The following is a 69389-nucleotide window of genomic DNA, read 5'->3' as shown; positions in this document are numbered from 1 at the left end:
GGGAATGGTTTTGAGCTGAAAGAGGGGAGATTGAGATGAGATCTTAGGCAGAAATGTTTTGCTGTGAGGGTGGGGAGGCCCTGGCCCAGGTTGCCCAGAGCAGTGGTGCTGCCCCATCCCTGGAGGGGTTCCAGGCCAGGTTGGATGGGGTTTGGAGCCCCTGATCCAGTGGGAGGTGTCCCTGCCCATGGCAGGGGGTGGCACCGGATGGGCTTGGAGGTCCCTTCCAGCCCAAACCAGGGACAGACGCCTGGGCTGGGCCTGGGCCGCCCCCGGGACGCGTCGCTATGGCGACAGGACCGCCACCTTCCCGGCGGCCTCTGCGCAGTGACATCACACCCGGAAGCGCCGCGATGGCGGCGGCGGCATTGGGGGGATTGGCGGCGGCGCTGGAGACCTACCGGGGCCGGGACCGGCTGGTGAGGGCGGGCCGGGGCCCTGCCGGGAAGTGTACGGAGCAGGGTTTGGGTCCTACCGGGGCCGCGACCGGCTGGGGAGCGTGGGGCCGGGGTCCTGCCGACACCAAAAAGGGGACCGAGAGCCCCGGCGGGGTGCGGGAAGGGATGAAGAACTGGGAACCTCCATCGCCCCTCCGGGCTACGCGGGGCCGTGCCCTGCACCGGCGCGTGGTCCGGCAGCGCCTGATGCCCCACACTGGGCTTGCCCCGCTGCTGCGGTTCGGCCCGCGCCAGCCCCTCACCTGCCCGGGCCCTGTGCCCCGCTGCAGCGCCGCCGCTCCCGGTGACAGCTCTCTCCGTTCCCCCACAGGTGCGCACGCTCTGCTATGGCTGCCAGCTGGCCGGCGGGACGCTGGCCGGGCCGCAGACCCCACCGTCCGGGCTGCCCGGGGCCCTCCTGGCCGTGTCGGCCCAGCTGAGCGCCTGCCGCACCATCCTTCGCCTCTTCGACGACGTCGCCATGCTCAGCCACAGCTGCAGCTACGGGCTGGGCCCTGAGGTGAGCGCGGCGTGCAGAGCAGCCTCCCAGGCCGCGCATGGCACAGAGGTGTGACCCGTCCCGTGCCACCCGCAGGACGAGGACGCGCTGGTGCGGGCGCTGTCGGTGCTTTGCAACCTGGCCAACCAGCTCTACTACCCCTGCGAGCACCTCGCCTGGGCGGCCGACGTCGGCATCGTGCGTGTCCGCTCTCAGAGGTGGTGGACGCTGAGCACAGCGTTCTGGGCCTTCGCCCTGCTCCTGAGCATCCTGCGGTGAGGCTGCCTGGGGTGATGGGCAGGGAATGATCCCCGGACGCTGTCATCAGGGGGAAATGAAGGACCCTCGCGGCTGCAGAGGAGTCTCTTCTTTGCGGGCTGTGGTTCATTAAATACCTCCCTGTCAGTGCTGTGGGAGAAATAACTCTGTTCTCTTCTTTTCAGCTCCCTGCGAGTCTTGTTCCAGCTGCGAGGAAAGCTGAGGCAGCACAAGTGGTAGGATTCCTCTCCTTGGCTATGTTTATCCCAAACATATCTGTTCTTGCTTGTGAGCTATTGCTAATTATTGTTATTCTGGGCTATTACCAGTGCTGCTTTTGCTCCCCACAGTACGCCTTTGGCTCGGAATCGGAAGGAGGTGAAAGCCCAAGTAAAGGCTGAGGTGCTGAGCATCCTCGCAGATGCAGCAGATCTCTCCAACGCAATCCACTGGCTGCCTCCGGGGTTTCTCTGGGCTGGGTGCTTCCCGCCCTGGCTGGTTGGTCTCCTGGGGACCATGTCTTCCCTGATTGGTATCTACCAGGCATTGAGAAGAGGGAATTCCGAAGCTACATAAACCATAACTGAGCTTCAGGAGCCCAGTTTTTACATGGTAAAAATGCCTTTATTGAGGGAAGATGGCTTTTAACTTCCCGGGGTGTCAATGACTGTAATTCCATGCATCTGTAACTGGGACCATAATCAAGAGGATGGTTTACAATCAAGTTTTTATCACTCTTCATCAGAGAAGTCTTTCAGGTAAAAGCTTAAAAAATTAAGAAATCTCCTGGAATTGGTAAAATGGAGGGAAAACATTCCTTCCCTCCTTCCTTTCTCTATGCTGAAAGACAAACACAACCCTCCTGTCTTCACTGTCACTTAAAGAGCACAAAGTCACCGTTAGGCAGAGAAACTGCCACGGTTCCATCACACTAAACTCTGAAGGGCTGGATCCCGTGCCTTTGAGCTCCAGGCTCAGCGCTTGGTGCTTCGGTGGAGTCGGGGAGGTGACCTACCTCGTGGGAGTTTCTCTGTCAGATATTCCTGCGTGTCAGCCTGGAGCAGATGCTCCAAGTGGTTCTTCCCTTTGTGTTTCTTTCGAGGGGAAGGAAACAGCGGCTGCAAGCAGTGCCTTGCCAAGCGTTCTCCTGCTCCATGCTCCTCATTTGAGGAGAAACAGGGGAACTTGGAACCTGCTGCGCCTGTCTGGAATGCCACCGGGAGGAGCTCTTCCACCAGGCTCCCACAGGAGGCAGCGGCCTTGGGGTTTTTTTTTTGCAGACAGAGGCAGCAAATGGATTAATCGCCTTCAAATGGCCAATCAGAGCCAGGCCGAGGCGGATTTTACAGTGCTGTTTCTAGGTGGTGCCAACAATAAACAAGACGAACGTTTCCAGCGTGCCCTTGAGTGATCATTACCGCTGATAACCGGGCAAATGTTCTTTGTCCGGTTCTAGAACAGTGCCGAAGTGAGAGAAAACGTTTGTGCTGTGTTAGCTGCAGCTCCCGCCTGTCACCAGCCTCCTCCTGCCCAAATAACTCGCAGCACCTGACTGACGGTCATGGAAATGCAGCTTTTGAAACAGTTCTGCTTACTCTGCGCCATGCCTGCGCTCCCGGCGTCACAGCGCGGCACTGACCGCGCTCCCGGGAGGTTCAGCCTCTTCTTTTGTTGTTGTTTTTGGCACAGAACTAGGAAACCATCTCCTGCTGCGTTCAAAGAGCAGAACGAGGGCTTTAATCTCGTTATCGTTTGCCCCGTCCTTGCTGTTTGCCTGGACCTTCACCCCACAGAAGGGTCACCGAGGCCGCCTTCTGATTGCACTCAGAATTTGCTGTTAGATTTGCAGGTTTTGGTACAATCATTGCACTCAGAATTTGCTGTCAGATTTGCAGGTTTTGGTACAATCTGCTGTGTGGGCAGGTGTTACCTGGAAGAGACTTATTTTGTCTGTAGTTGCTCTGCCGGTTGGGTGCTGGAGCACCGGGAGCATCCAGCTCCTGCTGGTGGCTGCTGCCCGCTGTGCCAGCTCCTGCTGCAATTCAGAGGTTTAATGAGAAAGGAGATTCTGTCTTTGCGTTGTTAACCTGTTCCTACAAACGCTTTTTCCTGCTCAGCATGGGACGAGCTCTGCTGTAGCGATTACAAACCCCACAGACACCTTCTGCGCCAAAGGAGGGAAACTGAACCTTTGAATCTTAACGCAGTGAAAGGACAGGGTGAGTTGTCCTTAGTGCACTCGCTTCGTCCCCTTTCCACAGAGTGATGTTTAAATCAAAGGGCGGGATGAACTGAAACATCCAGAGATGCAAAGCATTCCACGATCCGACCGTCCCCTCCCTTGCAGGACTGGAGGAGCAGCTGCTGTTACAGGATGATAGAATGGTTTGAGTTGGAAGGGACCTCCAAGCCCATCCAGTTCCCCCCCTGCCATGGGCAGGGACACCTCCCACTGGATCAGGGGCTCCAAGGCCCATCCAACCTGGCCTGGAACCCCTCCAGGGATGGGGCAAAATGACCCTTTTATGGCGGGGTGCCTCCAGCACCACCAGAGCTTTCAGGAGCTGCAGAGCGGCCGTCCCGGCCCCTTTCCGGCAGTTGGAGCCTCGCTGCCAGAGGATCCCGGGGAACAGGGATGCGGGGCCCCGCTGGGCAGGAAGGGGTTAATTCGCGGCGCACGCGCGGCCCCGGTTCCCATTCACAAAGAACCAGCGCGGGGGGGGGGGGAAGCGGGCGCTGATTGGCTGCGCGGCGGGAAGGGGGCGGGGTCAGTGGGAAGGGGGCGTGACCAACCAGGGAGGGGCGGGGCCAGAGCCGGGCGGCCACGCGGCGGGGAGAGCGGAGCGGGGAGAGGTGAGGGACCGGCACCGGGGAGAGGGGAGGGGGGACCGGGACCGTGCCGGGAGAGAGGAGACGGGACGGGGTGAGGAGTAGAGACCGGGACCGGGCGAGGTGCGGGGAGCGAGGAGCAGGGAGAGGGACCGCAGGGGAGGGAGAGCCCCGGGAAGCCCCATGGCACCCGCTGCCGCGGCACCGCAGGGGAGGCGAGGCCGGGCGAGGTGCGGGGCGGCAGGGCGAGGGCGAGCCCGGGAGCCAACGTCACACTCACCACAACCCCGGGACACGCGGGGTCCTGCGGGACTCTGCCCCGCACCGGCTGGCTGAGCTCGCTACAGCCCCCCCCAGCCCCGTCCCCGCTGCACCCATCCCGCTCCCCATCCCGGTACCCGGGACTGACCCCGCTGCACCGACCCCGGACCCCATCCCAGTCCCTGGGGCTGACCCCGGTGCACCCATCCCGGTCCCCATCCCGGTCCCCGGGGCTGACCCCGGTGCACCCATCCCAGTCCCCATCCCGGTCCCCGGGGCTGACCCCGGTGCACCCATCCCGGTCCCCATTCCGGTCCCCGGGGCTGACCCCGCTGCACCCATCCCAGTCCCCATCCCGGTCCCCGGGGCTGACCCCGGTGCACCCATCCCAGTCCCCATCCCGGTCCCCGGGGCTGACCCCGGTGCACCCATCCCAGTCCCCATCCCGGTCCCCGGGGCTGACCCCGCTGCACCCATCCCGGACCCCATCCCTGTCCCCGGGACTGACCCCGCCGCACCCATCCCGGTCCCCATCCCGGTCCCCGGGGCTGACCCCACTGCACCCATCCCGGTCCCTCCATCCCGGTCCCTGGGGCTGACCCCGCTGCACCCATCCCGGTCCCCATCCCGGTCCCCGGGACTGACCCCACTGCACCCATCCCGCTCCCCATCCCGGTCCCCGGGACTGACCCCACTGCACCCATCCCGCTCCCCATCCCGGTCCCCGGGACTGACCTCACTGCACCCACCCTGCTCCCCATCCCAGTCCCCGGGGCTGATCCCACTGCACCCATCCCGCTCCCCTCGTGCTGACTCCCCGGCTTCCCTTGGCAGAGCAGACCCACCACGATGTCCGTGAGCAGCCACGAGAACCGAAAATCCCGCTCGAGCTCCGGCTCCATGAACATCCACCTCTTCCACAAACCAGGCCACGCCGACAGCCTCCTCACCCACCTCAACCTGCTCCGCAAGCGGCGCCTCTTCACCGATGTGGTGCTACGTGCGGGCAACCAAACCTTCCACTGCCACCGCGCCGTCCTGGCCGCCTGCAGCCGCTACTTCGACGCGATGTTCAGCGGCGGCCTGAAGGAGAGCAGGGACACCGAAGTCAACTTCCACGACTCCCTCCATCCCGAGGTGCTGGAGCTGCTGCTGGACTACGCCTACTCGGCCCGGGTGCTGATTAACGAGGAGAACGCGGAGTCCTTGCTGGAGGCTGGGGACATGTTGCAGTTCCAGGACATTCGGGATGCTGCGGCTGACTTTCTGGAAAAGAACCTCTACCCTGGGAACTGCCTGAACATGCTGCTGCTCTCCGACGCCCACTGCTGCGAGCGCCTGCTGGAGCTGTCCTGGAGGATGGCGTTGGCCAACTTCACCTCGCTCTGCAAGACCGAAGACTTCCTCCGCCTGCCCAAGGACAAGCTGCTGGAGCTGGTGGAGAGCGAAGAGCTGGAGGTAGAGGATGAGACGCTGGTCTACGAAGCTGTTCTAGGTTGGATCCGGTACGATTTGCCCCGACGCCATGAAGTTCTGCCAGAGCTGCTGTCCTCCGTCCGCCTGGCTCTTCTGCCCGAGTCCTACCTACGGAAGCAAGTGGCCTGCGAGAAGCTGGTGACCAGCCACAAGCTGGGAGAGGAGATCGTAGCCGACGCCATCCGGTGCAAAATGAAGATCTTGCAGAACGACGGCCTCGTGACCGTGTGCTGTGCCCGGCCCCGCAAGGTCAGCCAGGCCCTGCTCCTGCTCGGCGGCCAGACCTTCATGTGCGACAAGATTTACGTGCTGGACCATAAAACCAGCGAGATCATTCCTCGCGCCGACATCCCGAGCCCTCGTAAAGAATGCAGTGCCTGTGCCATCGGGTGCAAAGTGTACATCACTGGCGGCAAAGGCTCTGAGAACGGCGCCTCCAAAGATGTCTGGGTGTACGACACCCTCCACGACGAGTGGGCAAAAGCCGCTCCCATGCTGGTGGCACGGTTTGGCCACGGCTCTGCCGAGCTGTACAACTGCCTGTACGTGGTGGGAGGTCACACAGCCATGAGCGGCGCCTTCCCGGCCTCTCCCTCCGTCTCTCTCAAGCAAGTGGAACACTATGACCCACAGCTGGACAAGTGGTCCCTGGTGGCTCCTCTCCGAGAAGGCGTAAGCAACGCCGCTGTGGTGGGAGCCAAGATGAAGCTGTTTGTTTTCGGTGGCACCAGCACCAACCAGAAGCTGCCCAAGGTGCAGTGCTTTGACCCCTGCCAGAACCGCTGGACGGTGCCCGCCAGCTGCCCTCAGCCGTGGCGCTACACGGCCGCCGCCGTGGTGGGCAGCCACATCATCGTCATCGGCGGGGACACCGAGTTCTCCGCCAGCTCCGCTTACCGCTTCCACAGTGACACCTACCAGTGGTCCAAATTCGGAGATGTCACCGCCAAGCGCATCAGCTGCCGTGCTGTCACGTCGGGGAACAGACTGTACGTGGTGGGAGGCTACTGCGGGGCGCAGCGCTGCAAAACGCTGGACTGTTACGATCCCTCATCCGACACCTGGAGCAGCGTCACAACAGTGCCTTATTCCCTCATCCCCACCGCCTTCGTCAGCACCTGGAAGTACCTGTCTGCCTGAGTCACAGGGTGGCCAGGAACCTGCGAGGTGGGTGCTGGGCTCTTGTCCCAAGGGACAGGATGAGTTGAAATGGCCTCGAGTTGTGCCAGGGGAGGTTTAGGTTGGATATCAGGAACAATTTCTTCACTGACAGAGTGGTGAAGCCCCAGCAGAGGCTGCCCAGGGCAGTGGGGGAGTCTCCATCCCTGGAGGGGGTTCAAAAACCATGTGGCCATGGCACTTTGGGACATGGTTTAGCAGGTACGGTGGGGTTGGGCTGACGGTTGGACTGGATGAGCTTAGAGGTCTTTTCCAATCTTAATGATTCTACGATTCTATGAATCGCTGCAGATCAACCCAGAGCTCCTCTATATAACTGTGTGCTGTACAAGCAAACCCTGAGGGGCAGACGCACGTGGCTCTGGACTGGAGTTGTCCTAGAGAACAGCCTTGTGCCAACATCAGCTCCAGAAACATGTTTCCAGGCTGGCAGTTTGGGATCTAAAACCCTGCAGGACAGAGAACATCTCTTTAGGTGCTAAAATGCTGTAGGGAGAAGATCAGTATAAATAACAAGACCCTTATTGTGGCATCTGAGCTCTTCAACCGAGTCTTGGCCATGCAAAGACTTTGGGGAATGCTTTCTGCAAGGATTGGGTGTCGTCCCCGGTACAGAAAGCTCCTCGAGTCGATCATGATGTGGCCAGGCAGGCTGTCTGCAGGAGCGGGGAGGGACCGCGCGGTGCCATGGGGACCGGCTGCTGCTTTTAGCCCAGCCGCCTCCTCCTGGTGCCACGGTTAATCTGCCGGTGGCACCCAAACGTCTTGTGGGACGCGAGGGCTGCGAGCCAGTGCCAGAACAAGATTATAGCTGGGATTCATTCCCAGCAGGGTTGGTAATTACATTTGTAAGACAAGCCCTGTCTACATATAAACACAGGGTTTCTCTGCTTCTAATTATTCTCTGCTGTCCCTTTCTGCCATTCCTTCCGTGCTACCCAGCCCTCACGCCGCTGCTGTAGTGCTCGGGGGCTTTCGAGGAGCACGGTCGGGTTTGCTGCATGCTGGTCTCACATCGCTCTGTCTTGCACCACAGGCTTCACACCGGGGTTTCCCAGACTCTCACTTCACCGAGGATCCAGGCAGAAGACACGGGCAGCAGGAGCGCCGCCTCCCGCCTAGCGAGTCTGGGAACTGGATGCGGCCCTCGCCTGGAGCGCAGCAGCAGAGCTCGAGGCAGCGGAGCGTTCCCTCTGAACCGCTTCGGCGAATCCCCTTTGTTCCAACCAGGCAGGGGACCAGCACGGAGAGACTCCTTGGCAGCTTGTGCTGCCCCTTGAGAGGGTGAAAGGATTCCAGGATTTCTCCTAACTCGGGTGATCTCAGAGCAGGAACCAAAGGAATTTTTTTTACTTCTTTCACTGACTATTTTGGTTTAAGTGCTATTTACTAGAAAGGACAAAGGAAGCTCCCAAGGAACACGGTCAGCTCTGGCCTGCGCGGCTCTGCTGTGGCTCGGAGCGCAGGCAACACCAGCGGCCTGAAATGTCTTAACACATGACAGCACTTTGCCTGTGGCTGGTTCTGTATGTTTTTGGGGTTTTTTATATGCAGCAGATGTGTGTGTTTATTACTCAGCCTGGCGCTGCTTCAGTAAATCTGAATAAAATCTACCCTGTCCCTCTCCTGCTCTGTGCGCTTCAGCTGCAAGTTTGTCCCAGCCCACACTTGAGATCACAGAATCATGGAATGGTTTGGGTTGGAAGGGACCTCAAAGCCCATCCAGTCCCACCTCCTGACACCTCCCACTGGATCAGGGGCTCCAAAGCCCCATCCAACCTGGCCTGGAACCCCTCCAGGGATGGGGCAGCCACCACTGCTCTGGGCAACCTGGGCCAGGGCCTCCCCTCCCTCACAGCAAAACATTTCTGCCTAAGATCTCATCTCAATCTGCCCTCTTTCAGCTCAAAACCGTTCCCCCTTGTCCTATCCCTGCACCCCTTGATCCAGAGCCCCCCTCCAGCTTTCCTGGAGCCGAAGAGTATTCCCTGCCTCAGAGTCCACACCTTTATCAGCCAGAGCTGAAGATCTTTGTAACACAGCACATGGGAGAGCTCAGCTCCTGCACTGCCTTCTGGCTTTGAAGGACATACAAATCTGATTTAAACTGCAAAGATTCAGCTGTTCCCTGGCCTTTCTCTGTGGAGCGGGGTTTCCTCACTGCCATAAAGAAGGGAGGAAAGCGCTGCTCTGTCTCTTCCTGAGGGCTGTACGCTCCAGGCCCTGCAAGTGCTGGGAAAGCGGAGGGGAAGGAGAAGACAGGAATTAGCATGGTCAGAGGAAACGGGCACCACAGGCGCAACCAGCTGTCTCACCACAGAAGCCTGGTTTGGGTGTGATTCATTACTCCATTTCAGAGTTAAATCAATCACTGTCACAATCCTTCCTGGCTGCCAGTATGGGCGAGAACTGGCAGGACTGGGAGGCAGCAGCAAGTTGCCCTGCTGCTGGTGGCTGAGGCAGATAAACCGACTTCATTTCCATCTTGGTTTCTGCCCTTTCCAGCCCCCAGGCTGGGCTTTTTCCCCGTTTACCCTTGCTGTGCCGCCTCTCCGTCGCTTGCCAGGAGGGAGCCGAGCCCAGAGCCTGCCCTGCAAACCCAGCCTGGATCACCCCAAGCAGCAGCACAGAATCACAGAACCGTTTCGGTTGGAAAAGACCTTCCAGATCATCGAGTCCATCCGTCCAGCAGCTGTGCTGTGCCTCGCGCACACGGGCAGGCTCTGCGCTCGCAGCCATGGACATGGCTGGGCCTGGGAGCCAGCAGGAAGCATCCCCGTCCCCGCTAGCTGCTTCACCTTTATTACATCAACAGCTATTCCCGAGGGTCGGACAAAGTCCGACTTTACTCAGCAAGTCCGAGGAGCGGAGGTTTCATTCACGGCTATTTGAGCAGCAGCTGTTTTATTTATGCTGCCAAGCAATAAATGTTGGCTCCCGGCCACATCCGCCTTTTGCACCAGGGACAAAGTCGCTTCTAGCAACACGGGGCTCTGTCCGCCTCCTGCTCCTGGCGCTGGGATGTTATCTGAGCCACGCTCGTGGCTTTTCCAGCAAGAGGAGCAAATGGCCGGGCTGCTGGAGCCTTTGCAAGTGCCTGGGAATTGTTTCCTCATTTCAACCCATGCTTACAGGTACCTCCCTCGCAGGGAAAACCGGCACTTCGAGCACACCTGGGCTTGGCTGCTCGGCTGCGGCTCCACAGCGCTGGCAGCGAAGCTCAGCAGAGCTGCATTGCATCGCCTTCATCCTCCTCCACCTGGCAGAGCGCCCGGCACTGTCCCTCTGGCTCCAGCTCCTCCTGCCAGGAACCAGCTCCCAGCGCAGCCGGGAGCACCCCTCCAGAAAACCAGACACCTTTGTCTCTTGCACGCTTGACGTTGTCCCAACAGACCTGTTTTCCCAGTTTGACATCTCCAGGCATCGATCCACTCACTGCTTCAGCGCCGGGGCCAAAAGATTTGGGCCAACTGTGCTGCAGGTGAAATTTGTTCAGGCGTTAAATTGGTTACTGGGACAGAAATCCTCCAGAATTAATAGATTGAGTTTAGAATCTGAGCATAGCTCAAGCCCAGGCCTCCCCTCTCGGCCCAGAACCTCACTTTGTGGCTGTACCCCTCCATCCAGGCCACAGCCCACGGTCCCATCTGGAAGAGGCAATGCACGGGCATCACGAGGCTAAAAGCCAGAACAATCTAAGCCTGACATTGCCCTCCCACAGGATGTTCCTCTTCTCCCAGAGAACTACAGCATCGAACTGACCTGCTCCCCTCCTGGCCATAGGGTGGATACACCTTCAGCCTTGATTTTAATGCAAGAGACTGCTTCTTGCGTCCATAGGGCTATTTTCTCCCTTTTCTGCCAGTGCTGTTAATTGCAAAAAAAAACCCCAGCGTAGCAGTAAGTGAGAAATTCCCTTTTCCTGGCTAAGATTGGATACAGATCATTCAAGTGAGGTGCACCCACCACGCACCTAGCAAGGAGCTGGAGAGCACGCCGATGTTATGATGATGATCCACGGCAGCACAGGAGAAACGAAGCACTGCGCTACACTACTACGTCAGATGTTAGAGAAGGAAAAAAAGGACCCAACACCTCCACCGGTCTGAAATCGCTTGGAAAGGTGCGGATCCCAGGCAGTCACCTGTGATGGCTTCAGGTCTAGCAACACCGTGTGCCCCAATGCGAGGCACCGATGCCTCCTCTCCCCTGGGAAAGGCACCTGAACACCATGCTGCTCAGCATGGATTTTCCATGCTCCTGTGGACACAGAGCCTCCTAACAAAGCCATCCCTGCCATGTTTGAGCTTCCTGTGCGTGCGACTCTCCCGGAGCCAGCGACCCTGCGCCAGCACTGCAGCTCCAAGGGGGTTTGGCTTTTATCCTCTGCCAGATCCCATGGGCCCAGGAGCAGCCAACAACGCCGGCACCATGTAAGGACAGGCCCTACATCCCTTCTTTCCCGAGCCTTAGGATGAGAAAGCAAACCGGATTTGAGTCACAAGGGTGAGGAAAGGGAAAGGCAGAAAGCAGCATATTCCCACTGCCGGAGCACAGCGCGGAGCCAATATCCTCTGTGCGTGTTTGTCCTCCAGCAGCTGCCTCGCCAACGAATCGCAGATGTGCGTATGGGAACCATCAGCCGCGTCTCACCCACATGAAAGGCGAAGGTTTAGCATAAAGCTGGTCATTGCCTATGGCCTCGGAATGAATCATTCAGATAGAAAGAATGCGGTTTGGGTTTCGGGTTAATTAGCTACAGATTTTAAAGGGAGACAAGGCAGGGCGGAGCTGCTGGGATACTGGTATGAGCAAGTTAGCAGCTCTGAAGGCACCGCCGACCATCCCGAAGTCACACCCGCCTTGGGAAAACCAGCAAGTGAGTCTCAAACAGCATATCCACCATCCTGTGGGTCGGAGGGTCCACAGGCACCAAAGGAACCGCTGCCCTGCTCCTGCGGCAAGCACCGAAGCTCAACACAAACACCCCCGGTTTCAACACCGCTGGCTGCAGTAGCACCAACCTTCTAACAGATGCAAATTCTGCTGGAGGTTTAAACTCGCCCCTCCTGAGCCAGGCAGTTCCCAGCGGGAATGGTGCTGCAGGGATCCCTCAGGGCCACGTTAACCCTGGATCTCCCCCACCCAGGTTCTTACTAGAAAGAATTCCTACTGCTCTGACACACGGTGATGGCTGCAGGAGAGCGCAACTAGAAACTAAAGATAGAAATCACCCCTCCGCTCTGGAGGTGCCTCCTCCTGGCTTCGTTTTAGACAGCCCCTTTCAGTCTTCTCCCACAAAAATCACTTCGATTCCATTTCTTACATTTAGAAATGGCTCTGAAGGGTTCCTCGCAGGGGCAGTGACCTCCATCGGCCCGTGCCGCTCGGCTCCCTGCAGCTGCACAGAGCAGAGGCAAGGAATTTTCTCTTAAAGGAAGCACAAGGGAAAACTTAGACACACACGCTTTCCAGCTTCCCTCCCTAACACGTGAGCCTGTTATTCCCCCTGGAGATCATCTCATAAACACTGGCGTGCTTAGAAGCCTGTGATTATTTACATACACTGGAAAAGTAGAAAAACTCATGTTTTTTCCAGCAGAGTTCCAGTTTGTGCTGCACCCCAGACTTCAACCGCGCTTCAGAGACACAGAAACATGGGCTGTATCTGCCCGCCCTGTCCACAAACTCGCGTCCTCCAGAGATGCTTTGATGCGCACAAAGCCTTCTCGCTATGCCAAGCGCCCGCGCTGCTTGCACCGTCACATCCCAAACTGGGTGAGGGTTTTCCTCAATCTTGGCTACAGCACAGAATTGGGAGGACAGAAATCCCACCTCTTCCTTTGAGAGCACCAGTCCAAGGCCCAGTTCTCCCCAGTTTTGCCTCTGTCCTGATCTCCAGGAATTATGCGAGGTTGCCGGGTTTGGGCTCGCTTGCCAGCGTGCCACGAGTGGAGATTTCACCAGGAAACACAACGTGCTGATTCGGGAGCTGGGAAGCCCCGTGGCACCAGCCAGAGGCTATGGGATGGCGTTGGGAGTGAGGGCTGCCAAACTGGCACCAGCACAGGGAGGAGAAAGTTTCTATTTTCGTTACACTTGTTCCAAACAGGAAGCGATGCTGTCTGGGACGGAGCCAGGCATGTCCTAGACTGGCACCGCACAAAGCACCTACACGCTAACAGAGCGACTTTAAGTTTGCTCGCTCACTCGTACACCGAGCTCAGACATTCCAAGAGACGCTGATTTCTCCTGAGGGCGCTCACCTCGCTGGCAAGGTCCGCAGCCATCCCTGTCCTCCAGCAAACACCTCCTGTGCTCTGTCCTCGCCTTTGGAAAGCCAGAGTTCTGTCCGCATGGCACGCGATGTCTATCCAGGGTAGAAAATGAGAAGCATGTGAGAAGCGGCTACCGCTTTGATCTTCGGTTCAAACAGAAAATAATAAGTAATTATATTTATATAGAGAAAGGAAATCGGTTTTTAATTTTTCTTTATTGCTAGAAGTTGGTTTCGGTCCTATTGCAGCTCTAAAACCCTTCAGTGGAGAACATTGCAATTATTGTAAAAATCATCATTTGGAGTGCTATGATCAAGTTTACAATTCATCCAGAGTGCACGATTCAACAGAATATTAACATTTAACCAGCAACTTTACAAATAAAATAAAGGCTACAAAGATGCTGCCACTGCAGTATCCACGGTAAAGGAATTATTTACAATGTTTACACACTAACAAAAACCAACCGCTTCCCTAAAATGGTCGATTTAACCACGGACCATGATTATTTATTAAATCTTTACAGTGCAAGGTGGGCCCAGAAACCAGACCTAAGACTGAAAGCATCGAGAGTTCACAGCTCTGAGCGAGATGCGCGCGGTTATGCCAACGGGATCTGCTTTCATGACAGGTTTCCTTCCAGGTACAAACAGAAACAGAACTTGAAATAAGCTTTTTTAAAGTGCTCCCGTTTCTCTCAGTACAAAAATATAAAACCTGATTTATAAACATGGCACAAAGTGGTATGAACCGAACCGGAGCTCCGAGGGTGAACGACAAAAAGCCGCCAGTGGTTACAAAGATGTTGGATTAGGTCTGGCCTCGAGCGAGAGCAGGGGCAAAGGCTTTTCTTTACCTCATTCACAAGATCAGGCAAAGAGAGCACGTGCCCAAGAGGTTTTTTTTTCCTTCTTGTAAATGTGGGAACTGCTGGGGAAGACAACAAAACGTTCCAGATTCCCTTGCACAGGGGCACAACACACAGGGATAACGCTGAGAGCACCAGGGAGCCGCAGCTCCTGTTCTGCAGGGTTGAAAGCAGAAATGAAACAAAATCTATATATTTTAACCCCTTTCTAGTTTAAAACTTCCACTGTAAATGCAAATGGCAAACACCAAGCTCCACGTACAGAGGACTGCCTGACTACTAATCAGAAAGATAAAACTGACTGCAGATTATTGGGAATTACTCGTACCTTTGCAGGAATGCCATTATCTGGATGAGCAAGCATCTCTAGACACACCGATTCTTCTGCCTCAGACTGGGAAATGATTGGTGATCTCAATTTCTGGGCCACGCCACAACTATAATCCACAGACAGCACAGCTAAGAACTGGGACAGCATTCACAAAACAGACAAGGCAGAGGTGCGCGGTACTAGGGAATACGGAGGGATCTTCAATCTGAAATAGGAAATGCCCATAGTCCGGATGGGAAGGGGAAGAGGAAGCAGCCTTCACACCAGAGCAAAAAGTGAAAATCAGACTCACAGGAACAGCCTCTGCATCAAAACGTCACAACATTAAAGGACAAACAGGACAACCGTTTCAAGGCTGTGACACAACGCAATGGGAAGGCAGCTCAAAGCTCGTGCTGTGATCTCCTCCACACCCCAGTGCAGAAAGAAACCAAAAGGCACCTAGGAGGCACAGAATTTTGACCTGCCTCCACCCCAACCTAGCTTTTAGCAACGAAAAACAATTGCTACAGGGTAGAACCATGTTCTAACCATCATCAATATCATATCGCAACAAGGCAAAAATCACTGCATCCTCCACTCCGCAAATCCAACCACTGATAACCGAGGTAACTCCTCAATGTCAATAATTTACCAAGCAGTCCCTTGGTATCACAGTGAAGTGCGTTCAATTCCATAGCAAGAATTTCTGGAGGGGTGGAGATACCACCAGCCTGGGAACAAGCCAGATGGTTTGAGGTTTCCTCTTGTTGGACCCCACTGCTTCGGGCCTACACCAGAATCACTTGGCGAAGAAAGAGACCCTGAAACCCCAGCAGTGTTGCAGCGAGGAGCACTTGCTTCCCCAGAGCAGTTCAGTATTTGTAGCTTATTCTTCCCCTCTCACGCTGACGAGTAAATCAGGATTTCTCAGTTTCTTTCCTGAAGATGATAACCCGAACTATCACCACCTGAAAATAAACTCCGTATCTTCTGCTGAAAATTTATAATATAGCACTGAAGCTACTGAAATAATTGTAATTTGCTTTCAAGCAAAGAGCAGCCAGAGCCTTAAAGATCGTTACTAACATCACAGGGAGCAGAACCACCGAGACAGCACCAGTGATGTGAGGAGACTGATGACTTGCCATGTAATGCCATTGCCTTGCAGCCAGATGGAGAACTGACCAGCGATCACCCACCAGTGCCAAAAATCACCTTAAACCAGAGTAAAAGATATGAAAAAAGCCTATTACTAATCACATTCTGAAAGGCCTTAATGCAAGTTTTTAAGCTCTGAGACGGTGATTTCTTTAATCCTGTAGTAACGGCCCCTGAACAACCTCTCCTGTGCACAACATATTCAGTCACTCGCGTTCCGCGTGGACTGGGATCCACATCCCGAGGTGCTGTGTGAAATCAAGAACTGAGATACGGAGTGAAGTGACACAACACAACAAAACGACTGTGCAAATTACTACAAGGAAATAATGCCTTCTGAGCAGAACACATAATGCCATCACCATTCCATGATTAAGAACTGACCCATTTAACAAGAGGTATCAAAGCTGGTTTAGCTGGAAGCAGCTGAACCAACACAGGTTTAGCTCAGAGTATTTCTTTTGCTTTAATTCTAAACTCAAACAGTTCTCATTCCCTTCATTCCCCACAAGGAGCTGCAGAGGAGCCTCCGCAGTAACAGCAGCTTTGATATCTTCTGGTACTTGCAGTAAAGTCCAAACAAGTCGACAGACAAACAAAAGATGCAGAAAAAACTTAGGATTAAACAAGACAATAAATTACTGCATTCAAACGCTTCGTATACACCTCTTCAGCAAAGAGCAACAGCCAAGTCTCTAGGTTCATTCTGAACCAACTCATGAGTTTTGCTTGGGAGAGGTACCCAGTGTCCTCGAGGAGACCGGCTTCCCAGTGCGAGCTGATGGCCCGGGAAATGGGCATTCAGTCCAATTCTTCATTACCGCTGTGCGCTCTCACACGTCCAACCCTTCTCATCCGCAATCAGGTGGAGCTCCTGACCTGGGGAGACTCCGCTAAGCTGCTTTCCCTTCTCTCTTTTGCTGTACCTGGCCACTGAGGACGCGCTCCATAGACCTTGCTACAGAAACAGAGACGCAATCGCCACGTCTGTCGCGCCTGGCTGTGAGGAGACTGGCTCGCTAGTCAGCTAGTGATTAGCACAGCATTAGCATCAGCCATTACAGCGACCTGGGGAAGTGGAGTTAAAAATTAGCAGCCATTTTGGGGCCTACTACTAAAATTCTTTACATAAAAATCTGGGCGGTTCAACATCCATTATAACAATTCACAAGGTGATGCCCACAGAGTGTACATTCTCCAAAAACGAGCGCGTTACAGTAAATGGCAGCATTTTAATATGCTCTGAATTTATACACCCATGCCATGTGTCAATACTTTGCCATGGAGCATTTAAAAGCAAATCATTACTACCGTGCCCTCGTTCTGAGCTGCTGGCAGAGAAGCCAACAAAGCAGAACAGTAATCCAGGTATCCTTGCTTGTAGTAACAGGGCAGGGATGGAAAGATATCAGTGCCAGGTATCTGTGACGCTGCACGCTGGGCCCGAGTTTTTGAAACAGTTATGTCAGAAGACAAATCTTTAAATGGAAACGATCAGAAGAAAATGACATCTTCTTTGCTGGTATCATCTTGCACATTTAACAGACCGGGCTGAGAGGTCACCAGGGCCTGAACGTGAACGTTACTGGGCTTGAGGAGGTTCGCTGAAGCAGAGGAAGGCGCTTCCAGCTGAGCGTCTGTGGGGCCATACAATTCTATAGAAAGAAAGGAAAGACAACAGATTAATGCCTGGGTGCAGCCAGTCTGATGCACTTCTACGGACATGGGAGGTGCTCCGGACGTACCTGGCTGGAACGCAGCGGTCTGGCTGCTTGGGAGGACGGGACTTGCCGATCGCCTGCCCCGCAGGACGGCCTCCTCTCGCCCAATGAGCCTGGGGGGAAGCAGCTGCTTCTGATCAACAGATGCTAAAGGAAACATTTGACACATCAGTACGTGAGACCAGCAGTGCTTCACAGATTTCCCTCTTAGACGCAAGGCCCCGCTGCACTGACACATTCGCACATCCAAGGACGCTGCTATACCTGATGGCTCTGTTGCAAGTCACTTATATTTTCTCTTCTGATGTTCAGACCATGAATACTTTCTCTCTCCTCTTCCTTGAGAATTTCTAGTTGAGTTCCTAGCAACCCCTGACAACCACAGATTTAAAACCTAACGCTATAAAGCACAGCAGAGATAAAACCCCTTTGTCTCCAGCATTCAAATAGCAACTTCTCTTTGCACTAGTTTTAATGGGCAGAACTGTGCTGAACGTTTGTCTCTGCTCCCCATCTGTCTCACAGCTGCCCAGCAGCAGCATACGCCAATTCCGGGATTTCAGCCTGTCACTTTCTTCATTTCCACAATAAAAGCAATTCATAGAATGGATACTCTGGACTCAGAGAGCTACTCTGAATGCACATTCCTCACACGTCACAAAACCCAAATTCAATACCGACTCTTTTGCCTCTGGTACAGAAAGTCTTGTTCCATTTTATTCTAAGATCTACATATGGGCATAATAAGCACGCATCCCACTAGGGCTCACGAGAGAACAGAGACCAGTGTGTTGTGGTTTTTACCTTTCATATAAATACAGACAAACACCATTAAGTACATTTCCACTGCAGAGACCATGATGTAAGAGCTATTAAGAATAAACCCAGGAGATGTGGTATTAGAGCTTTATTTGCCCATTTACCAGCGTTCGGTATTCAGGGTAAGAAGATATTAGGCTTCATTTTTGTGCAAAAACATAATCAAGTTTGTAATTGTACTGAACTTTAGGCACAACAGAGACAGATGTTTCTACAATGTGCAAGAATTTCACCCTCTCCCTCCTGGACAGCTTTGGCCCAAGCCTGCTGTAGTGGGGTAGGCCCAAGTGATGGGTGAGCTTGCCAAATCTGAACCCTATACAAAGCTAAAAATATCATTTTGTAACATAAAATTACAGGCCATTCTCTAAGCTGGCAGTAAGGCTATTTTAAGCAGCAGAGAAAAACTGCTTTTTACCACGTCTGTCATTGGCAAAGATCACTACTTTAGCACCAGGCAGTTAGCAACAGAAATTACACTGTGACAGGGGGACTGTATTTTTACTTGCTTCTATTTCTAACAAAATTAGCTCCTTTCAACTCTACAACACACACAGAATCTCCGTTCTGGCCTGGAAGTCTGCATGTAATGACTGACTGGTGCTAAGAAAGGCACAGCATTCCATGTCACTACAACCTTGGACAGAGAGCGAGGAAAGGTTAAGCTGGCCTCAAAACATTTCATTCACGCAGAACAAACAAACATTCGCTATTTTTTCCTTTAACAAGGAGATTTTACACCCAGGTGTACAAACTATCACCACTGTTCTGCCCTGCTGGATTACAGAACTCCATTTCCAACATGATCCCCTTCGGCTGTATTTCCAGTTTAAACACTGTACACATGTAACTCCCAACCTAAGGATTTTGGGGAGCCTAAGAACTGCAGCGAGAGCAGTAACAATTTGTAGCATACAGAGTTCTGGGTTTCATGTGGGCAGCGAGAGTTTTAAACAATGTTCTGCCTCCCTGTGAGGCTGGCAGAGATCAGAAATGCATTTCAATAGCCTTACCTGCACTGTCTGTCCTATGAGATGCTTTATTCTTCCCACCTTTCTCTTTGCTTCCTTTTGTGAAAGTGGCCAGCTTTGTAGGAATCTGCTGCTGGACCGCAGCCGGCTTCTGGATCTGATTAGTCGCACTCAGGAGATGGATTGGCACTTCATTCTTCAGTGCGAGAGCCGGCCGATTCTCCAGGGTGGTACTGTCCCTACGAACCAAGTCTGGTCGCTCCAGGTAATCCAGCCCAGCGACGCTCACTCTCACAGAGGTTTTCAAGACGGGCGGAGATGGTTCCCCCCCTTCTCCGTTGAAGCTCACAGAATGACTTAGCAGCTGGCTCTACGTGACGAAAAGGTATTCTAGGTCAAACAGGTGTTTTCAGGCTCTCTGATACATTGAGGAAAGGCCACCCTCAGCCCCAAATACGTAAAGCACTTTCTAGTGGAAAATACAACAGAGAGGTGAGACAAAGCCCACAGCATGCTGGCAAATCGAGAGAAGAGCAAGGCTATAAGTCCTCAAATGCTGAAAAGAATCTCAGCAGCTCTGGACTGCTTAAACGCTGCACCTAACAAAGGGATGCAAGACATCCTCATTACCCAGTGTCTGGGTGGAATTCCACAGACACCAGAGAACTGCCAAGCTCTGATCTGAGAGCAGCCACCACCACCTATTTCAGGCGATGGCTCAAGGAGACCAGTGAAAAACAAACATGGGTCAGTGCTGCAAGAAGAACAGCCTTTCTTCAGAAGCAAGCAGATCAGCAGAACTAAAATTCCAAGAAAATGAGTTCCTCACCTGTCCCATTTCTGGGGAAAACGTGCCTGACACGGTGTTCTGCTTCTTCAACTTGCGTAGCTGATCTAGACGCTCTCTCTCTTTCTCAACTGCCCTCTGAGCTTCCCGCAGTCTCTCCAGGTCATGCTGGTAGGCCTCTCGCTGCCTCTCCAGTTCTTCCCTCTCCTGGTTCAACTTCTCTCTCAGCTGCCTTGTCTCCTCTTCACGCTCCTGCAGCCGAGCTTCTGTGCTTTCAAATTCCCTCTGCTGCCTACTTCTTTCCCGTTCCAGGCGCTGCTGCTCCAGCTTCAGCTGGCTCTGAAGTTTCTGTACATTCATCAGTTCTTCTCTTTGCTTTTCAAAGTTCCGCTGTTTCTCCTGCTCCAGCAGCAGGTTGCCTCGCGTGGACTGCAGCCGGTATTGCTTCTCCCGGTCTGCCATGGTGGCTCGCTGCACCTCGATGTAGCTATCCTGCTGAGATATCACTGCCTGGAGGGGAAATCAGGAGTTCAGCATAAGGTACACAGGTTCAACAAATACGCGGAGACAAAACAAAAGACAACAGCATCTACCGGGTTAGGTCAGAGACTTTTGTGTTCCAGGGCAGACCTAACTTCCAGCATGCACAGCCCATCCTGGCTGACATGATATTGAAGATGGCTCAGCAAATAAGTTATGCTTACGCAGGTCAAAATTAACATTTCTTGCATCTGGAATTATTAATCTGAATCCAAGCAGTCAAAATATTGCTGATTACACCTTTACAGTAAAAACAACCAATAGATCTACACACGTATATCAATAACAACTTTCAGAGATGAGCATGGAGAGAAGACGGAGCTCAAAGCAGCAAAAGAACTGGATTTAAGCGAGGAGGAAAAAGGAGACAATTATTCAAACAATAGATCTAACCCTTCCTTCAAAATACCAGATGCAACATTTGGTTCTTCGAGTCTCAGGTCCTAAATTCTGCACTTCCCTCTGGCTTTAGGGGATGTTTGCAAGGCAGCTCTTCACTCTTGCATAAATGTTATTGCATTTAATGCCTAAAAAACTCTTGGACAGTAAACAGTGGCTTACCTGAAGGCTGAAGAGCAACCGTAACAGCGTTTGTATCCTTTGGACAAGCTGAAGAGGAGGCAGGGCGAGAAAAGAGACAATGAGGCACGTGAACACAGCTCGGTTTCGATTCATTAGACTTTTAACAGAATCAATGGTGTCTGTACAAACACACACACAACGGGAGTGTGGCTACACAAGCAACGTGGTAACGGCCAGTCTAGCAGTATGCAGGCACAATGAGCTTCAGCATAGCGGTAACCCAGTAAATCGGTGCCCAGTAAATCTGACTGGGATTCCAGGGAGCAATCATCATCAGGTTTCTTCACAGGAGCGATTTAATGGTCACCTCCAGCCATGTGCCAGCACCAAATCACTGCACGCTCACAGGAGGTTTAGAGGGCAAGCTTTGTCAGTGAGCTGAGAACATGCAACCCCTCCAAATGTACAGAAAAGCAGCGAGCCAGCTCTTCGAAACACATGTCTACGTACTCTGAACCCACCTTTGCTTTCTGACAGGGCTTTTATCTCTGCATTCATAATATGTTAAGAATCACAAGTACAGGCTGTTAATGTGCTTGTGGTTCCACAGACATTAAAAACACTGCGGTTTTTGCTGGGTTTTGGTTATTTGGTTGTTTTTTGCACGTTATGATGATGATATATGGCTGTTTGCCATTAGATTTCCTAGTAGCAGAAGTAACACACCTGAGACTCGATGGTGGGCTGAGAACTGCTGTCATCCAGCCTCGTTACATCGCTCTGTGTCTGTAAAAGAGACAAAAACCACACCTGCGCTTGAGACACGCTGAGCACTGGTAGCGTTGCCAGAACAAGTTGGATGGGTTCATCTCATTAGGGAGCAGCACTTAACCACAGGTCTAGGACGACTCGCTGCGGGGAACTCCAAACCCTAACCCTTATCTTCCCCCCAAAGAGCCGTCCCTTTCTGTCTACCGCTGGAGCGGAGATTGCTCCCATACACTGAAGTACACACATCAAAACCACTTAAATCGGAGGCCAGGCTGAAGCAGATGTGTGATGATTAAAGCTAGTGTTAATGGCACAGCATCAAATGAACAAACGTAAAACCAAATTATCATGCCTCTCAAGTGCTAAGTCATCAAGTCACCCCACAAAACACCCTTAATAGAGTCTAGTAATTTGATTGTTGCAGTCTAGCCCTACCAGCTATTACAGCTTTGAACTCTGCGAGATCTGTTCTGCACCACTATTATGAAGGGGAGCGTGAGGAAATGCATTTAAATCATGCATAAGCCCAACATACCGTTTGAGATCCTTCTTCTGCATCAGAAGGGAGATCGTGGAGCTGCACGTCTGAACTGACTGCAGGGCCCCTCCAGTCCCACTGTCTCTGGTCACCACCACTGTTCTTCCTAAAACTCCCACCTGAAAGAAGATCAGAGAATGAGCAGCTCACACCAGCACAGGGCTGTTGAAAACCCAACACATAACACAGCAAGCAACAAAACCCTGCAACTTTGAAGCTGGAACCAACATGCAACTGCACGGCCGATCCACGCTGATTCACAGTGGAAGAGCAGACAGCGGTGATGAGCAGGACTGCTCAAAAAAGTATAAAAACTTGAGGAGAGCGGGTTAAGATAAACAGGGAAAGTAAGTTAAAATTACATTATATTATTTTAAGTCAAGCAACCACTATGTATGCATGAAAATGATCGCCTATGGCTGCCAGAACTGAAACATGGAATACTTGTTAGGAGGAAAATTCTATCCAAAGTAGCACCGCCGTAAGCGTGGAAGGAGGCAGGGGGAGATGGAAACCATCCTGTGTAAAGTACCTACAGCACGACAGACAGAGCCTTTCAGAGATAACAGAAAGAACTCCAGAGATTAACCACAAGGGAAATAAATACCATTTCATTTTCCAACAAACACGTGAAGCAAAAATAGTATAGAGCATTTCCACTTATTTCATTAATTAACCCATAAAGCATCTGTGCCAAAAAACCCATTTATATTCCCTAGATTCAGCAACCCTTCAGCAGCAGTGCAGTTACAAAAGGGTGGGAAAGCATTTAAGATTCAAGAACAGAGAGCTGAATTCAAATTTCCTAGGTTTTTAGGTCAATATTTTTTTCCATCCCAACAAAATTAAAATTCCATGTGGAATTGTGGTAATTAGAAAGGACAGATTAAGGTAACGCCCTTCGCATAACACCAACCGAGAGCCCTACTCTGCTCCCTAGTGTTGGTATCAAGGAAAAGATACAACGTGCTAATAACAGAAATTTGCCCTTATCCTCCTCTTGGAGCCTGGCGAAGTTTCCTCGTATCAGAGCCTCTCTCAACTTATTGTTCATAGCTCATCTCTGCACAGAGAAACACAAAGAGCTAAGAAGCTCAGAAGAATGCTAAACAGTCCCTTCCTTACTTCTGTTTGAAATGGCGGGGCTACTGTCATATCCTCCAAAGGTCTCCGCTCTCCTGGGGAGTCCTGACCCAGAACCGTCTGCAGGCTGACAGGATCCGCTGCCTAAGTGCGTGAAGATAAAGTTCTGGAGATCTTCCGCTAGGAAAGAAGAGAACAGGTCATGCCAACAGTCACGTCTGTGCAGCAAGATAGGAGCACCACGCTAACAAGTTAAAAAAAATAATTTCAACCATCAAGGGCATTAAAGGCTGCAGCAGCTTGAGAGATTTCCTGCAGTGCAGATAACTCTTCCTTTGTGACTGAATCTTTACGTCAGGTTCTTTGTATTGCACATACAAAGGTGACCTCTTCCTTCATTGCAAGTCAGATAACCAAGGCTTGAGCACTGGGTTTTGCTTTTTATTTTTTAAATTTGGGGCTTATTTTCTTTCCGAATACACTATCCTCAGGTAGGCTATTTTAATATATAACCCTCACATATTTATTTCAGAACTGATGCATTACTGGAGCAGTCAGTTACCCACTTGCATAGATTTATCCTAAGACTCTGTTGGCTGATCCTTATAAATATAAAAAAATCCAAGATGCGGAGAAGCTCCTCTGCCTAAAAGCACAGAGACACTTGACCCGACTCGCAGGTTGATTCTGAGAATAAGGAACTCTAACGGTGTTACATAAAAGTATTATGTTATTACAGGATGATTTTCAGGATCCGTACTTAGATCCTATGTGCTTATCCCCACCTCTGCATCCCAGAGAATGCATACACACTGCCACATTGCATTCACCTTCTGTCACTGCAGACTTTAGAAGAGCCTCTCCTTGCAGGTTTTCTGAGATATCCCCGCGAAGAAGCAGCCGAGATCGGGATCCCTGGAAATGGTCTTCAAACCCGTTCATCTCAGACATTTCTAGATAAATCTGTTGCTTCTCAGTTAGGCTTTGCAGAATCAGGTCATCTTTCATGTTCAAACGCTCTAAAGGAAGAGATAAACCCAGTTCAGCCTTCTAATCGCTGTCAGTACAGTGTGCAATTTGGGAGATTATTATTCATTTTATCATCAAAGCATCAAATGCAGAGACAAGATATAATTAATAGTTCAGGGGAAAACTCATGGAGCACAGAAAACCTTACTAGACTTAAACTTAACTGTTTCTACAGAGTCCTGTAATACCGTGAAAGACTTTTGAAGGAGAAACTTGCTCACATCATGTGATAGATGAAGACGACAGTCATAAATCACACATGCTGCTGCAAAGCAGTTCGTGGAATATATAACTAAGCCATTACCTTGAAAATCTTTTAACTTAGCAGCTCTTGCTTCAGCCAGCCTCCTCTCTGCTTCAGGTTCATTAAAAGTTCCTCCTTCTTCATCAGGACAACTGTAGACAGGGAGAGACAGAAACATGTTTGAATTACACATTAGATAACTTAAAACCATCTCAGGGTTCAACCTGAAGCATTTGCCTAGGATGTGCTTTACCTTCTGGGTCCATCCTCCTCCCCTATCCAAAGCCCCATTGCATCTGACACCAGCAAACTGAAAGATTTGTTTATTTTTAAAAAGGCAGAATAAAATCTTTAGCTGTTTTTTATTGCATCTTTCCGAGTGGTTTCTAGCCAGCAAACGCAATCAGAATTGCATGCTTCAGTCTTATAAAGAAACTTCAGGGACAGTCAAATGGATTTGTGCAATACATTTCCCGTAGTGAGTCCTGCAAAGAGGACAGACGGGCAAACCAGGCCCTTGGCTTTCACTCAGCATTTACCTTTCTACAGCTCTGCGGATGTGTGCCATCCAGGAATTCCTCTCCTCTTTTGAGCTTGTGTGAATTTCATACATTTCTGGTCCTTTTAAGGAAGCGCTAATTAAGAACATTGCCTTCTCCTCATTAGCGACCTCTCTTACAATCAGCTTTTGCAATGAGATAACTGGTGGTTTAGAGTCCTGTAAAACAAAACAGGATTTACAGCACTACATCATAGACGTTCTTCAGGATTTGTGTGTCCGAGCAAACTGTCTTCCACGGGGCCACCATGAGCTGTGACATCAACACCACAACTTTATTGCTGAGGCCTCTTCACAGGACATTGGGACTGTCATTTGTTGCTCATCAACCATGGATCAAAACATGGAATGAGGAACACACATTTCGAAAGCAAGAGGTCTCTTGAATCTCTTGAATCTTAAAGCACCTATCAATTGAAACACTTGAGGACTCCCGCCGGGTCCGAGGAATCAAGAACAGGCTCAAGAATTTTACTCAAAAAGAGGCAAACCCAAAATCTGAACCCCCCACCCCCAGAACCTTAATGACACATATGAGGTGAAAGAAGAAAACAAAAGGAAGGGTAGGAAGTTCGAAGTTGGCATGGTAGTTACAGAAGAAATACTAACATAACACAGAGGTGTCACCGCATGCCATCAGGTCTTGTGAATAACAAGGTGACAGATAGTATTATCACATAACTAGGGATTAACTGGATTAGCCGCCAGTCTCTGAAATGAAAACACATTTACAGGAGGCATATTCATTACTAAAAACCTCTCCGTGCTTCACACAGCATAGGCCCAATACAGGTAGTCTAGAAAGGTCCTCTGCAGAAGAAAACAGCTCTTTGCAACTGCTGAACCTTCACAGCATAATTCAGAGTGAGGACAAGAAACCAGGACCATGGAACAGACATCAGGAGCACTAGGGTTTGCCAGCTTCTCCAGGCAGCTGGTTTGCAACTCAAGCCATGAACAGAGGTCACTAGGAAAACAGAATCACTGAGCAGATCCATTTGTTCCTCTTGCTTGCTTGATTTATCTATGGAGAAGTGATATCTAAATTTCAAATAAACTGTATACATACAAAGATGCAAAAACCTGATCAGTTTACACCTGTAGAGCATGTTACTGGAGGGGAAAAAACCATCATGCAGTGGAGATCAGCTTCTGAGGACTGTCACAAGCAACTGTGTGATACATGCTCACAGAAAGGAAAAGTTACTAGGGAATGAATAAAGCAGGGCATGGGCCTGCAGTGGAACACCAACACTGACTAAGAACAGGTATGCACACTCTTCTTTCTTGGGAACAATTCTTTAGCCTCGACGTAAGCAGCTCACGCTTAATCTCAAAGCAACAGCAGTCACAGAAAACTGCCGCAACAGCTGAGACACTGTACGTTAAAAGGATGTTTCCCCCCTCCAAGAACCTGCTCTTCTGCTCATAGCTCAGAGGTGTTCTGGAAAACAGGGCAGGATTTGTCTATCGGAGTCCATGTAATAAATGGACTATAGTTCAAAAGATTTGCTGAATGCCGTTCGAGAGGAAACAACTTCCAGCCACCATGATTTGTGAAAGTATCCCCATTCTGTGCATTAGGAGACGGCTCATTTTAAAAGCAGTGGCTTTTACAGCCCCAAGCTCACCAAAATAGCTTTTGCCATTAGAATTCAGCTCTAATGTGAAGGTCTTGAAAAAAACACACCCAAGAAAGCAATTATGCAGCATAGTTTCTCTGTTACTAGTTCTATTACAGCCCCAACCAAAGCAGATCGGGAGAAAATGTCCACAATTACCTGCTCTGAGGATACCTGTGGAAATGCCCAAGAAAAGCAAGTGAACCCACAGAGCATTCTAGAGCGCTGCTGCAATTATATCTGCATCTAGCGCTTACTACAGTCACCTCAGCAAAGTTCTCTGCCCCCAGTAAACCTTAGGCTACCGTGGCTGGGGTTACTACATCCCTAACCAAAACAGAAGATTCTTTACCTGCACGTTAACAAACAGAAGCAGAACTTATTTGCAAACGCCCTTCCAAGCACAGTGCTAACACGCACAGCAGATGAGACTTGTGTAACGCAGCAGCCTAACAAGGTTCAGCGAAGGGAAAGTCACAGCACAAGAAAAAGAGAAGCAGGGAAACCCAGAACACGCTCAGGGAATCCGAAACCCCCATGAGATGTGGCAATGAGAGCCAGCTGATGGAAGGGAAAAGAGTTTTGCATCGAGACAGAGTGGGAGGGATTCAACAGGTACCAGAACTGCTTCAAAAAAAAAGGGATTCTAGAAGTGCTGGCCGGTTTATTAATTTTCTCTCTGAATCTACCATAACAAGCACCTAACGTCGCCGACTGTATTCCTTCTGTAGTAAGGAACCTTCACTTTCACAAATACTCCAAGTGAATGAATTAAATAAGGAGAAGGATACCTACCACTGATGCAAATGTATATTTTTGGTCCTTTTCTTGTAGGAGCAACAGCACATCGGTTAACAGGACTGCCAGAATATCTACAGTGACAACAGAGGGGGAAAAAAAAGGGAAAAATAAAAAAATAAGATTTTAAAGCAGGAAGTTCAAAAAATCACTCAACTTAAATCTCTTGTGGGAAATGCCATGTCTCTTTGCCATACTGGGTCTCCACCTGGGCTGCCCACAGACAGCCTGCAGCCGTGCAGAACTAGCAGAGCACAAAAAGAGCTGATTTAAAGCCTGAGAACACCCACACAGGAATCCTACACATTGACCCAAAGACTCATGAGGGAACTTCTCCCCCTCAACAGCAGAATCTTCTGGAACTGCAGACATTCACAGTGCCACCTGCTCCTGGCTGCATTCCATGTGCCATTGAAGCTTCTCCTTGAACACCTGAGCAAGGAAGCTGATAGAACATTCACTGATGGACACGGGTTTGATTTTCTAGCAGAACAGACATCATGCAGAACGAAGGCGTCATGGGGCTGACACGACACAATCTTTCAAAGTGTGAACCAGAGCTCGCACAAGATAATGCCTTTCCACAGGAGACTCAGTGAGGATGACTCAGAGCTTTGTCATCTAAAGCCCTCCCTCTTGAATTGGAAAGCAGAGCAGGCAGATAATAAGCGACTTATCACGCACCATTACAGAGATGCTTATTGGACGAGCCAAGAATAGAACAAGTGCTATTTCCTCCAATATCCTATTAACCAAACAGGTTATTTTCATCTTATTTCATACTCAATCGATCAGTAATAAACAGTTACTAAAAAAAAATAAATTATCTGGTTTCCTAGTTCTCCTTGTCCCCTTCCCAGTCCCTCACCTTTGAGTCGCCCCGATGCAGCTTTCCAGTACAGCATTCCATCCAGCAGAAGCCGCCTCTGCCCCATGTCATCCTTCCGGAAGAAAAGCCCATTCTTGAATTTCCCAGATGATTTTAGCTCCATTTTATGCATAATCTCCTTAAGGCGCTGCCCCTTCTCACACTCATTTACCATGGCATCTACATATGTGATTGTGTCCTTAATCAAACTAAGGGCCTGGGTCAGCTCTTCATAATCTTTAGTTCCACCTAAGAGAAAAAAAAAGAGTAAGTCAGTCACATTTTCAACTCTGGAATGCAAGACATCAGCCCTCCAAACATACTTTAACGAGAAGGTTCCATACTGAACATCTAACAGTTTTCCCCCAAGAGCTTCAGTTTGAAAATAGAATAAAATATCCTAAAGCTCTGAACCTCTCATGAACTGACAGGCTTAACTGCTATGGCTTTGTGGTTGTAGGCTTGAAACTGAATGCTGCTCTTGACACCCTGATGAGACAAAACTGATCTGGATCTGCATCTACAACAGCATCTTCAGCTAATGAAGAAGTGAGAAAGCCAGTATAAGGCAGCGTCAGCCCATCTCCCTCACTTGAGGAACGAACACACGAAAACACAGGAGAAAAAGGATCAGGAGACAACTAAACGTGAGGCTTCTAGGAAAGCTTAACCAACCTACCTTCTGTGTTCTGAATGATACGTTCCACCAAGACCGGATACTTGGTGATGCGCTGTGTCACCAGAAGGATGCACTCCTGGACACCCAGCCTCCTCACGATGGAACAGTTGCTGATTTTCTAGAGAACAAAACAGACCCATCATGCCCATTGTATACACTGATCTTCTCACACCCTCGTATCTCCAGTTTTCTGTCTCAGAATGCTGTCGTATGGTTAGACATAGCACCACCAAGTGAACCGCATCTACTAGAGCAAAACTGATAACATCAAAAAATTGATTTTATTACTAGAAAAACATTCTAGATATTATTTTCAACTCCTGTTAGCTAAATCTGGAGCCAAGCAGAGAAAGTTCCAAACCTAAACGGTTTGACTGCCTATCTGCTAACTGACTGGCTTTTATAACAGGATCTGTCCCTAATATGTAGAAAAGTAGTTATTTTTAAAACCAGATCCAACCACCGAACAGCCAAATTGCGTCAATAACAAACAACCTAAGTGTGTTTTAGCCCTGTGTTCACCATTGGGCTGATCCACAGAAACACAGCTCTGTTTAGAAAGGGAAGACTGTAAAGCATCAGCTTCACACAGGTTGGTCTGACTGCTGGCACAGAGCAGCCCTGGCAGCAGAATGCAGCCCCAAGGTCTTTCTTTGTGAGGATTGAGGCTACGTTTTAAAACTCTGGTCACTTAGTTAGTTCCTTGAAAGTATAGGGTTCTCAGTTCTGAAGACACCCAGTTAAGAAGAGCTGCGAGTACAGAGCCACACTGGAAAGTTCCCACAGTATCACTTACTGATGGCTGAAAAATGAGAATACCTAAGGCTGTGCAATGCCATCCAAGATTCAGGTTACGGATCTCTCCAGCCTTTCCTATTAACTGCACGTCACAGTGCACAGCAGGCAAACAAACCACCCAATAAGGAGCCAATCTTTGGGGTTTGGAAACACGACATAGTAGGCAAAACCAGAGTAAGAGCACCTGCTTTTACTATAGTAGCTCATCAACAACATTCCTCATGTATTTAATTTATCATCAAGCCACCTTACACAAGCAGTGATGCAGCAGGGCGGGTCAGTGGCACAGCCATGAACAGAACAAAGACCCTTTTCCCCAGCCCACCTCGTCTCTCAAGAGCCCACCTCAAATTTAACACCCGCTAATTGCGGCTTTGCGTTCAAACAGCTTAAAAGATCTGAGACACAAGATGCTAACAGCCTATCAAACAAGACTATGCCTCTAACCCTGCTCATTCAAATTTAAGAGATCTTCAATTATAAAAATCAAACCTACAGCAGTCAAGTCCATTTTGCACAGTCAGAGTGAGAGATTTCTGCCTGTCATTTACCTTTATTAAGTTTTGGAACTTCTTGTTGCTTTGGAGCAGGTCTTTATAGTGACTAACAGCTTCATTGTGCCCACAGCAGAATACGCCGTATTTTTCTTTCATTCTCTCCCCATTTTCACCTGAAAACTAATGGGAAGTATAAGGATGAAAGACATGAATCATTACACATATACCTACATCCACCACGAGACCCACAGTTAAGATGTATTTTACAGTAACTGATTTCTGAGACATTTCTTCAGTGATTTCAGTTTCTTCTGTACTAGAAATGAGAGATTTGTGCCCTGTGACATCTGAGACTTTGGAATGCCACAAGCTCTCACATATTAAACGATGGGTTTCATAATGAGAATTTTTAAAAGGAATTCTAGGCCTCTGCACTTAAAAAGACCAAGGATGGTAAAAGGCGAGGGGCAAAAAACGGTCACAGTGTACAAAAGAATTTGTAACCACTCCATGCTGGAACAAGCTAAAGTTAGGAGAAGCTGTAACCACTTTAAAGGATGTTTATTTTTAAAAGGGCAGAACCAAGCAGCTTGGCATTAAATGCAGGAGAGCTATGTTAGGATGGATACCAGGTATATGTTACTTTACTTTTGGAACAGACAAAATAGAACCAACCCATTTGCAGCCACACACTTCACACAGGCACACGCACGCGCCCAAGGAACACCTTAAAGAGCATCCCATAGAACTCAGGACCAGATCTGTTCCTGGGAGCCACGCTCACACATTAAACGGGGAAGATAATCTCAAAGTCAGCATTAAAGTAACCTTTACATAACATGGCTTTAACCTTGCACTTCGCTTTTCAGAGATTTAACAGTGTCAAAGGCATGGGTGGTATTCACTTCACACCTGTTTTACCAAGAGGTCTCCAATGTTCTGTATTATATAATTTCGGTCACTGCCTTCTTCCAAGGACTCCTTTCGTCGCTCCTTCAACTGGAGCAGGAACTGCCCGTGCATCTCCAGCAGCTCATCCACACACGGGAAGAGCTTGTTGATGACTGCATTTGGGAACTGCAGCTCCTCTCTCATGGCTTTGGAGTACACCTTCAGCATTATTTTCAGCGTCCTCACATGGTGCATTTCAGTCTGCATCAGCTCTGGGCAAGGGGAAATAAAAAGCCTCAAGTCATTGACATGCTGTGCAGTGCCTGATGAGATATGAAAGAGCAAAGCCCAACAGCCACCACCTTTTGCATCACTTTCTTCTTCCCAGAACTGATGAGGAGCTCCTGAATTTGCCCTGTTGATCTCAAAACCCAGAACACTGGCCAATCCTACTTATTTCATGACACCGCCCAGCTGCAGCTGAGCTACCCCCCAACAGCACAGCTGGGCTCTGCTGACACAGGCATACTGAAAACTATGGGGTGCTTAAAACCATCCACAGGAGGACTTGTGCCCATTAAGATAGGTAACAGACTTGAAAATCTTCACTCATCTGTAGTTTTCAAGCACAACTCAAAGTGGGTGCCAATAAAAATAATAATTTCTGCTTTGTCTCAAAACAGTAGCACTATGAAATAGAAAAAGTTTAAGAATAACAAAAATAAGAAATGCTCTTACCATAAATGACATCTTGCCTTTTTCTAACATCTTTCCTTTGCCTTTTTGCATAAGACTCTTCCACTGCAACACTCCAAGACTCTGCCTCAAACTCGTGAGCATCTGTTTCTGTTTCATTTCGGAGGGACACAGAGTATGCATCTAGACCAAAGACATACACAATTCCAATCATTATTAAATTGTTTCCCACCATACCCCCTCATTGCCATCATTAACAAGAGCCAAACCACTTCAGTGCTGCTTTAAGACCAAGTAAGCAGTTACATAAACACCCTGAAAAGCACAGAAATTCCATACCTTCCAGAAAAATGGAGTCTGCTGTTGAAGGTGCAAGCGAGACAACATCATCTGAAGTCTGCTTAAATTTTATAAAGCCTGAATCCCCTTCATCCATGTCTCCTGCAATTAGTCTAAATGGCCAAAGAAATTAGACCAAGGGATCAAACCAGAACATTAACATTTTATTTTAAGTTGCTGGGGTGGAGGAAAAGAAAAAAAATCAACTACTTCAACAAGCATCTTTCCTAAACTATAGTGCAATTAACTTCAAATAAATATATAAAAGCTACCATTGCACCCAAACTTTCAACAGTCAAATCAATTTAGTAACTCTGTCACTGAAGTACTACAGCTTTAATTAGAGCAGCACGACCAAGTACGAGTTCTGGTATGACATTTTATAAAGGCTTCACCTGGTGACAAGCCCCAGCCAGTTCAGAGTACAAAAGGGCACCTTCACTGAGAAGGGAGAATAACTGTGGCACATAAGTAGTAAAGAGCTACCTAAAATAGCAGAGAGCATTGAATTTGTCTACTATTTTAATCAAGGTATCCTGCAATTTAAAACACTGCTGTCTCATATGTCAGTCAGAACTAGAGTAACTGAACCCAGAAGAGATTACTGAAATTCAACAAGTCTGAAGATAAATATACCCATGAAAACCATATATAAACAGAGATACTCAAACATTGCCCTATTTCATATGATATCTTTCATAACACAGCACAGAGAGACTGAAGACAAGGCAATTTAAACAAAACAAAAGTTAGCTTTCTGTTCAGGGAAATTAATTTCAGCATTAAAAGCTCAATAAATCCCTTCTGAGCTTGAAAACTAACGCGAGTTCTTGATTTAGTTCTGTAATCGTTTTGCTTTTCACATGGTGGGGAGCAGCAGAAGCTGGTGAATGAGAGGAGAAGCCGTTTACTTACCCAAATTTATTAACAGCTCCCGCAGTATTCAATGAAGACTGAGAATTCCCTCTTTGGGTGATAGTCATACCGAGATTCCGCGACAGTACTGGGGTGCCATCCGGTCCCAGGAGAAGACTTCGGGGCTGCTCCTTCAGAGAAGCGGCTAGAGAGGCAAAAATTGAATTGGTGCTCAGAAAGTGAGGCGTACACTGCAGATCGCCTGCTCTCAAACCTCTCTCTGAATGCGGACGGAGAACAGACAGGATCCTGGATGTCAGGAGCTCGTTGTCCAAAAAAACATTCTCATTCCATTTTCTTGAAAAGGAACCACAAAAAGACAGCTCGGGATGAGCTGGGATCGCATTGCCTCTGCCGCTGCTTTTTGAATTTGTATTCCCCATGCTCGCTGCCGGCTGCCCTCAGACCGGGCACAGTAACGTGGCCCCTGAGATGCACTGTTTTTATACTACCTGTGATCCTTCTAGAAATGTAAAGCTGCCACTTAACTTACTGTATTGGCTAAATCAGCAGGTCTGAAGTGCAGGAAATTGGTCCCTACTGTGCCCATTTAGTGTGGAAATTGCAAGTATCTTCTCCTTTAGTAAAACACCCGAACCTACACACAATTATTCACACCCTCCCGTGCAACACAGAACATTTCAAGGCAAACAAGAAAAATCTGAGATCACATAAACCCCACAAGTTCTTTGCAATGCTTACTGCTACACAGTGATTTATAACTGCACGGGCACACACAGAGCCCAATAGGTACCAGAGCTAAATTTAATTTGAATACTGCAGCTTTTAGTGCTTTTTAAATCTAGAAAGCCTGTGAACTGGAAAGATATTTAAAATTTTAGTCACCATTACACAATACATGAAAACCTGTAATAGACTTATAAAAAATGGATACAATTATTTAGCACTAATGTCTGTAATGAACGATAAGGAACAGGAGACAAAATACATCCTTTTAAAAAAGGAGCTGTAAGGGAGTTGAAGATGAAGAATCAGCCAGGCAATCTTTAAAAGTCAGCCCTGATAAGGTCTGCACTGCCCTTTTTTCAAAGTGCTTTTAAGGACACAGGAGTGGAAGAGGAGACCTCGTGGATCCTGAACCCTGGACTCTGCCACTGCAAGGAAGTTTTGCCTTGCATCCAGACCAAACGCCTCTTCCAGTACTGAGCTGGGAAGCTGCTTCAGGACTGGGCTGTTGTAGCAGTTCAAGATGGGGCTCCGGTTCTTGGCCAAGCTTTATGCATTGCCAGTTTACAACTTCTCTTGTAAAAACACTAGCGCCTACCCATCCCCAGAAGTTCCCCTCTGTCAGTCCATGCTCCTCGGTGTGCCTGTGCCTCGACTGCCTGGCTCAAACACAGCTAAATGGAGGTACTCATGTTTCTTCTCCTCATAAAACAGGTTTTTCCACATTTCTTGATATCCCATACTCTACATCTGCTTGTGTCTCATTTCATCTTCCTTGAAACAGTTGACTAGAATCCTATTGGGGCTGTGGATAAGGTTTAATGAATGCCATTTAATAGTAATTATATCACTGTATCTTTTCCTGCTGGAAATACCTTTTCCCAATACCTGTTTGGGTTTTCAAATCGTTTGGCTACACACACAGAGCATTCCCAGCCTACAAACTGGGTAAACTGAGTCTTTCTTCCATCATCGCCAAGTGATGAGCTCCAAAGCCCATTGTGCCGAAAGAAGAGACTGATATTAGCAAGATTTGGAAGGCAGATTTCAACAAAAGCTTAATAATAAATGCCCTCCCATTTCATTTGGGGAAGCATTGAAATCATCAGCCAACAAATTATCTTTCTGTGCTCCACAAGGCAAGAACAAAGAGTTCTGTGTCACAATGGAAGGCCAAATCTAAACACCTCCAGAGGCAAAACACAGAGAGAGGGATGGGGGACACAGCCACAGTTTGTACCTTAATAAAATGTATTTCTCTTTATATCAATACGATATCTTTGTCTTTTTTTTGCTGGGCATTGCAGTCCGCAGTGCTGTACTCTGGGTAAAGACATACAATGCCCATGCTGTTTGCTGTCCCCTTAACCTCCAGCTTATGCTTTTGACTATGGAAAATAAATACTTGCTGCCTAGAAAAGTCTGCACCAACAAAAAGCCATTTTCTGAGTTCAATTAGCACTGTCTGCACACTGCTGCGAGCCCGTATCGATCGCTGCTAACCTATCACACCAGACCAGACTGTGTACCGCAGAGCTGTTTCAACGCCAAGCCCTACAGCCAGCTTTCCTTATTTCCATTATTCCTTACTGTTTCCTATTTTAGACTCTGCACTTTTCCCTAAATGCACAAACCTATTCTTGGTGAGGCAAGCAGCCACTTATCTTCTTAGACCAATTATTCCCTTCACGCTGCCTGTTGGTAAAAATTGCTTCATCAAGAAGTATGCCTTGCAACGCGAGTCAAATGATCCCAAACAGAAACACATGAAACACACACAGGAACACATGGACACTGATGTCGACTATGATTCTTAAAGCCATCATAGCAACCAAATGGACCAACTGCAAGGCAGAAAAGAATTCTGCTCTAGTTAAGGGCAGTTCCCCAAGAGCTACAGAGCCTGTTCTGTTAATGCAGACCTTGTAACATCTACAAATTAAAATGCCATTTAAATTATATATCTCTGGCCATGATGGTCTGTTCCAGTAGCAAAAAAACTACTTCAGAGCCTATGCTGCAATTTCTTCTCCTTTTTTTTTTAACTCCCAGGTCCCTTTTCCCACTTTGTTTCAACAAAGATTTATGTTCAGACCATTAGCGCGAGCTTCTCTTAGAGATTTCTAGCAACCACCAGCTGCAGGCAAGTTTTAAATAGACAATTATGAAAATCTGATGTAAAACAAAGTTCACAGTTCTAGTCTTTTCAGAGGCCAGAGAATAGACAATCAATGAAAAACTGGCTTATTGATCCCTTTTCACCAAGATATTTTGAGGTTACGCAGCAAGAAGGTATCAAGAAAAATAAAAAGACAGAGAGATAAAAACACACAGGAGATTGCTCAGAGCCTCTAAGCCATTCCCAATAGAAAAAAATGCAGCCGTCTTATTAAAAGAGACCTTTTCTATCCTTCAATAACACACTGTGTATGGCCTTTAAAACATATTAAAGAAAAAATACAATCAAACAGATAAGCCTTGAGCACAGAAATCATTCTTTAGTACAAACCTGGGGAAATGCACTGGGGCGAACTCTGCGGAGATCCAGAAGGTCTGTGCTGCAAATCCTTCTGCTATAGGGAAAAAGACAATATTCTTACACATACAGACCAAACTTTCAGTCCAAAATGAATTACCTTTTCCCACCACACAGCACTAACTGTAAGTGAAGCTGTATACCAAAAGTACAAAAGATTTGACATAGCAACAGTTTTGATGTTTTCACATTCCAGAAGAATGGCAGATAGACATGAACATTCAGCATAAAAATCCCATCAAGAATAAACCAGACTGAAACAGAATAAAAAATGAACTTACAGCTGAATTAAAACTATGATCATAAATAATGAATTAAATGAAAGCAATCCCTTTATGTAGACAGTTTTCACCTACACTTTGTTGCCATTTAGTTTACAACGTGAACTAAACTAACCGGCCAGTTTCAACCAAAATTTAAACCTTCCTTTTAAAACTGCATCTCTGGTAATCTGTACAACTTTCTTGTTCTTACAACATGAGGACATTACTATTTATTGAGAGACAATCTAAGATGCAAAGAAATTAAATAAGTAATACAGTCGGCAACAAATAGCTCTTTGGGAGTCTCGCTTCACTTTGAGGATCTCATTTCCAACTTCATTCCCCATATTATTTTGTGTTGCTGCTCCCTCTCTGCTCTCTTCAGGAGGGGTCTGCAAGGGCTGATTCCACCAAGAAAGTTTGGGACATGGCTGGGAGTGGAAATGAAAGCGTCTGAGCAAGTGAACGTTTAAGTTTAAAAGGAAAATGCACAATGCCTTGAGAAGTTTATATATCAAAACCCCCATAAGAACATTTCTGCCCTCAGAAGAGTTACATTCTAAATCACCAATGGCTGAAAGCACTTCCTCTCAACTCTAATTGCCCAGGCTTGAGCTGCTCTGCTCTCTCTTTTCCCCCTGGTGGCACTCCCTAATCTGCTATCAGTCTCTGATATCCTCAACACTGGCAGGTTAAAATAAACTAAAACTCCCTCGAGTGTAATTAGTTATAAGGAGGAGGAAATTATTTTCAAAACCAATACCAGGATAAAAAAACCCGACAGGTAGACAGCTACCCGAAACCAACCTGTGACCTCACAGCACCAGAGTGACTCAGATAAAAAATGAACAGCTTAGCAAGATATAAAGTTCATTACAGTTCAAAAATGAAATCACTTATGCTGCATTGCTCCACTGATAAATAATATCCAACTGTTCCAACCAAGCTCCTCTCCGGCCCTCACACTCTTCCATCAGCTTGGAGATGGCACAACCTACTAAAATGCAGTGGGATAAAACACCGAGGTACCACGTAATTCAATTATGTTCCCCCAAAAGTGATGGGGTCAGGAACTCTGATATGGGTTCATTACAGTCCCGACAGACACAAGCAATGGTAAGGAACTTCCAGTACAGCAATAAACCATTTCACTTCAATTACTATATGACACGTTAATAACTACTTGATGTCCTGAAGATGTAAGGCAAGATTCTGTACTGATGTAAATTAAACACTGGCACTAAATTAAACTTACTATGGCAAGCACAGTTATTAAAGAATAACAGATTTTAACACTGACCTTGGGTCGGCTGCTGCTGCATTCAGCCAGTAAACTCCTGCAGTTCTTATGGACATTCACTGCACAGTCTGAAACACACACACAAAGGTCTTCAATTACTCTGGTCATTCCCACCCAGGGAAAGGAAGAGTGACACCTAAAAGATCTTAAATTTGGAGGAGATGCAGAGTAAGCTCAGGTGTTTCAGTGACCATTCTCATTGTGCATGGCCTGTTCTTGAATTTACACCAAACGGTCAAGCTTTTCTATAACAATACAATTCACACAAGCACAAAGAGACACTACTGGCTGCAAGAACAGCATCCTGCCTCACTGCCACTCAACCAGAGCACCGCTGCCCTCATATCAGCAAAGGCCGTTTCCACGCCTCTCAGTTCAACATTGACACTGTTCAAGAAGGCAGTGATTTATTTGGCTCCACAGGAATGGTTGCCTTTCTGCAGACAGCACTGGTAAGAGCTGAAGTAACTGCAGCAAAGCGAAGTTCAAACCACGCCACAGAACCACTACAGCATCACCACTTTTCTAGCTTCACAAAGGAACCGTTTCCAGCTAAAGTAACCGGAGCAGCCAGTCCCCTCTCACACAAAAAATAAACCCATCAACAGCATGGTAAAAACCAATCTCTTTTTTTCCCTTGCAATAACTACTGCTTGAGAAAACAGGATGACAACGGTAGTGTCACATATTTTGTGCAGTGTTTTCGCACAGCTATAAAATAAGACCCTTCATCAAAAGCAGAGGCAGGAAGGACACCAGCAACCTGGCAGAGGAACCAGGATTTGTTTCTTCCCATATAGTTCAGGCATGCCTGTTAAAACAGAAACAGAACAAACCTGGCAAAAGTAATGCTATATCCTGTTTATGTTTAAAGCACAGGAAAAAAAAAACTATTTAAACTCTCTTCATCCAAACAGAACTGCTGCCCACGCCTGGTGCCAAGGCTGGTGGTCTGCTCTCAGGCTCCTGGCTAACAGAGGGAATTGCTCAGAAGCGACTTCCATAATTACAGTAAAACTCTGAGAATGGGAGCAAAATGCTCTATAAACCACAAAACCCGACTTTTCTATATCTTCAGTGATAAAACTTGGTAATTCTTTCCCTATTAATGTTTGGTAGGACAAATCCTACTTCAAAAGCTCGGTGACCTTGCTAAGCTGACTGTAAGAGGGATATCAACTTTAAAACACGTTTCAATGTTAAACCCATGCACTTGCTCCGTTACAGATAACCACCAATCTCGCTCTCAGTATGCATTTTTTCACTTCACCAGCCGATATAGCAAATAGAGCCGCGTGCGAGATTCCTGTGCTGCTGAGAGAGAACATACCAGAAAGCAGGAAAATGCTACGGGAAATCTCAGAGAACTGCAGTTGAATTCCAGGACTCGATTCTCTAAGAGACCATCTGAAATGCAATTAACTTAACGATTTCCAAGTGGCAGTATTTTTGCCCGGGTAACAGAGAGAGTTTTGAAGAATCAGACTGTTCTACAAGCATCCCTCATTTCACAAAACATGCTCCAGCTTTCCTATCCCACACCCTTCTGCAGACAGCATGCTCCAATTACAGCTAGTGATACTAGTGAGTTTGACTTCCACTTTCTGCACACAAGATTCCTTTGAATTTTTTATTCTTCTGGGCAGCCTCTCTGAATATCAGGGTATGAGAGAACGGCAGGGAGCAAGAAAACAGCAGAGAGAAGAATGAGGGATGAAGAACAGTGATGAAGTGACAGAAACCTGCACACAGAGACTGGTATTTAAAAGCCGAGATGCACACGAAGGGTTGTTACGGGTGTACAGAAACCATAGCTAGCCTTAGAAAGCACAGATGTCAGCCCCAAATGGGAGCACTGCTAAACTCAAAACTGACAAAGACAAGCGGTTTTGTATGTACGCTCAGTAATTGGTAGTGTTTGGTTTTATTTGGATCGAGAATTTGGGAGGGTACAAAAATGAAATGGACAGTTATGCTGGCAAGCTCTTCTCAAACCGGAGCAGCACAGGAGGTATTCCTCAGAGAGGCAGAACTAAATGCTCTTCTGACTGTCACCTAGGCTCTGTTCTTCCCTTCCTCTTCCCTGTCTTCAGCCTCCTCACCCCCTCCCTGGAACTGCAGGAAGATTAATTTGGCAGGGAAAACCAGATTCCCCAAAGGACTTTATTTCCACATAACCTGTGCAGAAGGGCTGCAGCTCTGGCTCGTGCCGAGAACAGCAGTTCAACTGCCTCCACTCCAAGAAGTTGCAAGGAGCGGCAGAATTCCCTGCCTCGCCTTGCTGGTGCCATTGCTTTGGATGCAGCCCAGGATATGGGTGGCTTTCTGGGCTGCAAGCACCCATTGCCGGCTCACGTTGAGCTTCTCATTCCCCAGCACCCAAGTGCTTTTCCTCAGGGCTGTTCCCAATCCACTCTCCATCCAGCCTGTGGTTCTGCTTGGGATTGCTCTGACCCACATGCAAGACCTTGCGCTCAGCTTTGAACTTCCTGAGGTTTGCAGAGCCCCACTTCTCACATTTCCTTATTCCAGAACTGCCATTACCTCTGAAGTATTCTGCGCGGGCAGAAGCGTTCTGCTTGCTCACAGACTCACCAAAACAGGGGTCTCCTCCAGCAAGAAATATTTAAGACCAAGAGGCTCATAAGCATCAGAGATGTTCCTACTCACAATTGAAGATAATTAAATTAATATCTGATATAAAAGAAACCTTCCCTTATGCTTTCCCAAAGGCTCATAGAACTGATTTAACAGTGTTTTATCGGACAACAAATTACAGTGCCCAAAAGCCCAACAGTAATTCATGTATGCAAGAGGACAGTGAAGCTGGCTGAGGAAGGGCAGGTGAACACACTCTCTCCCCCAGCTGCAATACCTTCCACTGGACCAGACACTGGCAATGGCCTATAAATGTCTTCCTGAATTGGATTCCAGGACAACTCTATGACTCACCAGACATGATGACTATCATGACCCTGACCTTTGGTCTGGAACAGCACTGCCCAATAAAATAACGACTACAACTAACAGTCAGAAATGCTGTGTTTAGTCACAAACTGAACTCCTGCCTTATTTTTTTTTTTCTCCAGCACGTGGCTTTTTAGCATTTTAAACAGCAGATTTATAAAAACAAAACAAAACAAAGCCACAACTTCAAAAAAAAAAACCAAACAAAGCCACAACTTCAAAACAGCAAAGTTCAGACAAGGACACCTTTTAGCAGAGATTCCAATGATAAAAGGATTCAAGCACTGTTGTAATGCTAGAGTATATTCACCACCTATTAATTCCAACCAGCTGAAGAGAGCTGTGGACAAAATATCTTGCAAAATAAATCATTTTTCTGTTTTCAAATGTCTGACGCTTCAGCAATCCAAGAGAATACCTCCTCTCTTCACTCGCCCATACACCATACAAGGTAATTCATGTCTGACAATCGAAACCTTTAGTTCTCAACAACTTGCATGTGAATGATTAATGCAGAATATAAAATCTGAATTTACACATAAAGATACACAACACAACGACCAAGAAACATTTCAAACAGTGTTCCAGAAAAAGCAGAGTGACTTTGTGATAAATCTCTTCAGGAGAGAGGATTCCCTGGAACATGAAGTTTCTGTACTGGGTAAATCCAGGTCAAGTATCCGCAGTAACTCAGAAGAGATTTAACTTTGTCCTAGTGGCTTTGGTGACCGGTGTTTACTTGTTTTGCTAAGTTACCTAATTTTGTAGAGGCAGAAAACAAAAAACTGGAAGGGTGCAGGGTGTTGAGATACTTGACATTCTGAAATAGAGACAGTACATGTGTGAGAGCAATAAACAACACTGAACTATCAAGTTTCATCTCCCCTGTAAAAGGACCCCTCTTTGTCTCTAAAAACAACCTATAATTACTTTCTCGCTGTATCTGGTTATATTGTCAAAATATCAGATAGATGGGGCGGAGGGGGGTGTCATGCAACTTCTGGTGCCCTTGGGGGTCTTCTTTAAACACAGAAACCCAAACCAGAACAAACGAACAACTGATGTTTCCTTTTTTTTTAAACAATGCAAAGTAAAATTAGCACATTAGCCAAAGAGAATGATGAGCACCATTCCAATCCTTGCCACACCAAACCCTTCCCCCATCCTACAGGAACGCTACAGGACTGCAGCAACGATGACAATCACAAAAGGTATTCAAAATATTTCGTAGGTAAACAGTAGGTGGAACTACAACACACAGTGGCTGATGGCTCCTGTCTGAGAGACTTATTCATGAGCTTAGTTTTTTTACTGTACCAAAGAGAAACTCACTATAACCTTGTAACTGTAAAATTAAAAAGCCCCCTACAAAACTCTCTCAAGAGGTGAGTGAGAAGGGACAGGCAGCTGTTTCTTCTCTTGGTTTCACACAGAAGGCACAGAGGTACTACAGAAACAAAGCCACAGCACACACTCTTCAAACAGTAATCAGGAATTGCACTTATTCATTAGAGCAGCAAAATCATACACAGTACCAAGAACACACAGAAAACTCTTTCACTTTTGAACCACTCCCTGCTTCTCCCCTACCTCCTCCAAAACTCACTCACTTCTGCCAGGGTTTTCTTTCCAGCATAGCCAAGCTAAGCCTACAATCCGATATCATCTCCCGCTGCTCTCCCTAACGCGCCAGAGCGGTGGAATATTTAAAATGGGTCAGTCACCACAACTGTGGGTACTGAGAAGCTTTCACCACGTTTTTCCTGACACATGCAAGGTGTGTTTATGGACACTCTGGAGTCCTCTCACTGCAGCAGCCGCAGCACCTGTCCTATGCGTAAGCGGGTGAGAAGACAAGGTGCAGGATTTCATTACCATAGGCATGGAATTGGTTGGGTTGAAAGAGACCTCAAAGAACACTCAGTTCCATGGGCTCTCACTGGGTTAGAGGCTCCAAGCCCCATCCAACCTGGCCTTGGACACCTCCAGGGATGGGGCAGCCATGGCTTCTCTAGGCAACATAAGCCAGGGCCTCCACACCCCCACAAGAGAGCATTTCTCCCTAAGATCTCACCTAAGGATGATCACAAGGACAAGGGTGCTCAGGCTCAGGCTTTGGCACAAAAGGAGCCAGTTTCACATCAGCTCGCCCCACTCATGCACACAGCAATATTTTATCTCCTTCTTTACCCACTAAAAGATAGAGGGTGGACTTTCACAAGCAACAGCCCGTCTCGCAGGTTAATCATAGAATGATGGAACGGTTTGGGTTGGAAGGGACCTCAAAGCCCATGCAGTTCCACCTTCTGCCATGGGCAGGGACACTTCCCACTGGATCAGGGACTCCAAACCCCATCAACCTGGCCTGGAACCCCTCCGGGGATGGGGCAGCCACAGCTTCCCTGGGCAACCTGAGCTGGTGCCTCATCATCCTCACAAGAGAATATTTCTCCCTAAGATTTCACCCAAGGATGATCACAAGGACAAGGGTGCTGAGGCTCATACGCACAGTGATATTTTATCTCCTTCTTTACCCCCTAAAAGATTAAGGGCGAACTTTCACAAGCAACAGTAGGTCCTCCAGGTTAATCATAGAATGATGGAATGGTTTGAGTTGGAAAGGACCTCAAAGCCCATCCGGTGCCACCCCCTGCCATGGGCAGGGACACCTCCCACGGGATCAGGGGCTCCAAGGCCCATCCAACCTGGCCTTGAACCCCTCCAGGGATGGGGCACCACTTCCCTGAGCAACCTGGGCCGGTGCCTCCCCCTCACCGTGAAGGATTCCACCCCTGGCCGCCAGCAAACCCTGCGGGCCCTGCTGCTGCGGCTCCGCTCGGCTGAGGGCAGCCAGAGCTCCTCGGGCCGGCCCAGCCCCGGCTCTTACCGGAGTCCCGGGCGCGCTCTGGTCCCGGAGCCGCCGCCACAGCAACAGGAACAGCCGCGGCGACCCGGAAGTGATCGGGGTGCGCGTGCGCAGGGGGAGGGGGAGAGCCCAGCGGGGACCCGGCCCGGCCCCGCGGCGGAGGGGGGAGCGGCACCGCGCCTTCCCCGTCCCAGGGCAGCCTGAGGGCTGGGGGAGTTCAGCCTGGGGAGGAGAAGGCTCTGGGAGACCTTAGAGCAGCTTCCAGTGCCTGAAGGGGCTCCAGGAAAGCTGAGGAGGGGCTGTTCCCAAAGGCTTGTGGTGACAGGATGAGGGGCAATGGGGATAAACTGGAGAGGGGCAGATTTAGAGTAGACAGAAGGAGAAATTTCTTCACTCTGAGACTGGGGAGGCCCTGGCCCAGGTTGCCCAGGGAAACTGTGGCTGCCCCATCCCTGGAGGGGTTCCAGGCCAGGTTGGATGGGCCTTGGAGCCCCTGATCCAGTGGGAGGTGTCCCTGCCCATGGCAGGGGTGGCACTGGATGTACCTTAAGGTCCCTTCCACCCAAACTATTTTATGCTTCACCAGCCCCGTACAAGGCAGAGGGCAAGGTCACACAGAATCAGAATCACAGGATGGTTTTGGTTGGAAAAGACCGTCAAGATCTTGAAGTCGAACCATCATTCAGCTCTGCAAAGTCCATCGCCAGACCACGTCCCCAGGAGCGACATCTGTTTGTCTTGTAAACCCCTCCAGGGATGGGGACTCCACCACCTCCTCAGGCAGCCTCTGCCAATGCTTGACAACCCTTTTCCTCCTAATATCCAATCTAAATCTTCCCTGGTGCATCTTGAAGCCATTTCCCCTTGTCCTGTCACTCGTCACCAGGGAGACCAACACTCTCCTCTCAGCCTCCCTTTTTCCAGAATAAACAACCCCAGCTCCCTCCCCTGCTCCTAAAGGCTTGTGCTCTAAACCCTTCACCAGCCCCTCAGAAGGGCACAGGCACCCCCAGCCAAAGACAGAGTCACACAGATTCAGAAACACAGGATGGTTTTAGTTAGAAAAGACCTTTAAGATCATTGAGTCCAATCATCAATCCCATTCTGCTAAGTATACCACCAGACCATGTTCCCAAGTACAACTTATCTCTTAAACCCCTTTAGGGATGGGGACTCAACACCCTCCCTGTGCAGCCTCTGCCAATGCTTGACAACCCTTTCGGTAAAGAAATTCCTCCCAATATGCAGCCTGAATCTCCCCTGGTGCATCTTGAAGCCATTTCCCCTTGTCCTGTCACCACCAGGGAGAAGGGACCAAGATCCACCTGGCTACAACCTCCTTTTAGGTAGCTGTAGAGCAAGGAGGTCTCTCTAAACCCTTCACCAGCACTTCAGGGGCATACAAGCACCCCTGGCAGAGGGCAAGGTCACACAGGGTCAGAGGCACAGAATGATTTTGGTTGGAAAAGACCTTTAAGGTCATCAAGTCCAGCCACCATCCAGCCCTGCTAAGTCCACCACCAGACCATGTCTACACCTCCTCCCTGGTGGAGGGCATGGCCACAGCCACCTGTAGCCCACACTTTCCCCTCAGTCTGCTGCTGGGGTGAGAGTGGTAGCCACAGTCAAGAGGCACCAGGCTTCTCCCTGACGAGAGTCCCCAGCTGCTCTGCCCAAGCCTGAGAACCACTCCAGCCTCTTCCCATCCCAGCCTGCAGCTGGAAACATCCCGCTCCGTGGGGGATCTCCAGGGTGCCTGCCTTCCATCAGTGCCCAGCCACGGCAAGAGCAAAGACTCCACAGGCCCTTAACGGATGGGATGTAGCATCCCCAGTGACAGCTTTAGCATGGTAGTTCATGTGTTTATGCAGCACCTGCGACATACTCTAAATACATAATTCATAATTCAAAGCCCAGTGGGATTTGCCATTCAAAATGTGCCAAAGCGTTTATGGCCTCTCCTGCCACGGCGAGGTTGGGGTGCGCGGCAGCTTGGCAGGGCGCTGGCTTCCTTATCCACCCTTATCCACCCTGCAGCTGCGAGCGCTTGCCCAGGGCTTTGCCAATGACCCCTGGGCAGACAAACAGCGAGAGCAAAGGCGAATTATCTTCACTATCAGCAGATTCAGGCACTGACTCGGATAACAATTGCTGCTGGAAAAAAACACCTTTTCCCTGGCACCAGTAAGGCTTGACCTGGTACTGGCACCAGGCTGCTGAAGTGCAGGGAGGGAAAATTAGAAGAGCTTTTGTCTTGACCTCACTTCACCTCCTGATCTATGATTCACTCTGAGGAATTACACCACTGATCTCCATCACAAGTTTGTCATATTTTAAATCATGCATATCCAAGTTGCCTGTCAAGCTTGAAAATGGAATGTACACGATTGCAAACCAAACTTCTCTCTCTCAGAAGTCCACCCTGCAGCTTTTCCGTGCTACTTTGAAGGAACCTGCCACCAGTTGGGGCTGAAAAAGACCTGAAAGCCTAGACTGCCATGGGACCAATATCGTCGCTAGTTTTCACACCGCAACCTGCTTAATCAGTTTTATTTTTTCTCTTCATCTTCCAGTTGTGAGCTTTTCAGAAATGTTCCGTTTTGTACTGCTTCTGTACAGGACTAAGTACAACGAGGTCCCGGTTGTTTATTGAGGCCTCTTAGCGCTACAGGGAAATAATCATTAAATAAGGCACTTTGGGGTAAACAGCTGGTTGTCACTTGGTGACGGATTAATCCTTAGACACTTCAAATTTCGTACTTGGCTATAATATAAAAGGAAAGCATTGCAGATTGCCCAACTACAGCTGTCAGGGAGAGAACGTGCTGTGCTTGTGCGGTTGCCCTCAGGGCATCTCCACAAAATCAGTGCAAAATCTGGCACAGCGGCCAGCTGAAAGAGTCCGTAGCTTAGAGCTAAGGTTTGGATTGCAAAGAGGAGAATAACACCAACTTTCTAATCCCGTGTAACGCTATAATAACAAAAAGATTTCTGATTGAACTCGTTGCAGGTAGATTACTGTCGTGCAGCTGCATGCGTTTGTCTGTGCAAGCGTACAAGATATTGCAGTTTTATCAGGGAATGCGAGGAGCAGCATCTTTGAGATGTTCCCCGATGAAACCAATACTGCCCAGATGTGAAAGGAACGTGAAAGGCAGAAAGGGAGAAGCCCCGAGAGCAGCATATGCTTCAGTTTTAAAACGTCTCGAGTTCAGTAGAGCCAGCTCTGTGTCAGCAGACTTGTACCTCAGTCAGGTTTCCTCCAAAACTAGCAGTGCAGACTGCTTTCACAATTGCTTTAGACCCTGCTTCGCTGGCTTATAACCACATCAACCCGCAGCCTATCACAGTTGCTTTGGTTTCGCCTATTTTAGTTGGAATCCTGTCAGTAATCACTTATTCCAAGTGGGACTCCCGGTCTATTTATCAGTGTCATCATGTTACAGCAGCCAAACCTCATTTCCCCCCCCAAAACTGAAGCTTCTCGGCACCTATGTCTCTCTCCAGAAATGCAAAGTTTCAGGTTGACGGCTTTTCAGATTTCTCAAGACTCTGAATGGGCTCTGGGGAGAAATTTCAGCATAGAAAATCAAGTAATTCCTCCTTGATTAGAAGCCAAAACTACCCTCTCTGTATTAGCTTGTTGGTGCTGCATTGGAAAACCTGAAAGCAAAAGTGTGCAGGCACAAGGGCCGAGCGAGAGGCAAATTTCACAGATCAAATTTCAAGTCCAAACCAAGAAACACTGTGGCCTCTCTTCCTTACAGACAAAAAAGCACGGGTGGAGGATGTTTGCCTGACAAGCTGTAGAGAGCTGTGTCCTCCGTTTACCTGCATAACCATTGTGAGAGAGGAAACAATTCTCAAACCTCTTTCACAATGTGCCTTAAATAGATTCCGGAGAGCAGAAGTTAGAGCAGCGTGGTAGAAAGTAGCCTGTGTGTGTCCAGAAGCAGCCACCAAGGTTCAGCCTAGGACAGGTGGATAGTCCGATATCCGTAACAGCCTGTGTTATTCTGGAAGATTCATTAAACTGAACACCGTCTCTTACAGAAGAGGAGTTTGTCTGAAGCCCACCGAATGCTTTGGTTGTGGCTACCGGTTCCCTTTTGAAGAGGACGGTCAATCTGACCTCCCTACGGGAGCTACAGCTCTGTCTTTCCCATAAAGTAGCAGAGATGGAACTCTCAACTAAAGATGCTGTAAAAGACCTACCTCTACCACACTACTGAAGCCCAAGTACTAGGAGGAAAGCAATCCTCCTGCATCTGTATTCCACGACATATCCTTGGATCACCTCCATGGTACAGCCTGCGGGGAGAGCTCTCCTCCTGTCAGGGCTTTCCTGGGACTCATCTAACTCCTGTTGTATAAACTCTGGAAACATGTTTATAAGAGAGGATTAATTTAGGCACAGAACCTTCTCCACCCTTGACAGCAAAGGCTCAAAAGGAGCTTTCTCCATTTCCAGGTGAACAATAAACCTAGAGACTCACAGCTCCAAGTTTATATAAGAGCGCGGTTTGGGTGGCCGCTGTTGTTGAGGTCCCAGTGACTGCAAACATTTCTCTCTGCTTTTCCTCCCTGCCAAGCTCCTAACATCACATCTGTGAGACTCCAAAACTGGAGCTGCAGAACATCTCCTGCCTCTGTACTCTTGACACGCATCACAGCCTCCTTCCCTGGGAGACTTTGTACCGCCTGGTGTTGCGATAGATGGGAGGAATCAGATGGAAGAGGAAAACAAGTTCCAGCGTACAGGGCCACCCGGGCTGCCTACGCTCCTCACATCTCATGTGCATGTTCCTAGCAAAACAATGATTCCTTGCTCTGAATTGGAAGAAGAATTCCTCCTGCTGTTAGTTCCACTAAGAAGAAGAGCTCTCACTCCTCTATTCCATCACAGTCACGGTAGCCACCAGACTTTTTGTGTCCACGGGACAGTGAAAAGTCCTCAGCCTTCCTAACCATGTCCCCATCCATCCTCTTCCTGGCCTCAGCTCATCACCTTTCCATCTTTTCTTGTTTCCTTTTGTCTATTACCACGCGGTGGTGCTGCAGTTAAAAATACCATAGCGAGAACATCAACAGCAGCACCTGACCGTGAGATGGACCCAAAGCTGGACGAGGGCCGAGGGGGTGGATGGAGAAGTGTGAGTCCACTATGAGAAAACAAGCAGAGCAGCCAAATATCCTCAGGTCCTGGCAGCAACCGCAGCTCAGGCTGAGCCCTGGCAGAGCAGCTCGCGCTTCTGAAGAGCACGCGTGCCACCCTGGCTACATGGTGGCCCCGAAGTTCTCTTTTCAAGAGCCCTGTCAGTGGCTTGTCAGGAGACTGTACACTGCTCCCGGCTGCAATGATGGGAGCGAGCGATACCAACTATCGACTCCGCCACCCAGAAGCAGCTTGCAAAGGTTTCAGCCCAGCGTCATCCAAATATAGGCACTCTCAGGCCAACAGCTGTCAGACAACAAGTCCCAATCCAGATCTGAGCACAGAGAGGCCAGTCATTTTAATGGATATCTCAGAACACTGCCTATTGTTCAGCGTCAGTTCAAACCACCGCAAAGGGAACACTCAACCGAGCTCTGCTGCCCTGCCGCCGGCGTTAGCCCGGGCAGCACAGCCCTGAGCAGCCCAGAAAGGCAAAGGAGATTTCGGATTCCCAAACATATGGTGTTCCGCAGCCACCTCGGAGTTCTGGATGTTTGCAAGACTCAAGAACACAGATTGCAAGACTCAAGAACACAGATTGCAAGACTCAAGAACACAGATTCCTCACCAAAGGGCTGAGAAACTACATAAATGCTACTGTAATGTGTGTCCAATCCCCACACATTTATGACGGACAAAGATATGCTGAGCCATACACCCATTCCAACAACTAGCTCAAGCCCCTCGCACTTCAGACCACAGACCTTCAAAGCAGTTGTTCAGAGAACAATCACTCACACCTCTGAGTTCCCAAGACCGTACGGAGCACGGCTCCAAGTTCTTGGTGCACTGTGGATCGAGGACTGTCTGCATCCTCTTAGGTTCAGATATTTTTTGTAGAGCAGCATGCAACACTCAACAAAAAGCTTCCTCAAACAGGAATAACAAATAACTCTGCCTCCTCCTGTAATTTTTTGGGTTCTCTCTCAGTATCCACAAAGCATTTGCTCTTATTGAGCTCCCTACTTCCTACGTTTTGCTGTGACACCTGGAAAACGTTCTCTAGTAGCTGGGTCCTTTTAGGTTTCCCTCCAGCTGCCTGAAGGCAGAACACACTTCTCACAGCACATGTCTAAGGGCACACGGTTCTTTTGTGCCCCAGGAAGGTTTTACTGACCTTAAGAGCCTCTGAGAGACCCTTACTGGAGAGCAAGCATTGCTTGAGGATACAAGGTAGAGAAAGAGAGCAATTCTCCCGTTTCCAGAAGATTTTCTCTGCCCGCAGACAATACCTCAGGAATTAAAATGTTCTTCAGTGCCCTGAGTACCTGCTCCAAGGAAGAGGGGCAGGGTTTGTCCATCAGCCAAAGCCATGCAGCGATGCTACAGTGGAAGCAGTGGGAGAACAAAGTCCCGTGCCCGCTGGTGAGGAAACACTGCCGTTCCTCTGCACTGCTTGCATCTGGAAAGGAGCAATCTCACACATGCAGGTTCTAGGAGGTCCCGTTTGATTCTGGGGTTGGTTCATAAAGTTTTGAATGCTCTAAAAATCCCTGTGCCCGATTATAGGGCAGATTCTGAGCTGAGATATTACCGCAACTGAAAAAAAACCCCCAGCCTAAAAGATGCAGCTTCACGTAGGCAACAGGGATACGCGCCTGGGCAAAGCAGAACTTTGGGGGAAAAAATGTTACTATAGGAAATGTTGACCTAGAACCCTCCTTGGGGGAAAGAGGCAGGAAATGGTCAAGTGACCCAAGAAAACAAAGATAAACTATTGCCAGACAGGGTTTAGAGATCATTGAGACTAAATGGAGAAACAACCAAGTCAGGCCAAGCAGGGAGGTGGGGTACGGTCGAGGCAGGCAGAGATGTGAAGCGATCCATGAGGGTGATTGGAGCCAGGGAATGGGCTGGAGGGTGGCTGGGGAGCGGGGTCGGAGCCAGGCAGCCACAGCCGTACTCACTCAGGCACTGCAGACCACTTTTATTCACAAGAGGTTTGGCACACAGCGAGCAGCTGGTGCAACTGGAGAAAACCCCTGGCACAAGCTGGTGCCCGTTGATCTCTTTCCACCTCTCTTTTGGCTCCTTTGTCTCTTTCTCCTTCTCTCTCTCTTTTGGCTGCTCTTTGTTCTTACCCTGAAAGGAGAAAAAAAACACGGCTCCGTTACCAGCCTCTCTCTGCCCACACATTCCTTTCCCCCCTGGTAAAAACGAACATGCAGAAAGCTGGTGCGCAGCACGTACAGGGGGAAACTTTGCGTCTGAACCTTTGGGATGTAGTGCTTTTCCCCAACCCGTTCCTAAGTCCTTCTAGGCTGGGGTCATGCGTGATGACCGGCAGGACACGGCACTGCGGGACATGCCCGTGCCTCTGCGGGCTCTCCTCCCCACGGTGGGTGATCCAGGCAGGCACACAGTCAAAGCTCTCCTCTCCTGGTCTGCGCAATGGTCTGCGACAGCGTGAGCGCAGCCAGAGCGTGTCCTGGAGCAAGGTGGGCTGGAAGTCAGGGATCACTCGGTCCAGTGCATTATGTGAAGGGTCACAGTGTGTCTGCTGACCGGTACAGAGGCCTCTGCCATCCAAAAGCAATCCAACTCGCTGGTCCCTGGAGTCAGACCCCCTTTTCTTCTTGAAGACTTCGACAATTCCTCCCACAAATTCACCATCTCTCCCTCACCTTATCTTTCTGCCAGGATCCAGTGACTCGGCTCCGCAGGGAACTCAGACGTCTCATCACCTTTGTGCCTTTTTCTGCTTTATCACTTTTTCCACTGTCTTCATTTCTGAAACAAGACCAAACGCATCATAACTATGGGAAATGAACTGGCCCAGCACAGCTCAGGGAGATCACTGATGAAGATCATCAAAGGCATTATTTTAGGACCCCATCTCTGAGCTCTCCATCTCCTGAAGGATCTCTTTTGGCATCAGAGGCATCTTTTATTAAAGGGACACTTGCAAATAATGATCTGAACTTTCAGATTAGGTGTGCCAGTTCTGTTTGTATTTTCCTCAAGGCCGTTGCACAAGCAGGGCAGCAGAACTTAGATGGAGGGGAGCTCACAATCAGTCTGCTCTGAGAACACAAAGTGTGTGGGTTACCCTCTGTCTCACTTACTCATTAGACAGGAACTCGAACCAGGTGAGGTTCTGCTGGGAAGAATCGCTGCCTTCTTGCACACAAGCTCTCTGCTTTGCCCTGTGCGGGGAGAAGAAGTCAGACACAGAGCAAAGAACACAAGAGCAGAACTTCCAGATCAGCTTGTCTTTGGTGATGGGACAGGAACGTGTTTAGAGCTACGGAAGGAGAACGTGAAATGCTATTTCTCCTTGCAATTCCACCATAGTTTCACTGTAAGAATAGGGAGATTCTGGTACCCTGGAGATTTGCAAGGTGTCATTTGCAGGTGACCTCTCCACCCACAGCCCTCTTGCAGACACACTTACCCATGGTATTGCTTCAGCTCCTGAAGTACCTGCTGGACAATTAACCTGCCAGGGATGGGGCAAAAGAAAAGCAGGAGGTTAGAAAATATCCTTGCGAAGATGTTCTACATCCCACAAAGCATCAGGTTATGGTTTACATCCAACTGCTCTTATGTGCCGCAGCATGGAGTGGGATCGCCTTTGCGCTTGCATCTCCAGATGCTCAGATATACTCAGGAATCTTGGCAGTCTCAAAACAGCCAGGACTGACAATACCTACACGTGGTCTGGGGACACGTGGTCCTTCTCCAGCACCTCCAAAGCAGGGGGTTCAACACCTGCAACACAAAACATTCTCAGCAGGGATCCTGGCTCACCCTTGCAGAACACCGTGTTGCGAGCTATACAACTGGAACGCATGGATCTGGCTGGGGTCCCGCTCTATCTTTAATGGGGAAGAAGTACTGGAAACAGTGAAGGAGGAAAAGGCTGCCTTGCAGTTCTGTGAGGGAGAGGAGGGCTATATCACATTTCTATGTTACCCTTCCCTTCTTCAGTCTGTATTACCTTAACTCGTGACGATGCTGCTTGCAGCTCGAAGGCAGAAGCTGATACCACCCTGGAAGCCCTCCCCGTGACAGTCAGCTTCCCCTCCGCTGCCCAGGCTGGGCTCTTAGCAAGGTTCTATGTTTTGCTCCAGGTGGGAGAGGACAATGGATTGCAGCAGCACGGAGAAAGTCAAAATTAAGTTTGCAGGAGTGAGGATGCCTCTGTTTTTTGAAGACTTTTTGGCTTTCAGTGCAGAAACCAGAACCAGACAGCCTTGTCCCTCTGCCAGCTGTGCGTGATGGGTGAGTTCAGGTCAAGTCCTGCACACAGACCACGTTTGCCGCATTCTTTGGGGTACTGAAGAAAGGGCGTATTTAAACCCAGGCAGATGAAGTGGTGCCTTTTCGTACTAGGAAACCATCTTCACCTTGTGTGAGTCGGGAGTGAGCAGTGCTCCAGCCACAGGGAGGTTATATGGCAATGTGTCACTGGGGATGGACACGTCTGGGTTTGGGACCAGACTCGAAGTCAGCCTGGCTTTTTATTTCAGGAGCTTCTGGGACCATGTAGAAGGGAAGGGTAGAGGATGTGTAGGCTTGCAGAGGGAGGCTAGATCTCTATTTTTTTTTAACTTATTGATCATAAACAACCTTAACTCGTTTAATGTCATGTGCGTAGTATATACCAACCTTCCACGGCTGGAAGAGGAGTGTCAAAACCGCAGGGTATCTGAGGGGAAGCAACCACCTCACACACTGACGGGACGGACTTTGACCTCAGTCTCTTCCCACTGCTGCCACATTCCTGGAGAAGTAAAGAGTCGTGTGTATCTCTGGTACTTTGTGCACCAAGGGAGCCTCCATCAGGGCTTCAGAGCCTCCACGGCACGGCTGGGCAAGGTGGAAGGCAGGTCTTGACTTAAGTGCCAGTGATCATCCTGCCTTTCCACAGCCTCCTACCCTGCCTGTGGGCTCCCTTGCTGCTTGGTTTGATCCCTGTGGTATAGCAGAACGCAAGATTAGATCACAACCCTGGATATCACTGGGAACAAGCTGACTCCTCGTCCCTTCTCTCTCTTGTTTTGTCAGGGTCACAATGACAGGACACCGTAAGGCCCAGCTCTTTAGTGGCTTCAGATGTGGGCTCCAGGAAGGCTGGAGAAGGTGGCTGTGACCTCCTCAGGTACTTCTCACTTTTACAGGACATGCAGCACTGTGATACAATTGTCCTTATAATACGAATTGGATCCGAATAATTTCTCCAGAGGAAAGCAGTGTGAAAGAGAGGGCGACACTGCTGTCTTCAACTGCCTGACAGCGGAATACAGAGAAGATAGGGCCCGACTCCTCTTGGAGGTGCACAGTGACAGGACAGGAGGCAACAGGCACAAGCTACAGCAAGGGAAATTCCAGCTAGATTTATGGGAAAAGAGGGCTGTGCATCAGCCAGCTCTCAGGGCCTGTATTCTGCAAGAAGGGACAGTTTAGCCTAGAGCAGAGAAAGCCCATCCTTGCCGAGATTCCTGCAGACCTCCTGGCTTTCTTGCGTCAACTCTGGTATCGAAGAGGTCCAGCCTGCAGCTGACCCCTGTGTGTTGCCTTCTGCACCCCCAGCTTGTCCTGCCACTGATTCACACGCAGCCCTTGCACACCTACCGCCTCCTCTGAGCCGCGGCTGACTGTGAGGTGTGGGTGCAACGGCTCTATCTCCACTTTGATCACCGTGCTGGCCCCGACGTTGCTCCTCCAGCTTTCCAGTTCCCCTTTGGTCAGCTGAAGGGACACGAGAGGCTGCGGACAGGCCTGGCTTCCCTTCTCCACATCCTCTGGGTCACTGCCGATCTCTGTGACGTCCAAGCTGAACCTGATTCAAGGAGGAAGAACAAGCCAGTTTAGCTCACCCGTGCCCCAGTGGCAGGCGCGGCACAGCCTCTGCGATGTCCTAAATCGCTGGGACAAGGAGGGTGACCACAGCAGACACATGAAAAATGAAATAACGGGCAGTGTCAGCCTGGACACCAAGTCCTGAGCCTGTCAAAACCAGCTCCTCTGGCTGTCCACGAGCTCCTTGGTCACTCGGGATGTTTAGCGATGGATGGCTCTTGCTGATCTCTTAGCAACCCCTGAGACTGTGCAGCCACCCAGGCAGCAGCCTCGCCTGCCCGAGCACTGCTCTCCTGCTGGCTGCAGCGCCAGGAAAGTCCTTCTGGGCATTTAGAAATGGCAGATGGTGTCATTTATCGAATCATCGCTGTGGCATCAAGACATAAATCCTGCTCCCACTGGGGCCCAGCTTCAAGGAAGGAAAAAGAAATCCTTTTGTGGGAAATGAGGGGTGGACCAGCTCCCCCAGTGCCCCACAGTTTCCTGAACACCAAGTGCTGTTGCGGTGCCAGCAACGTAGGAGCAATATGATGGATAGGGCTGAGTGGAAAATCTTACTCTCTGCATGGGCTCTGTCCACAGATCACTGGCACTTCATTCCCGCTGCCAGAGACCGGCTTCAGGAAGCATTTGCTTAGGGGACAGCGAGGCATATTCCCCTCCCCTGGCCCCAAGATCACACGTGCTTAATCACCCAGCGAGGGGACCGAACAAGTCCCAGACCCTGACAGCCACTCTGTGCCACCATCGCTCATGTTCCTGGCACACAGCGTAAACTGTGAATGATCCGCAGCACACGGAACAACAATAGATCTGAGGACGAAAGTCGGAGATTGATAGAGAACTGCCAAGATTTCAGGCTGAGATAATTTTAGGGTACCTTATAAGGAGGAAAGATAAAAATAGTCCTTGCTGGCTTGCACCTACCTCCCAGTCATCTGGGAGATCAATACATTTGTCAGCAGGGGAAGCGTGTGTGTAGGAACATGGAGCCCAAGGCATTCATGTAGCAGGAGCACAGCACGGTGGTAACGCTCCGCCTGGAAACTGCTCCCAGCCAGAGATCATCCTCACGCCACAAATACTCTCCTCTGCAGCCTCGTGCAGGACAGAGGGCTGGAGGACACTGCAGCATCGGCAGGCACGGGCCACACCGAACCAAGTCACAGACAAGAAGAAAAAGGATTTGATTGAGCTCTCTTAATCGCTGCGGGGTGGGAAAATCTCCCTCTGAACCAGAGGATGGAGGCTGTCAGGGCAGCTGATGCTGTTCGAGGTTTCAGGGTTGCGAGTGCCCGTGTGGCTGGAAAAACTTGGCAGCAAAAATGTAAAATTGGTGCTAGGGGAGGCTCAGGCCAGTGAAAACCCATCTGAGGCACTGCCAGCCACACGTGAAGCCCTCTCGCTGCTTCCTGCCCTCAGTACCGGGTGCATCGCCCTGGCCCCACGTGCCCCATCCAGCCCTGGTTCCATGTGTGATAAAGGACTGGGGGCAATATCAAGAATCACAGAATCGCAGGGTTGGAAAAGACTTCTAAGCTCATCCAATCCAACCATCAGCCCAACCCCACCATCCCTACTAAACCCTGTCCCCAGGTGCTATGGCCACATGGTTTTTGAACCCCTCCAGGGGTGGAGACTCCCCCACTGCCCTGCGCAGCCTCTGCTGGGGCTTCACCACTCTGTCAGTAAAGAAATTCTTCCTAATATCCAGCCGTGGATAGGCACATGCTGGCAGAAACAAGCTCCCTCCAGGGGAGAGATCCTCTTCCTGGCCCCAAGACCAAGAGAAGAGGGTCTTCTCCTCCCCATCCCACCCAACGTGAGCAGCAGGCATCCAGCTGCTTTGGCAGTGGCTGACGTGGGAGGGAAGCCATCCAGCAGCAGTTGGGGCTCAGGGCAGTGTGATCACTCCAGCCTCGTGCAGCACCGTTGCACTGTATGTGTCAAATATTGCTCCCAGTCCTGTGTTACCTGCGCTTGCAATCCATGGGGGATAAAGGGCTCTCCCAGCTGTGCCTCCGAGAGGTGGACATCGATCTCACCAGCGTGGGGAAGGAATCCTCAGCCTCCTGCAAGTCCAGCTCCTTGTCTGCCTCTGCAGGACACTCAGAAGCATTGGTACCATCTTCTGGCACCGCTGCACAGGAGCAAACGTGGCCTTTGTTCAGAAAGCGGCAATCGGCCTCGCCGTAACGCACCGAGCAGGAAATGGGATTGGAAAAAGCAACGTCCACAGACATTTTGCTCAGAGGTGTCTCTTCTAATAAGCGAATGGCAGACACAGCCCGAGTTGCGTGTTGTGGCTGTGCCGCAGTCTCTGGGGCTGCTTTGGCGACTGGCAGGCTCTGGAGTCCCAGATCCCTGTAATACTCTGTGCCACAGAGAGCAGAGTCGGAGAGGAGGTCCTCGGTGCTGCTGTGCAAGTCTGCTGCTGGGACATCCAGCTCTGTGGATGACGAGTCCTCCTGCAGACACACCGACAACCTAGTCTGAGCCCACAAATCCCATCTGCACCCATCCTGCGATGGGAGAGCTCCCGTTCCGAGTGGGAGCTGCTTTTTTTTCCCCTCTCATGGCAAACAGCCCACCTACCCTTGAGGGCCAAGCCTGCAGCTGGGTTTCTCCAACCAGACCCTCTTACAGCAGCACTCTCCTACCCTCCCTCACAGCCAGACCTCCCCCAGCCCCACCAGCTCAGCTTCCCCCAGTCCCCGAGACTTTTCTGTGCCTTATTCCCCCTCACATCAATAGGAAGAACAGCTACAACTTTCCTCGCAGCATGAGCAATATAATCTTTTATTCCTCGACAGTTTGGATCGTACCCCTTTCCCCCATTCTTATTCCCCCACAGACCCCTGTGAACACGATGCTGACCCCCCAGTTCGCTGACCCTCTGCCTCGCGCTTTGGTACCAGAAAGAAAGAGGACACTTGCCTTTTCTTTGGCCATGCTGGCGCGGATAGTGTCATCCTCAGCGATCAGGGATGGGAGGAATCTTTTGGGGGTGTGATACTCCTCCAAAGCAGGGGTGCCGCGGTCACTGAATTCCCGTAAGCATGGTTTGCAGTCAGACCCTGCAAGACAGAGAAGGTCACAGCAGGTAACCCGATGGCCAGGAAGGATGTAAAACCAGCCACGTGCAGCAAGGTGACAGGAGGCATCGCTGAAACCCTCCACATGGCCCTCTGCTCCTTTGCCCCTCGTGGGCAATCTCAGGACCTTGGCAGCTTTGATCCCGTGGGAACTCGGCATAGGGGTCTCCTAACAGCAGAAACCTCATCCCTCAAGCCATGGCATGCGCAGGGCAGAGACCAGGCTTGCACCATCCCAGCCAGCCCCTCGCAGGGCGCCCGGTGCTGCCAAGGCTGCTTCTAGAGTACAACAGAAGAGTTGAGCGCATTTTGAGGGCTGATGTTTCCCATCGTGGACTTTTAAAGCAGAAATCTAGGAGTGAAAATACTGACAGCGATTTTATTTTCATCCATAAGGAATAAAGGATGCCACTGGGAGACCAAATCAGAGGCTCGTTAATGAATCCAGGGCGATAGCGGGAGCGCCCAGTTCTCCCAGTGTCGGCTCCGTCGTGGGGATTTTCCCCACTCAGGAATTCTGAGTGGATGCGAACCTGACTGCGTGTGCACCATCCAATAGCTCATTGAGAAACAAAACCGAGGGATTGTCCAGCTGACCGAAGCACATTCCTATGTAAGGAGACACACTGGAAACCTCAGCCATGATCTCTAAACCCTCACATGACTCACGGAAGGCCGTTTATTCCTTCGAGATACATAAGGCGAATGGAAAAACGCCAGGCTCCTGCCCGGAGCACCGCGGTGGAGCTCTGAAGATGCAGAAAACAACAGCAAGAGACTATAAGCGGCCATATCCAAGGGAAATATGACAAGAAACTGCTGGAAACACATCACACTCCAGGAAAACAAAGTATAAAAGCATTAATATGAGGAAGATATAGTTAAAAAACACACTCTTCGAAACCTTGCATCCGGCTGTGGTTTTAATACTACGCAACGCAAGCAGAAATTGCGAGGTGCCAGCCAGAAAAAGGCAGCAAACATGGGGGAGGTCAAGGATTGGTTCCGTGGATCCTGCCGTGCACGGCAGACACCACATTCTCTGCTTTAAGGAACGTTTGGTGCATTTAAATGTGAGCGGTAATTTCAAGTGAGGGTCTATAAAGCATATAGAACGCAAGCAGGCTGGGAAGGCATTGGTTTAATTAAGGATTTTCTGACTATAAGAGCAGGGAAAATTTGAAACAGACTTCCTAGCAAGGCTGTAGAAGTTAGTTCACAGATAATTGTTAATTATTAGACAAATCCCTGCCTGGGGTCGTCCTTGAGCCGCGTCTCTAATGCTCTGTCTGTAAAACGGGCGGAGGTTTAGTGAGGTATCGAACATCGCTTTCTCCTTCCCTCAGGTGCACCTGATTGCCTCTAATCAGTTTGTAATAAAAAAAATATAGTATTTTGAAGTGATTACACATTAGAATGAGCGCAGGTCTTGGCATGAGTTTGTAGGAAACTGAGGAGCCGAGGATGTCAGGGACTGCACCCCCGGAGCAGGCGGCGATGAAGGCGAATGTAGAGCGGACCCGAGGGGAGCAACCGGGTGGAGGGAAGGGTCCCAGAAGACCAGGACCAATGGGACTTCCTCGCGTCTAAGGCTAAGGAAGAAAAGAAAAGGTGATCCCCTGCCCTTGCCATCCCTTGCCGAGAAAGCGGCCGAGGCCCGCGAGGCGGCAGGGACGGAGCTGCCAAGCGCTGTGGGCTGACAGAACCCAGAGCCCTGGCTTGGAGGTTTAGCTAAAACAAAGAGGTTTTTCCCTCCCAGGCTGTGTCCGGCTGTCCTGCCAAGGCTGTGCTGGGTCTGCACCAGGCTGCAGCTCCGAAGCGGATCCTTGGAACAGAATCAGCTCCTTTCAGCTTGGAAAATAATTCCCTGTGCTCCACTTGTGCCACGCAGGGCTCAGGTTTGGCCATGATGTGGGTCAGCAGACCCCCTCCAGACCCACCAAACCGCTTATTGTCTTCCTCGGAGACTTCAGACGCTCCTGTCCCACACATGATCCATCAGGTTTGCAGCCTCTGGAGAACTCGGCGGCGGCAGCACGCAGCGCACACGGGGCCGCAGCGATGGGGAGACCATTTTAGGCAATGTGTGAGCATCAGACAAACAAGTCAGGGCTCCCCACATCCAACGCCTCGGTCGGTTGATGCTGGGCTGGCATCCCTGGAGCCGAGCTGTGCGGATGTGTGGGCAAGGGGGGCTGCTGGGGGGCTCACAGCGGGGGAAAAAGGCTTTCAGGCATCAGGCTCCGGCAAGGAAAGACCAGAGTGGAGCACACACAGCAGGGAGGCACATCTGAGGGACATCCTTATGTCCATGACTGATGTGGTCACCCATTTATCAGCAAATATGGCAAACTGGAGCCCCTTGAGCCTCCCAGACCCTGGAAGGACCCATCCTCCAGACCTCGAGACAGTTTGGAAGGACCCATCCTCCATCCATCTGCCGCGTGGTGGGAAGGGGACGGGATGTCTGAACTCCCCTGGCGCTGGCAGGCAGCGGCGTTCACCTTAACTCTGCTGGAGCTGGAGACGGGATGACAAAATGACACTGTCAAGAGCGTACACTGTTTGCTTTAGGAGAACATTAAGCAGATTAGGTATTGCAGTTGCTTAATTCGCCTCTGGCTTGGAACCATAAAAGGTTATTGCAGCGGGAAGCAGCCTCATCGGAGGAATTCCCAGGGCAGAGCCGGGGAGGAAGCATCGCCGCCTGGGCCGGGCAGGTCCCCGCACGTGAGCAGGGCTCTGCCACGCTTTGATCGAGCGCCCAGCAGGTGAGACACGATGGCTTCGAGCTTCCGTGCGAGGAGGAAGGAAGCAGTGACAGGCATCCACCGCGTGTGACAGGCTGGGACAGTCCCGGGGTTGGGATAGTGGGATCAGCCAGCGGAGCTGGTTTGTCTCGAGGGAAAATCCACGTACGAGGCCACTGGGAGCCCAACAAAGATTTCAATGCTTCCATTTCAGACCTATAGTCAAACCCTCCCTCCTGCAGCAGCCTCTGCTGGTTTCCTTCGGACAAGCCGGTCCCTGGGGATGCACCTGCGAGCATCACAGCGGGAGACAGCATCCAAGCAGCTGGAAGAAGCTCTGCTGTCCTCAAGCGCGGGCTCCGCTGCTCGGCGCAGGATGCCACAGGTCCCCGAGTGACCCTGGAGCCAGGCTGGCAGGGAAAACACCAGAGGGAAGAGAGGTGCGAGCTCTCACCATGTGGATCACATCCTTCAAGCATCAAACTGCATTTCCACACGGGAATGGCCAAACGCAGCGGGACAGTGGCACTGGTTCTGCTACGTGAAACCATCCGAGGAGGAAGGAAAGACCAGAGCGTCTGGGCATTTCCAAGCAATGAGGGGTAGAGCCTGTTGGGAAGGCACGGAGGAGAAACAAAAGCTCTCCCGTCTCCTCCTGGCTCCTGCCCCGCTGGCCCCACACCAGCTGCCCTTCACGCGCTGCCCTGCGCAGTGTCAGAGCTGTAGGACAGCGAAACCTCTGTAAAGCGAGTGCTAAACTCCCTGTGCCAAAACGGGATGGAGCGCAGTGCTGCGCCCGCTCTGGGCCCCCCGGCAGCGGTGGGGATTGGCTCCCGCGGCCCCGGCAGGAGGAGGGGGGAAGATAAGCTCTGACACTGTAACGTACTGTACAGAGAGCTGCTCTCTTATCACTGCGTTTGGCACCTGCTTTTGGGGCAGGAAGGGCCGGGAGAGTAGGGAGCCAGCGCAGCCCTCCGCTCGCTCTCGGCTGAAGGCTCTTGGCAGGGATGAGGGGGATTTGCAGCCTCTGTGATGCTCCTCAAGTCACGAGCGAAGAGTCACAGCGCAGTGGCTCTGCTGGGCACAGAGGGAAGGTCCAATGCGGCTCGGCCGGGGCCAGGGTGCAGAAAGCCGGTGGCAGGAGAGGAGCTGAGCAAGATGCGAATGTTCTGTGCCCACAGCACGAGCCCCACCGCGACAAACTGCTCTGCAAGCACAGGCTGCGGGGAGAAGGCTCTACCAAAACCCTCTCCAAAGCCATCAGTGCTCGCGAGCACCGTGAGCCTGATCTATTTCTTACAGAGATCGGTCCAGCTGAGATAGTTTTAGGCAGAATTAACCCATAACCACCATAGGAGGTGTAGCACTGGGATAACTGGAGTGGGGTGTCCCAGCTGGGCTCGTGGGAGCTGCTCAGGGCTCACCGCAGAGCAGAGCTTGGGTGACCCACACTCCTCCTCCTCTGGATTAACCTTCCTTTGACTGACCAGTCTGGATCTCATTCTCCTGCACATCCACATTGTATGAGGACTGAGGGTAAGGGGGAGAATAACGAGGGAGAAAGCACCGGCACACATTGGGAGCTCTGGTGCCGCAGATAAAGGTGCCCGAAAGCAGCCGCCTGAAGGCAGGGTTTGCAGGCAAGGACAGCACCGTCCGGCTCCTCGGGACCGCAAACGTCCTGCTTCTCAGGGCTCTCTCTGTCCCAGTCACGGCACCGCCTGCCGGAATGACGCCAGTTCACACCATCCTAACGTTTTCCGTCCCTGCTGTTGGACACCGGGAAGCCCAGCCCGTGCCACACAAACTGCCACGGCTCAGCCTCTGCCCTGAGCGCGGGGGCTCTGCTCTTCTACTCACTCGGAAAGACTAAAGGAAACTTTTCCTCAGCCTCCGCTTGACCATCAAGCTCTCGGCACAAGGCTCAGCCAGCGCTCTGCAGGCTCTGGGACCTCCTGCTCACTGCCAGAAACCAATTCATTACTAAACCAGAAGGCTGATATTTAACCCGTTATCCAGCTCCTAAAAGCATTAGCGTGCCTTGAAAAGGAGACGAAATGGGAGGAAAAGCATTAACCAACATTATACGGTGTCCCCGGCGGAGACGAGTGGGGTGCCCGCAACGCCGAGCCCTGCCCGGGGACCCCAGCGCTCTTTGCTCCTCCTGACCGCCTGCAGCAGCCCAGCTCCCAACACGGGGCTCAGCCCCTTCTCCCCGCGCACGAGGCCGTTACCTCGCTTAAAGGACCATCTCTTCTTCCAGCGTTTCGAGAACGATGGCCAGGAGTGGTTGAGCAGCGAGTCGGACATTTGGGAGCCCTCCGAGCCCCGCGCGAGGTTCAACCAAGCCCAAGCAGGAGCCAAGAGCAGAGAACACGGCAGAGCTCGGCGCGGTCTAAGGCAGCGCTGCAGGCTCAGCCCAGGGGCTGCCAAGAGGGGAGTGGAGAAGCCAAGTGTTTTGTCAGAAGCATCAGCTGATGGAAGCTGTGGCCAGAGAGAAATTCCTGGTCCCCGGCGTTCCCACCTGTGTGACGGCTCAGTGACTTCGCACAGCGGGGACTGGGGGTCGGTGGCCCTGGAGGACACGCAGCCCCTGAACACTGCTCAGGGCTTACAGACAGAAAACAATCTGTTAATGCACCATAAGCCCCTTCCTCCCTGCCAGACCCTCCCTCCACTCATGACTCTCAGCTGCCAGACTAACGAACCACTGCGTTTCAGGCAGGTTTGCAGGGGCAGAACTTCACCTGGGTGAGAGTCACCTTCACCTGGGTGAGAGTCACTCTCACCTTCAATGTAGGGTAAGAGCTAAGACCACAGGTTTGATATTTGCACCTTTGTCATCATTTCCAAGTGCCGTGGCAGAGCCTCTGCAAGGGAAGGTCCGTCTGCGACATCAGCATCGTCTCATCCCCTGGCAAAGGCTTTCTCCAACCCCTCTCAGCTCTCCCAGGCAGGGGCACAGGTGGAAGCTGTCTCAGCTGTCTCCAAACTGCCCCAAGAGACCAGAGTCCCCACAGTGAGGTCTCCAGCGCACTGCTCCCAACTCGCACCAGCCCCGCACCCCAGACTGGCTCCAAACTTTGCTCCCAACCCCTTGATTAGACCGAAGAAGCCAAGTGTTACCCCTGTGCAGCTCCTGGACCAGACCAACACTTCTCCCTTCTGTTGAGGTGACCCTTGCGGCCCCGCTGAGCGCAGCCCCTTTGGACACGGCCGCAGGCATCACCATGGCACGGAGCCCACCCTGTCTGGGCGTGATGCAAAGGCAACTGCCAAAGAGCATTTCCCTCACCCAACCGCGAACCCCAAAGCATCATCCGCCCAAGGCAGCCCTCCCCATGCCCCCTCCGCTTGGGCCTTCCGATAACCCGGGTGCCCTGCCCTGGAGTGGGCAGTGTGGAGGGGGATTTGGGGACCCCTCTGGTGCTCAGCCCAACCCCGAGAGTGGGCAGTGCCGAGGAAACCTTGCAAACCTTCTGCTGTGGCACAGCAGCGGCGGCCGGAGCCGAGTGCAGCACCCACAGGGTGTGCAGCCGCCCAGCGCCGCCCGGAGCAGCCTTGGGGCCACGCTGTGGGTCAAACCTCAACCTCATCTTCCTCTCGGCTGGCAGCAGGGTGGAGCTCCTCATCTGCTGAAGGTCCTCAGCCTGAGTTTGCGCCTTCAAGCGCTTGCAGGGCGAGGCTGAACAAAGCCCAACGCTTGGCCTTTTGGCTTCAAGACAAGCTGCTTCCTCACAAGGCCTTGAGGAAGACGAGGAACAACCCCGGTGCGTGGAACGGGGCTGTGTGGAGAGCGACTTACCCTGAGGGCCGGAGGCATCGCTCCGGCGGGTCCGCTGTGCGCACTCGCGCTTGACAGCGCCGGCTTCTTCTCCAGCTGCTGGAGGGAAGCGAGAAGCGGGGGCTCACCGGGGAAGCAGCAGCCGCACGGCTGGTTTGCTCCCGGGAGCCTCTGGCTCAACCACCTCACCGCTTCCCCTTTCCGAAGGCACAAACAAGCCCGCCTCGCCCATGCTGCGCTTCCCTTGGCGGCAGCGCCGGTGCTGCCCGGGCGCTCGCTCCCACCCTCGCGTGGGTCGAGGCTCTGGGAGGGTCCCACGAATCACCCAGAGGGTTGTGGACCCCGGAGCGCAGGGCGTGAGGAGCCCCGAACCAGCGATGGCTGTGAGGACAGCGATTGCCACAAACTTCTTCCTCTTCCGTTCAGAGAAAAACCGCTCAGTGAGCACCACGGGAGTGCGGCACAGGGGCTGCACCCGCCGGCTCGTTGCGCCATCGCTCGATTGCCTCCTGCCAGGGGCAGTGTGGCCTCACATGGGGCTTCTGCTAATGGCTCCTTCACCTTTGCTGCTGAGGGTTGACCGTGGGCAGCAGCTGAGGCCCCGAAGCCCAACAGCGCTCAGCGATACACAGGGTGCAGCGATGGCAAAGCACAGCAACGCCGGAGTCACCCGCGCAGGTGACACAGATGCTTCATCTGCTGAAGCCATTGGGGCGAGGGCCGAGGCAGTGATCCGCTGCCCTCGCCGTGTGCGGCCCAAAGCCCCGTTTGCTCCTTCCCAACGAGCCTGTGGGCGGCTGAGCGCACGCTCCTCATCCCGCGGCCCCGAGCGCGCGCGCCGGCCCCAGCCGAGCCCTAATCAGAACAAGATCTGCTCACACTCCAATTACTCAGAGACCGCAGGTTTGGCAGCACTTGGAATAGCAATTACCCCGCGCTCCAGGAAACCGCAAGAGCAAAGAGGAATTAAGGTTTAATTTCTCTGAAGTCCACAAGAGCGCGATCGGTATCGGAGCTCAGGGCTGCTCCCAAACACCAGGCAGCTGCTCCGGCTGGCAGGATGGGATGTCCTTGGCTGGGATGAGGATGGCATCTTTTCCTTCTGTCTCACTTGTGACACGGTTTGGGGAAGCGGAGCTCTGCCGGCAGCCTGGAAGAGCAATAGGGATAGCAGCAACCGCGCGAGGGCTGGCTCAGCCTTGGCAGCCTCTCCGCAGCATCCTTGGAGCCCAGAGGCAGCAACCCCACCCCCGGCACTGCCACTTCCAGTTTCGTGGCTTTGCTTAATTTTGCATTTTCGGATCAGAGAATAGTTTGGGTTGGAAGGGACCTCAAAGCCAATCCATTTCCAACCCCTGCCATGGGCAGAGACACCTCCCATTGGATCAGGGGCTCCAAACCCCATCCAACCTGGCCTGGAACCCCTCCAGGGATGGGGCAGCCACAGCTTCCCTGGGCAACCTGGGCCAGGGCCTCCCCACCCTCATAGGGAAGAAATTCCTCCTTCTGTCCAGTCTAACTCTGCCCCTCTCCAGTTTATCCCCATTGCCCCTCATCCTGTCACTATAATAATGTGGGAATAACGGAATTGCACTATGGCAAAGCAGCTCTCGCTGTTGCAGGAACCCCTTCACCAGTGATCACCCAACATCTCAGGCTGCCGAGAACCCCCCGGAGCGGACACAGCCCAGCGCGGCTCCGCCGAGCCCCGGGGCAGAGGAGTTGGATGTGTGTTTGTGTTCCCTTAACACCATTCATTCTGCAACTGAAAGTGCTGCTTATTCTGCGATAGGTTGAGCACTCTCTCCATGGCACGGACAGCAGAAACAGCAGGAAGAGCGTTGTTCTTGGGTAATTTATTCAGAATTTTAATATAAACAGTTAATTGTTCAATATTCTGACACACAGCAAGATTTTTTTTTTCCTTAATATCCAAAGATATTTTCTGTACAAGTCACTGCTTGGCTCTGATACGAAAACATTGAAAAAAATAAATCCAGGGGAGGCTTTTCTTGGGTTTTTTCCTTCTTTTTTTAAAAAAAAATACATGGCACATTTGATCCTATCTTTCAAACGAGGTATCTGCAACGCTTTTGTATTCTGGAGCCTCAGACACGTAGAGAGAAATGCTGGAGCAGCAAGATTAAACAGAAACCCCCCAAAGAACCTCACCGAGCATCACTTCACAGGGAACCAAAAGTGCCATCACAGAGAGCATTTGCTTTTGGCTCTGTTTGACAAAGCCGATGGGCAGCGCCCCATCCACGCGGGGCCTCAAATACAACCCGGTTCTGCCAGAGCCAGAACCAATCCTCACCCAAACTAAAGCAAAAGGAAAGGCTTTTCCTTTCTAAACGCTCTGTCCACATTTCAAGAGGCCCCTCTAAAGCCCTCCATCAGCCGGTTGCCACGGGGCTCAGTGACGGGAGGTTCGGGCTCCGAGGGCGGAAGCGTTGCTGGGAAAAGCGGGATTAAGAGCTTTGCTGTCAAGCCCAGCTCCCATCTCTCGGGTGGTTAATCCTGGGCTCAGGCTGTGCCCACCCCCCAACTCCCCTTTCCCTGCCCAAACCCCACGCCCACAGGGACCTTCTGGCCTGGGAAACCCAAACCACTCAGTGCTTTCGGCCACAACGCCGGACTCGGACCAAAGGGACTCCCAGAAACATCATTTCTTGCCGCCCATAAATGCGTTGGAATAAAATTCCCAGGCTGTAGAGTTCATACTCACTTTATTATACAATATTTCAGAGGTCGTTTCTCTGCCTGCCCCTCGGAGCCTCCCTCGTGCCGCAGCCGCCGACCCCGCAGGGAAGCGCCTCCTTGGCCGAGAGGGACAAGCCATTCTGTTTTGAAAAGAAATACACATTGAATGACAGCAGATGGGATAAAATCAGTCTCTTTAGGACTGCTTTCGAACAGTCGGGTTCTCCAGAGGTCGATCGAGTGACGGCGCCGCTCTCGCGACGCTGGGCACAAGGCAAAGCCGGGACAGAAGGGGCTGAACACGTTAACGCTGTCACAGCCCCGGGCAGAACCCACGCAGAGCTGACACAGAGCCAAGCAGAAGGGAACAAAAAGGCCAAATTCATTTAAGTTCATACAAATACCAAACTGATCTCATTCTGAAATTCACGTATTTCTTAAGTAACCATTTTTCGCTTTGAATCCATCCAGCAGCTCCTTTCCCCGGACCACACACGCGGGAGACCACGAGGGGCACTGCCACGGTGACGAGAGAGGCCGCGACGTGGCGAGAGCATCAGAGGGTTTGTCTACAGTTTCCTGCTCACTCCAGGCTCTGGCCCGATCTCACACGGATCACAGCAGCACCTCGCACAGCCTTGAGAGTAAGGGTTTATGGCACAAAGGGATTTCACTTTCTGATGTGTAAAACAAGTTTCCAGTCTCGGTATCGGGAATCACTGCTCGCGATTCCTCACACCACAGCGATGTTAGGAGGGAACTGCTCTGCTTCTCTCTCTCCCCCAAAACAGAGACTCAGGAATCACCGACACAGACCCCTCCTTGCCCCTCACTTTCCCTATTTGCCTTCATCATAGTTGGGTCAACAACACAGTAAGCGACTTCGAGATTTCCCAAAGAGATACCAAACATCATACGCAACGCACTAAAATGAAGCAAAGTGTCTCATCACTATAATACAAATTCAGGAGGAAAGAGATAAAACTACCCATAAATTAAAAGTACCCTTCAGCAACCTAAAAGCAGCCTCTTTCATGCGAACACAGCTGCTTTATGATCAACAGAGAACATCCCATCACAGCGCGGTCGAGTTCCCATCACCGGTGCTGCCACAGTTTATGTTATTCTTTCTCTCTTCTAATTTAAATCATGACCGAGTATTTACAGGCACCCAGGACAGGGCGGTGCTGAGCCGGACAAGTGTTGCGATGCTGCGCTGCAGGACAAGTACCAGGTTTGCAGGAGGTGGTCAGAAGTGGCAACTGAATTCAGCGTTCAAAGCTTCTGAGAAACCTCTCCAGCCTCACGCCTCGGATATCTGCCCTGTGAAAAGCGGAGCGGAGCACAGAGCTGCTTCTTACACTCCTGCCTGGGCAGCGACAGAGGTAGCGGAGTGGTGGCTGCTTGCGGGTCCCCTCCTTGGCCCCGCACGGCGCGCAGGAGGCTGCAGCGCTCCCGAGCAGAGCTGAGAGTCCGTGGAAGCTCTTTGCCTGATAGAGCGTTCCAGCAAATGCCACTTCAAGAGAAGAGTGAGCTTCCCCTCCAGCCACTCCACCTGCCTTCCCACGCTATCGCTTGGCTCCTCGAGCAGTGCCAGAGCTTCTGCTGCGGTGGGGGGATCTCTCCGAGCCAGGGATGCTGTCGGAGCAAAGGGCCAGCTCCTGCGCCTCCCCTGACACGTGGCCTTCACAACATCCCTTCTGGAGGAGACTTCGTCCTGCACGTGCGATGTCAGCCCCTGTGTCTCTGCCCAGGGAACAGCCAGAACCGGCATCTCCACGGCGAGGATCTTCCAGCAGCAAAGACCGAAGTGTCACCTGCGGGCTGAACATGAAGGGTTTCCCAAAGCGAAGCTTTACAGGTGATGCCATTTATTCTTCCAAATGCTGTAGTTCAAGACTGAAATCTTTAACGGCCACGAGTAGCAACGGCTACAGTTATTTTTTTGGTTTTAAAGAGGGGAAAAGCGACATCCTCCCCCCCAGCACCATTCCTCGCCCCTGGCACAACACAAAGGAGAGCTGGAATGATCTCTATGTAGAGCATTGGGTATAAACGCCCCTTCCGAGCGGTGCATCGGGAAGCTGACGACATGAGCCGTGCGAACAGACTGCGCGTTCACAGAGCAGAACACACCTCCTGCTCAGTGCTCCGAGTGCTGTGAACCACATGTGC

General features: G+C 50.5%; 3 protein-coding genes across 8 annotated transcripts; 2 read left to right on the top strand and 1 right to left on the bottom strand.

The window, feature by feature from the left end:
• The first annotated feature begins 265 nt into the window (after positions 1-265).
• On the top strand, positions 266-3305 carry PEX11G (peroxisomal biogenesis factor 11 gamma). 3 transcript variants are annotated; one of them, XM_054050246.1, is made up of 6 exons: positions 266-419; positions 769-957; positions 1033-1211; positions 1380-1430; positions 1545-1806; positions 2297-2434. In XM_054050246.1, the coding sequence occupies exons 1-5, from the start codon at positions 288-290 to the stop codon at positions 1768-1770; spliced, it is 777 nt and encodes a 258-aa protein (XP_053906221.1). In that variant the 5' UTR covers positions 266-287; the 3' UTR covers positions 1771-1806; positions 2297-2434. The 3 variants fall into 3 exon arrangements, with proteins under 3 accessions (XP_053906221.1, XP_053906224.1, XP_053906222.1); XM_054050249.1 differs by lacking the exon at positions 1545-1806 and having other exon boundaries at positions 2297-2502; XM_054050247.1 differs by lacking the exons at positions 1033-1211; positions 1545-1806 and having other exon boundaries at positions 2297-3305.
• A 6-nt stretch (positions 3306-3311) lies between these two features.
• LOC104060958 (ectoderm-neural cortex protein 1) lies at positions 3312-8559 on the top strand. Of its 3 annotated transcripts, none has more exons than XM_054050240.1 (3): positions 3312-3413; positions 5119-6927; positions 7976-8559. In XM_054050240.1, exon 2 carries the CDS (start codon positions 5134-5136, stop codon positions 6898-6900), a length of 1767 nt encoding a protein of 588 aa, XP_053906215.1. In that variant the 5' UTR covers positions 3312-3413; positions 5119-5133; the 3' UTR covers positions 6901-6927; positions 7976-8559. The 3 variants fall into 3 exon arrangements, with proteins under 3 accessions (XP_053906215.1, XP_053906216.1, XP_053906217.1); XM_054050241.1 differs by lacking the exon at positions 3312-3413 and adding an exon at positions 4002-4047; XM_054050242.1 differs by lacking the exon at positions 3312-3413 and adding an exon at positions 4008-4047 and having other exon boundaries at positions 5124-6927.
• A 4860-nt stretch (positions 8560-13419) lies between these two features.
• On the bottom strand, positions 13420-64503 carry ARHGEF18 (Rho/Rac guanine nucleotide exchange factor 18). Of its 2 annotated transcripts, XM_054050237.1 has the most exons (31): positions 62962-64503; positions 57820-57959; positions 56857-57350; positions 54655-54862; positions 53689-53803; positions 52731-52788; positions 52472-52516; positions 52143-52223; positions 51702-51807; positions 50985-51159; positions 38030-38097; positions 36440-36503; positions 33244-33388; positions 32329-32441; positions 32032-32172; positions 31315-31565; positions 30457-30582; positions 29108-29225; positions 28429-28677; positions 27558-27634; positions 25121-25299; positions 24642-24733; positions 24139-24327; positions 23351-23488; positions 22223-22344; positions 21643-21702; positions 20956-21003; positions 19897-20364; positions 19110-19437; positions 17302-17424; positions 13420-17211 (listed from the first exon to the last, which is right to left on the bottom strand). In XM_054050237.1, the coding sequence occupies exons 1-31, from the start codon at positions 63035-63037 to the stop codon at positions 17051-17053; spliced, it is 4758 nt and encodes a 1585-aa protein (XP_053906212.1). In that variant the 5' UTR covers positions 63038-64503; the 3' UTR covers positions 13420-17050. The 2 variants fall into 2 exon arrangements, with proteins under 2 accessions (XP_053906212.1, XP_053906210.1); XM_054050235.1 differs by lacking the exons at positions 57820-57959; positions 62962-64503 and having other exon boundaries at positions 36440-36500; positions 56857-57253.
• Positions 64504-69389: the final 4886 nt, after the last annotated feature.

This window comes from Cuculus canorus, chromosome 27 (assembly GCF_017976375.1).
Source record: "Cuculus canorus isolate bCucCan1 chromosome 27, bCucCan1.pri, whole genome shotgun sequence".
Classification (NCBI taxonomy): Eukaryota; Metazoa; Chordata; class Aves; order Cuculiformes; family Cuculidae; genus Cuculus; species Cuculus canorus.
This window is presented reverse-complemented; position numbering and strand designations above follow the sequence as displayed.

Bases quoted from the DNA above. Each gene is read 5' to 3' on its own strand.
- PEX11G (XM_054050246.1), top strand. From the start codon at position 288: ATGGCGACAGGACCGCCACCTTCCCGGCGGCCTCTGCGCAGTGACATC. The intron at 958-1,032 runs GTGAGCGCGGCG...TGCCACCCGCAG, and splicing joins GCTACGGGCTGGGCCCTGAG to GACGAGGACGCGCTGGTGCG. The intron at 1,431-1,544 runs GTAGGATTCCTC...TGCTCCCCACAG, and splicing joins AAGCTGAGGCAGCACAAGTG to TACGCCTTTGGCTCGGAATC.
- LOC104060958 (XM_054050240.1), top strand. From the start codon at position 5,134: ATGTCCGTGAGCAGCCACGAGAACCGAAAATCCCGCTCGAGCTCCGGC.
- ARHGEF18 (XM_054050237.1), bottom strand. From the start codon at position 63,037: ATGTCCGACTCGCTGCTCAACCACTCCTGGCCATCGTTCTCGAAACGC. The intron at 22,345-23,350 runs GTAAGGAAGGGA...ATCTTCTTTCAG, and splicing joins CCCCGCCATTTCAAACAGAA to GTGGGAGTTTTAGGAAGAAC. The intron at 17,212-17,301 runs GTACGTCCGGAG...TTCTTTCTATAG, and splicing joins GACCGCTGCGTTCCAGCCAG to AATTGTATGGCCCCACAGAC.